General features: G+C 38.8%; 5 protein-coding genes across 5 annotated transcripts; 2 read left to right on the forward strand and 3 right to left on the reverse strand.

The window, feature by feature from the left end:
- Positions 1-5,509: 5,509 nt before the first annotated feature.
- LOC101622815 (olfactory receptor 51J1-like) lies at positions 5,510-6,463 on the reverse strand. Its single transcript, XM_004683653.1, has one exon. It carries the CDS (start codon positions 6,461-6,463, stop codon positions 5,510-5,512), a length of 954 nt encoding a protein of 317 aa, XP_004683710.1.
- A 12,744-nt stretch (positions 6,464-19,207) lies between these two features.
- On the reverse strand, positions 19,208-20,134 carry LOC101623034 (olfactory receptor 51M1). Its single transcript, XM_004683654.2, has one exon. It carries the CDS (start codon positions 20,132-20,134, stop codon positions 19,208-19,210), a length of 927 nt encoding a protein of 308 aa, XP_004683711.2.
- Positions 20,135-34,688: 14,554 nt separating this feature from the next.
- On the reverse strand, positions 34,689-35,626 carry LOC101623261 (olfactory receptor 51B6). The gene is given in 2 exon segments (XM_012725207.1): positions 34,689-35,134; positions 35,137-35,626. Coding segments are annotated over 2 exon segments (936 nt in total).
- A 9,479-nt stretch (positions 35,627-45,105) lies between these two features.
- On the forward strand, positions 45,106-46,041 carry LOC101629301 (olfactory receptor 51B5). The gene has a single exon (XM_004683130.1). It carries the CDS (start codon positions 45,106-45,108, stop codon positions 46,039-46,041), a length of 936 nt encoding a protein of 311 aa, XP_004683187.1.
- A 7,289-nt stretch (positions 46,042-53,330) lies between these two features.
- On the forward strand, positions 53,331-54,263 carry LOC101629534 (olfactory receptor 51B2-like). The gene has a single exon (XM_004683131.1). The coding sequence runs from the start codon at positions 53,331-53,333 to the stop codon at positions 54,261-54,263; it is 933 nt and encodes a 310-aa protein (XP_004683188.1).
- The last annotated feature ends 17,826 nt before the right edge of the window (positions 54,264-72,089 follow it).

Below are 72,089 nucleotides of genomic sequence, written 5' to 3' on the forward strand. Positions count from 1 at the left end.
TCAATTTAAATAAAGATTTGAAAGACTCTCCAAAATCTTTTTTGAGTTCTGTCAGCCATCATTAGAGCATAGGGAGGAAGTTGAAAAGGAAAATAGAGACTCACAGATCTGACAAAAGGTGACTAAAGTGAGATTCCTGTGACTAAAATGATGCAAAAAGTACTTGCCTTTAATGCTGGGCTTCAATTTCGTCTGCTCTAGGAACCAAGAACCTGTAATTGACCAGGGCTGTCTAGGGAAATAACAGCTCTGTCAAGAGCTGTTAAGGGTCAAAAATCTTAAGATTTTTATCCTGGTTATGGTATTCCTGGACTGTGTGAGCTTAGGAAATTTTTTCCGGCTTTTTCAGACCCCAGGATCCTCCTTATAACTATTTCCTTCAGGTCATTTTAAAAGATACTTTACAGATCTGACATTCTTTTAATTTACTTTTAAATTTCTGGTCAAGGAAAAACATGCTTATGAAGGTTTGCTAGGATGTTGAAAGAAGACAAAAATAAGGTAGGGGGTGGGGCTGGAGAGATTTATAGAGAGGCTGACTAAAGATCATAGTTTTATTTTAAATATAAGTCATAGATTATGACTGATTACAAATGTTTAAATTTATTTATTTTTTTATGATTTTATTTATTTATGCATACAGAACTGAGGTATAGGCCTGAAGTGCAGGGACCGTGAGATAATTCACCAGAGACACAGAGCTGGGAGCAGAACAGGCAGATCTATGAAGTGCATTGCTGAGGGGAACAAAAGGCAGGTTAGGAGAGGTCAGCTGTGCCATGTGGATAACCTGTGGGACAGGGGATTGAACTAGCACTGAAAAGGCCATGGCCAGCTTCGCTACAACCTGCTGTGTCACCAGGGAGGGCCCACAAATGTTTAACTTTAAATTTTCATCTAAGGTTGATGAATATCTGATTTCTTCTACTCTTAATCTTCTGTGGATTTTTAGATATTCTATCGCAGAATTTATTAGATGGGAGCAAAATGAGACCATGTACCAGCTTAGCTCTTAGTTTGAGTCATGGACTGGGTTGTGATCACTTTGCTCCTGGATAACTGAATCTTTCTTTCTGAGTATGTTAATCTCACTCTAGTCACCTTTTGTTCTTGGAGCCATTACCCCAGCACAATGTCACTGGAAAGCAAACTCTGGAGAAGTCCAGGGAATCACCCAAGTTCCGCCACCAGAGAATGGCAGCATGAGCACAAGAATCCCAAGTTCAGGCACTTTTCACCAGCTTTGTTCATCCTACTAAGATTCTGTTGCTTAATAACTCCCACCCAACTTTTTCTCTTCCTGTACCCTACCCTTTTTCTACTTTAACTTTTTCTTGAGTTTGTCATTAGAAGACTCAGTCTATCAAACCCATCAGTGTTTTACAACTCACCAGAAGGGATGAGGCACCACAGAACAGAACATCCTTCTCTCTGTTACTGTGAAGTCAGGCTGCTACTTTTGTATCTCATGCTAAGTCCCAGGAGAGAGAGAATGATGGTGACTTTGTGTATGAAAATTCACCAGGGAGAATGATTTCATAATGTAAAAATACTATTAATATACATAAATTCACAGCTACAACTTCCAATGATTCAATAAACAAGATATATAAACATTTCACAATTTTAAATTCCCATATGGTAATGTTGACAATAAAATATATCCACTGAACTGGTCCCTACCAAACACACACACAGACACACACACACGCATACTCTTTAAAATTCTCACTATGTTTGAATTGTGTAAAAAGGTCTGTGGAGAACATTAAATCCGAGAAACAAAGGTACAGCACAAATTTCCATATTCTTTTCTCTTGGAAAATCATGTAGACATGGTCTGTGAGGTGAAAAACCTGAGGTAAAAAGACAGTTTTGGAGCTAGATGCCGAGGAGAAGGGGGGTCTAGGAAGTGAAAAATCTGAGGAGAAATGACCATGTAGACCTGGTTTCTAGGTGAAAAACCTGAGGTAAAATGACCCTTCTGGAACACGATACTGAGGAGAAAAGGGGTCTAGGAAGTGAGAATTGTGGAGAAATGACCATGTAGACCTGGTATATAGGTGAAAAACATGAGGTAAAATAACTGCTTTGGGAGCTAGATACTGATGAAAACCTGGGTCTAGAAAGCGAAAAATCTGAGATGAAATGATCATGTAGAACCGGTCTCTGAAGGGAAATATTGGAGATAAAATGAGCCCTGATTAGCAAGAAACTGAGGAGAAGTAGGGTCTGAGAACTGAAAATTGTGGAGAAATGACCATGTAGACCTGGTCTCTGAGGCAAAATCTGAGGTAAAATGACGATTTTTAGTGAGATACTGAGGAAGGTACTGGAAGTGAAAAATCTGAGGAGAAATGACCATGTAAACCTGGTCCATGAGGTGAAAAACTCGAGGTCAAATGTGCTAGCTACAGAGAATGGGGGTCAGGGAAGCGAAAAATATGAGTAGAAATGAGTGTGTAGGTCTCTGAGGTGAAAAATCTGAGGTAAAATGAGCTTTTATTAGCTATATAATGAGGAGAAGAGAGGTCTAAGAGGTGATAATTGTTGAGAAATGACTGTGTAGAAATGGATTCTGAGGTGAAAAGCTAAAGTAAAATGACCATTCTGGAGCTAGATACTAAGAAAAGTGGGGCTACTGGAAGAGAAAAATCTGAGGAGAAATTACCAAGTAGATGTGTTCTATAAGGAGAAAAACCTGAGGTAAAATGACTATTTTGGAGCTAGCTACTGAGGAAAAGGAGACTCAAGGAAGTGAAATTTCTGAGTAAAAATGACTGTGTAGAAGTGATCTCTGAGGTGAAAACCTGAGGTAAAAAGACCATTTTGGAGCTAGCTAGTGATGAGAAGGAGTGTCTAGAAAGTGAAAATCTGAGGAGAATTGACCAGGTAGACATGGTCTCTGAGGTGAAAAATCTGAAGAAAAATGAACCTTTATTATCTAGATACTGAAGAGAAGCAGGGTATTAGATGTGAAAATTGTAAAGAAATGACCGTGCACACCTGGCCTCTGAAGTGAAAGATCTTAGGTAAAAGAAGCCTTTATTATCTAGATCCGGAGGAGAAACGGTGTCAAGGAAGTGAAACTTTTGGAAAAAATGACTGTGTAGATCTGGCCATTGTGGTGAAAATCTGAGATAAAGGAGCCTTTATTTTCTAGATCCAGAGGAGAAACGCGGTATAGGAAGTGTAAACCTGGGGAGAAATGACTGTGTAGACGTGGCCTTTGCGGTGAAAAATCTGAGTGAAAGAGCCTTTATCACCTAGATCCTGAGGAGAAGCAGGGTCTAGGAAGTGTAAGTCGGGGGGAAAATGACCGTGTAGACCTGGCTTCTGAGGTGAAAAATCTGAGGTAAAAGGAGCCTTTATCGGCCCTCCCTGGTGGCGCAGCGGGTTAAAGCACAGCACTGAGAATCTGAAGCCACTTCCGCATGAGTTCGATTCCCGCCTGCCGCCTGCCCCAGAGGAGACCACATGGCGAGCCAGACCTCTCCTGGCCTGCCCGCTGCTTCCCTCAGCAGTGTACTTCGTAGATCTGCCTGTTCTGCTCCCCACTCTGTCTCTGGTGAAGCCTCTCACCGCCCCTGAGTCTCTGGCCTGTACCCCAGTTCTGTATGCACAAATAAATAAATAAATCTTAAAAAAAAAAAAAAAAAAAAAAGGAGCCTTTATCACCTAGATCCTGAGGAGAAGCAAGGTCCTGCATGCGAAGCTTGGGGAGAAATGACTGTGTAGACGTGGCTTCTGTGGTTAAAAATCTGAGGTAAAAGGAACCTTTCTCATGTCGATCCTGAGGAGAAGCGTGGTCTTGGAAGTGAAAATCTGCGGAAAATGACCTTGTAGACGTGGCCTTTGCGGTGAAAATTCTGAGGTAAAAGCAGCCTTTATTGTCTAGATCCTGAGGCAAAGCGGGGTCTAGGAAGTAAAACTGAGGGAGAAATGACCGTGTACACCTAGCCTCTGTGGTGAAAAATCTGAGGTGAAAGGAGCCTTTATTTTCTGGATCCTGAGGAGAAGCGGGGTCCTGCATGTGAAACTTGGGGCGAAATGACTGTGTAGACCTGGCCTCTGCGGTGACATATCTGAGGTAAAAGGAGCCTTTATTTTCTAGATCCTGAGGAGAAGCAGGGTCTTGGAAGTGTAAATTTGGGGAGAAATGACTGTGTAGACCTGGCCTCTGAGGTGAAAAATCTGAGGTAAAAGGAGCCTTTATCATCTAGATCCTGAGGAGAAGCTGGTCTTGGAAGTGAAAATCTGGTGAAAATGACCGTGTAGACGTGGCCTTTGCGGTGAAATATCTGAGGTAAAAGGAGCCTTTATTTTCTAGATACTGAGGAGAAGCGGGGTCCTGCATGTGAAACTTGGGGAGAAATGACCGTGTAGATCTGGCCTCTGTGGTGAAAAATCTGAGGTGAAAGGAGCCTTTATCATCTAGATCCTGAGGAGAAGCAGGGTCTAGGAAGTGTAAATCTGGGGAGAAATGACCATGTAGACCTGGCCTCTGAGGTGAAAAATATGAGGTAAAAGGATCTTTATCATCTAGATCCTGAAGAGAAGCGTGGTCTTGGTAGTGAAAATCTGGGGAAAATGACCATGTAGACGTGGCCTCTGCGGTGAAAAATCTGAGGTAAAAAGAGCCTTTATTTTCTAGATCCTGAGGAGAAGTGGAGTCCTGCATGTGAAACTTTGGGAGAAATTACTGTGTAGACCTGGCCTCTGGGGTGAAAAATCTTAGGTAAAAGGAGCCTTTATTAGCTAGATACTGATGAGGAGGCTGTTTATCAACGTTCACAAAAGATATACTTGCTAATTTGACAAATTCTGCATCCTGGTAGGAGATATTTATAATTTTGCCTAATGAGTGGAATTTTAATCTTTGGGATTCTTGACTTGGTGCTTGGTGACAATGCATAAACCTTATATCAGAGTCAGTGTTCCCTGTTGAGTTAATGTGTCTTCCTGTTATTGAAATCAGTTACCACCAAATGAAAGCTAGGAGATATTTATAATTTTGCATAATGAGTGGAATTTGTAATCTTTGGGAGTCTCAACTTGGTTTTTGATGACAATGCGTGAACCTTATATCAGAGACAGTGTTCCCTGTTGATTTAGTTATTGAAATCAGTTACCACCAAATCAAAAGCAAGTAATCGATTGCAAATCTCTCACTCCAAAACAGAGGCTTAACAGATTTCCGAAAACATCTCTTAACTCCTGATTTTTTTACTTAGGGATAGCACTCTTTTCATATATAGCACCAGCCTGCCTTTTTGCTCAAACCGTACAAGGGACACAAAACCTTCCTGTCAACCAATATGACTTAAAATTAACTCAATTCTTTACACTGTCCTGTCATACCTAATCCACCTTCTTGCACTCTTACTCCAGTTTATTGACAGATGGTGAGGATCTCCTGTTAGAGACCATATTTTAAGTAACAACATATGCACATCATACAATCTAGAACCATCTTGATGATTAAAAAAAGACTCTATTTTCTTTTTGCCTAAACTCCGGCTCTCTTCTGTGATAGCATTCGAACAATGCCACGGCGAATCTCTTTGGTTTTAATGCTATAGACAATGGGGTTGACAACAGGTGGAAAGAAGAGGTAAGCATTGGCCATCATAACATGCAGTAAAGGGGACACATGATGTCCAAAGCGGTGCACCATGGACAGGCCGATCATAGGCACATAGTAAGCAAGCACAGCACAGACATGACAACCACATGTGTTAAGCGCCTTCTTTCGTCCCTGTCCGATGGTCATACTCAATACTGTGTGGAGTATGAGCCCATAGGAAACCACAATGAGCAGAGAATCTAACCCAAAAGTGGAAGTGACAATGAAAAGTCCATAGATATTATTGATAGTAACGTCCCCACAGGGTAGATGGATAATGTTAGGGTGGAGGCAGTAGGAATGGGAGAGTACCTTATGGCCACAGAAGGGCAAGCGCCTTAAGAGTATGGGCAGTGGGGCCATGAGTATAATGCTTTTCAGCCCAATGATTATCCCTGTGCTAAAGATGCGGGGCAGAGTGAGGATGGCTGTATAACGCAGGGGGCTGAAGATGGCCACAAATCGGTCCACAGACATTGCCAGCAACACACCAGATTCCATAATGGAGAAAGAATGAATGGAGACCATCTGGAGAAGGCAAGCATCAAAACTAATCTCAGTGATGCCAAAGAGAAAGATGCCTAGTACTGTGGGCAGAGTGGATACAGAAACCCCAATCTCAGCCAGTGCTAGCAAGGCAAGAAAGAGGTACATCGGCTGATGGAGGGCAGCGTCTGTTCTGATGATGTGAAGAATGGTGCCATTCCCAAGGAAGATGATACTATAGATCAGGCAGAAAGGGATGGATATCCAGATGTGCTCTGCTTCCAGTCCAGGGATGCCAGCCAGAACAAACACTGTAGGTAGGAACTCCAAAGAATTATTGGAGCTCTTCATATTTAAATCTCATTCCATAGGCACTATGATACCTGGAAATTATAAACAAATTAGTGAGATGACATGATGATGGAGAAAAACTTCTGGACCCTGAAAAAATAGAAGACTAAAAACAAAGCTCATAGATTCAGATGATCAAAGGTCTCATGCCTAAAATTTGACAGACAGTATCATCAGGAAATTCCCTGTATTAAAGAAGTTACAGTCCCCATCAGGGAAAAGTTCAAGGATCATAGAAAATCATTCTTCTAAATTGTGCACCTTGGATCCTGTGCAGCAGAAATGAATGCCTTGTCTGCCCTAGAAAGGGAAGACAGACATATATTCCGACCATCTCAGAATAATACATGAAATAACAGCAGAAATTGGTGATGATGATACTCATATCCTCCCAGCACACACTTCTTGCAGACAAGTCTCTGATCCACCAAGGTTTCTTTGTAGTTCAGATACATCTCTGAATGCACTGCAGCATCACTGGAAGCCTAAACAGATTTTCAAAGAAGGTTCCCTCTGGCAGAGGAAAGGGGGTGGGGGGGGGAGGGTAAAGACATGAACCTTTTTGTGTATGTTTTAAGCTGCTCTGTCTGGTCCAGTACAGCAATAACAATAGAATCTTGAGCTGACGAAAGCTTCTCTGAAGGTACTTTTCAGCCCATTTGTACAAACATACATCTGCTTACATACTTGCACCTGTACATATGATCACACCTGTCAGAGTCTTGCCTGTCTTCTCCCTGATGTGTACTCTTCATTAAACCACTGCTGAATTAACAGGAGTCTCACTATTGCACCCTGGTTATTAAGTTCTTCTTTGCTTTGCACATGTATGGCCATTTGCCAGACAGGACTCTACCAACACAGAATCCTGACCCTATTCAGAAGACACAACACATCAGAAAAAAGAAGAAATTGCAGTTCAGTCATTATTGTATTGCAAATCCAACAAACAAACAAAAGAGAACTTCATTTAAACATAAATAATCTTTTTTAAAAAGAAAAAAAAAACAAAGGATATTGAAGACTATTTGAATATCAACAGAATGTTTTTGTGGCCCTCCCAAATTCACATGTTGAAACGTGATCCCCATGTGAAAATTTTAAGAGTCAGGGTCTTCAGAAAGTGATTAAATTTTTTTTTTTTTTTTTTAAAGATTTATTTATTTATTCATACAGAACTGGGGTACAGGCCAGAGGCTCAGGGGCGGTGAAAGGCTTCACCAGAGACAGAGTGGGGAGCAGAACAGGCAGATGGACGAAGTACACTGCTGAGGGAAGCAGCGGGCGGGCCAGGAGAGGTCTGGCTCGCCATGTGGTCTCCTCCGGGGCAGGCGGCAGGCGGGAATCGAACTCATGCGGAAGTGGCTTCAGATTCTCAGTGCTGCGCTTTAACCCGCTGCGCCACCAGGGAGGGCCAGAAAGTGATTAAATTTTGAGGCTGTTATCATGAATGGGGTTAGTGACTGTTTTTATAAAAAGGGCCCGGAAAAGTCCCTCACCCCTTCCTCCCTGTGAGGGAATGTGAACGGACTGCCACCCATGAGCCAGGGAAAGATCTTTCCAGACACAGAATATGCCTGAGCACCTTAACCTTAGACTTCTTTACTCCCCAAACAGTAAGAAATAATTTGCTGTTATTTAAAAAAATTATTGCATTCCTAGAAGTATTTGGAGGTGACTGCCATGTGAAGTATGACTTTACCATCTTACGTTAGTGACTCTTCAGTTCTTTGTTTTGAAAGCTAGAGATCATGCCTATCTCCCAGTGTGGCTTGTGTGTGTCTTGGGTGAACCTTCAGCAACCAGACAATATATTTATCCTCCACTTTTTCTGCCCTCTGTTTCAGGTATTCTCATAAGGAGCTATTAAAAGTCAGATTGTCCTCAGATTTCTTTTAAGAATGATAATTCCTTGTCTTTGGTTCACTAATCCTTAAACCACCTCTGTTACAGAAACAAGGGCCTAGCACTTGCCACTAAGCAGATGAACATTAAGAATAGATATACATTATGGGACTAACCTAAGATATCATGATGGCAAAACTAGTTCTAGAATTCATGGCCTTGCCTGATATTTTTGCTTTATGCACCTGTCATAACGTTTAAGAAAAACACTTCTATCACATAGTTTCACAAAATTAAGGAGGACTACTGACTAGGGACTAACCCAGAGGGCTAATTGTGGGGTGCAGCTGGGACTCATGGAAACTGCTCTGAAGCTGCTTTCAAAGACAGGGCTAAGAGACCAGGAATTTGAACACTCACCACAAATGGAATTGACCTCTGAGCATCCAGTGGGGTTGGGAAAGCTCACTTCAAGAAGTTCCTGCCATCTTGACACAGCATTTCACTAGTCCTGGGACTGAAATGCTGCCTCCCTCTTTGTAAGTGATGAGTTCTGGGAAATGGAGGAATGGAGAGGGACTGTGGTTCTCTGGGGAGCAATTACCCAGTAATTACATCCCCTCTTTTCAATGTTCAGGGACCCATAAGAAAAACATGCAAGGGTACAAAGTTATTAGCTCTGTGAAATTATATGATAAAAGTTTACATCTACTATGAGAATGAAATAAATGATGTATATAAATTGCTTAGAAATACATCTGCCTAATAAAAAGTGTCCTATAAGAGTTAGCTTAGAGTTAACTTATCACAGTTGTAACTATGATAAAACAACTATATCCTGGAAAAATAGTATGTTATGATCCCTCCATAAGGTGACTAGAGAAAGCTAGTAGAAAGTGAACCTTCCTAGTATTCAATATTAAAGAAAATTAAAAACTTCTAAATCAATGGATTTTGATTATTGATATTCCTATGATCCTGTTGGCTAATTTTCTGATGGACAAGAGAAAAAAATTGGCTTGAAAAATTTCAGCAAATATGCATTTTGTGCTGCTAGTTTAAAAAATAAAAGAGAAGGAAACTTTGTGTAACTAGCATGGATAGATTAGATCTAGATACATATGGGAAATGTGGAGAAAATTCAGGGACTAAATGAGACAGGTCTTTTTAATTTTGTTTTTATAAGTTTTACCGAAGTTATATTACATTATGACATTAAGTTTATGAATCAACATCTATATATGTTATATTAAATTCACCACTAAAATTCCAGTGAATAAATAAAGTAAGATAAATCTAATATGAATAAGAAAATGAGGGAATTTAGAAGATAAATGTTTCCAACAAGAAAATGGCTACTACAGGTTAATGACAGAAGTACTTCCACCTGGTGATGAGGTCAGGCTATGGTAATGGAGTGAGTAATCAGAGTAGAACTTAATTGCAAATGAAAAGCAGAAGATGTGATTTACCATCATCATATAACTAACACATTAACAGAGTAGAATTTGTGATGCTGGTACATTTTTCTCTATATGTCGGTATCTATTTCAAACATTTAGCAAAAGTATACCCATAAAGATGATTGACATTTTCCATTATAAACTGGGATTGTGTTCTGAGATTTTTCCTTTATAAACTATTTAATTATATAAATAATATATATATCCTAGTTAAATTTCCTGTATACATTTTAAGCATCCTTAACAATCACTCTATATTTAACACTCTCCTCTCTCAGCAAATACATAAAAATTAGAGTTTGTTTTTACTAACTATAAAATAAATCATACCAGACACACCTCACATCTTTCTCAGAAAAATGCATTTCATATCACTGCAACTGAAGGAACAGAAAAATGTTATCAATATTTCCACGAGAAATACTTGCACACACTTTTGTTTCATCTGTGCAACAATTTTTGTTCAAAACTCTTGTTGAGAGGAGTATATCTTCTATAGAAACTGAACTGCATTATCTTAATGGAGGATGTAATTTTTACTACAAAGTAATTGACTAGGAATGTGTGATTATCAAATACAGTATACTTTCAGAAATCCCACACTCACTGGCGTTTTTCTCTAATAAATGAAAACTAGCAATGTCCCAGTATCTCACATATGTATACTTGTATTATACATATTTTACTTTATCACAAGTGCATTTACACTGTGTTATATGTAGAACTCAATTTATTTAAACTATGCACCTTAAAATAATAATTTAGTCATACAATTCTTTCCTAATTTGAGTATTTATCATCTATCAATTTTTTTTCTATCAATCTACCTATCATATTTAAGATAACATCTTCTTTGAAGAAAATAGTATTTTATTTTCCTTATTTTTTACTTTTGACAAGAATGAAAATGCCAGCAATGGGACTACAGTGAAATACCTCACTTATCTTAGAAAGTGAATTAGATCACAGCAAAATGATCAATAATAAACCCACAATTTTATTTTAAGTGTTGTGATATTTGTTTTAGGTTTGGTAGATTTTTTCCTGCATGTGAAGAATTTATAATTTCGCATGGTATTAAAAATTTTGCATTATATAAAATCAAATATGTGTTTTTTTAAAAAAGATTTATTTATTCATTTGTACAGAACTGGGGTATAGGCCAGAGATGCAGAGGGTGGGAGGAGCCACCAGAGACAGAGTAGGGAGCAGAACAGGCCGGCTGGCGAAGTACACGATTAAGGGGAGCAGCGGGCGGGTCAGGAGAGGTCTGTGGTCACCTCCGGGGCAGGCGGGGATCGAACTCATGCGGAAGTGGCTTAAGCTTCTTAGTGCTGTATTTTAACTAGCTGCGCCACCAGGGAGGCCTCAACAAATATGTTTTTATAAATTTAATTTTCCAAATGTTTCTTATAATGTAAAAGATCTTAAATGCCTACATACTTAAATTTGTTCTTGGAAGATGGGAACTTATCCTTTAATCAACTAAGCCAAAATGAAGTTATAATAAAAATATCTCCATTACCAATCATCTCTGAATTTTCATATATATATATATATATATATATATATATATATATACACACACACACACACACACATATATATGTAATTGTATAAGTGTGTGCATATATATATATATAACACAATAAAAGGTATCATTGTATTCTTTTTGAAGAAATTTAAATAATACAGATAAAGCGAGAATTTCTTTTGTTTCTCTCTTCACCATCACAGATTCCTCAAAATGAGCCAGTATTGTTATCAATTCAGTAGGAGGTTTTGCACATGCAAACTGATTACTTATGTGATTTAATTGTCTTATCAAATGTAATTATCTATCACACTTTGACTATATAATTTGTAATTTCTTGCTTGTAATTCTTGCTTAATCTTTGATTCCTTATCAGTTTGGTTCTTCTTTATTTTTTTTTTCACTGCAGAATACAATATTAATAGATTTTGCCTCATTTTACATTTAGTAGTGGATGGTTAGTTTTTTTAACCATATTTCAAATTTTGCTGAAGTGAATATTGTTATTTAAATTTTTGTCACCACGAGCAGTCATAAGAACATGACTAGGGAAGTGCTAGGTAGAAGTAACAATGCAGATGGTACTAGAACAAGAACAAACACACAGATCAGTGGATTCAAATAGAAAACCCAGATATAAACCCACAGGTTTTTAGGCAGCTGATCTTTCACAAAGGAGCAAAGAAGATACAATGGAACAAAGAAAGTTTGTTCAACAAATAAATGGTGCTGGGAAAACTAGGAAGCTACATGCAAAAAAATGTAACGCGATCACTACCTCACACCATGCACAAAAATCAACTTGAAGTGGATTAAAGACCTAGATATAAGAACGGAAATCATAAAATACCTGGAAGCAAAGATGGGCGAAACACTACATGACATACACTTCAGTGACATCTATGAAGATATAGCACCCAATGCAATGATAGTGAAGGCAAAGAAAAATAGATGGGACTACATCAAGTTAAAAAGCTTCTGTACAGCAAAAGAGACATTACAAAAAACAAACAGACATCCCACTGATTGGGAAAAATTTTTCTCATACAAAACTAGTGTTAAAGGATTAATCACAAAGATATACAAAGAATTGATGAAACTCAACAAAAATAAACAACCCCATCAAAAAATGGACAGAAGAGCTAAAAAGACACTTCTCCAAAGAGGAAATGCAGATCCCAACAAGCATATGAAAAAATGTTCAACATCACTTGTAAGGGAGATGCAAATTAAATCCACAATGAGATACCACCTCACACAAGTGAGAATGGCACATCTTAAGACAACTGGCAACAACAAATGTTGGCAAGGATGTGGAGAAAAAGGAACTCTCCTGCACTGCTGGTGGAAATGTAAACTAGTACAAGCACTATAGAAAACTGTTTGGAGGTTTCTCAAACTGCTAAAAATGGAGCTTTCATAGGACCCAGCAATCCCACTCCTAGGTATCTACCCAACAGACACTAAAACACTGATTCAAAAAGACACCATGTTTATTGCTGCTTTATTTACAATTGGAAAGACATGGAAACAACCCAAATGCCCAAAAGTAGATGACTGGATTAAAAAGATGTGGTACATATACACAATGAAATATTACTCAGCAACCAAAATAAATAAATAAATAAATAAATAAACACGTGCCTTTTGCAGCAACATGGATGGAGCTGGAAAAGATCATGCTTAGTGAAATAAGCCAGAAAGAAAAGGAAAAATACCAGATGTTTTCACTCATAGCAGGAGTATGAAGGACCAGGTGAGAGAATAATAATAACAATGAACAGCTATATACCAGAGACATTTTATGAGGGTTAGAGTGGGGAATGGTATCAAAAACGGTGGGGGACGGAAGTGCACTGGACTAGGGTGATGGCACACAGGTGATTTGGTGATGGGAAGCCCACCGGTATTACAACTGAGATAGAAAAAGATGTAAAAATAATCTGTTAAAAAAATAGCAATGCAGAACCCCAGATTACTGTTGGGATGAATGTTCCCTCAGAGCAACTGGATTAGATTTGAGTGAAGACAATAGGAATGGGAGAGGACATTATGTCCACAGAAGGGCAGCTGACTCCAGTGGCAGCGATGTGCCCCAGCATGAGGATGGCGGTGTACCGCAGTGGGTTGTAAATGGCCGTGAAACAGTCCACAGGCAGAGTCAGCAGAACTCCCAAGTCCATGATGGAAAATGGATGTATGGAGAGCATGTGTAAGAGGCAGGCTTCAAAGTGGATGTTACTGGCCCGAAAAAGAAAGATTCCTAGCAGAGTGAGCAGTGTGGAAACAGGCATCAAGTTTACCAAGGCCAGTGTGGCCGGGAACAGATACCTGGGCTGGTGAAGGGAGGGGCCTTTCTTCATTACTGCCAGGATCAGGCTGTTCCCCACAAGGATCACAAGGTATGTGGAGCAGAACGGGAAGATAAGCCAACGGTACAGCGCCTTCAGTCCATGGAAACCTGTCAGAAAATATTTTGTGGTGAATTGACTCCTGTTGAACATTTTCCTGTCTAGCGTCAGGAGATTTTGACTGAGCAGGTGCCAGGGATGCAACCTGCGGTAAGACACAGGTTATTAGAGATTACTAGAGACTGTGGGAGGCCAAGTTCCTCTGCCTTGTATTACCTGTCAGCTATGTCCTTCCTTCCATCCATGACCATTCCATCTAATCTTCAATGTTATATAAAACATGGAGTCATAATTTGCAAATAGATATATCTGTAGGTATATAATATATGTGTAAATATGGCATATACTTGCATATGCATATTTAAATATGTGCTTAGAGTTAATGTATATTTAAATACATAATACAAAATAAATAACACATAAATATAAAATTAAATATATTAAATAATATATATTTAAAAATATTTAAAATGGATCTATATAATACAATTTAAAGGGAGTAAATATAATTATGTGCATAAGACATATAAATATACAATACTCATGAGCTCTAAGAAAATAATATTGGCCATTGTGAGGAACACTAGGTCCTCCTGAAAACGCAGGACTTTTCACTGAGAGACAAACTTTAGTGATGACATGAGGCATTTCTTAAGTAGGAACCACTATACTGTTGATCTGCTGAGTTGGCAAGATTTTTTAATTCAGGCATCTCGTCCCATTCTATCAACACTTCCATGCTGGATTCAGCAAATGGATACTCTAAGTCATTTACTTCCTCTTTATAGCGATCAGGTTTTTGACAAATTTTCAACTGTTTCCTTGGAGGGCTCAGAGTACAGTATTCATAGCTCTGTGCCTTAATTATTGATCCCGGATTTTATGTTATGTACTTTGGGATTTCAGAGCAGTGTACGTAAGGAGACCCTTGCACACAAGGGGCTCAGATTGCCTTCGCTAGAATCCTGGCTCAGTCTCTTCGTGTTTGGCTCTCCAGTCTTCCACCAGTGAAGCAGAGATGATTCTGTTATGTAGCATCACACTCAGGCCTGTTTTGAGACTTCAAAAAATTAATATAGAGAGAGTAGTTAGCATACATTTTCAATAAATGCTGCCATTGGTGAAATAATTCAGTAATAATCATGTCAGTATAGCCAGGCATTTAATTTATCTCTCTCTCTCTATATATAAATTCATCTTCATTTAGTCTTTCTCCATTTTTATGAACAATATATGTTTTTAATTAAGCAGTTTCTTGATTGATTATAAACTTTTAGTTTGACTATATCAACTTTGAATCTGATTCCAGAGCCTTAGTACATGGAATCACTACAACTTTCTCAAATATGTCTAAGAATTCATCTGACCCTGCTTTCTGATTCATCATGTGCAACTTACACATGATTTTAAAAGTCTGCTGCTTTCCATAGGCTTCTCTGAGTATTAAAAACAAACATACAAAGAACTGTTGGTGAACAGAAAAGTAATGAGATAGTCTTTTACTCCACTAGGAGTAAAAGGAACTGTTTCTGTAGGAAGTCAGATCAGTGCTGTGAAAAAGTTGTAAGGCTAAGTGGAAAATACTGTAAATAAGGATTAAAACTCAGGGTTTGGTAGGCAAGAGTGTGAGAAATAATTATTAGAGAATAAAAAAAAATGTGATGATCTTGAACTCTGCATCAGGCACTCTGCACAGGTTTATGTTATTTTCATGTCTGTCATCTTCTAGATCTTCTAGCTCCAAGTGGCCTAATTGCACCCATTATACAACTTGGAGAGTGAGCAATGGGCATGTCAGGTGACTTACAGCAGTACCAGAGCAAAACTGAAGTTAAAGCTGGTAGAAACAGCCAGTGGCAACAAAATGTGATGTTAGTGGAAATGAGGCCCATCAGAGGGAAGAGTGAAATCAGGTGACAAAGCTGTCAGGGCTAAGAGTGACCAGCCTACAGGTTAAGAATTTGCCTGCACTGAACGGAGGGCACAGACCTGTTGGTCTGAAAGGTGGAGGGGAGGGTAAATAGGCCTAGTAATTGGAAATAGATTTGGAAAATAATTCCTATCCAGTTGTATGTGGGGACAAAATGGAGGTTCCCCCCTTTCCAGGTTTCTTGAATTCACAGAAAGAAGACGGCTCAGATTCCAGGTGTTCCTCTGCCATAATGAGACTTTCTCAGTACAAGTTGTCTTCAGGAACAGTCTTTTGTGACATGAAGAAAGGGAAAATGAAGTGTGTACTGAAAGTGAGCTGCATCTCAGAACAAAAACGCCAGGTTTACTCACCTGAAAAGATGCCCCATTTCCTGACCCCACAGTCAGAGGACACTCTGGTTCTCCTCTGTGAAGGCCCGCAGTGTCAGTGGCATCAGGCCTGGGCTCCAGCTTGGTACCTGGAGGCAGGGCTGACTGGCCTTCTCAATCATCACCAGCATCCACCCACTCCTTCCCCCTGCTTTACCAGTCACCTGGGAGATACAGGCCAATGAGCCTCAGAAGAATGTGCTTCGTCTGGGTCTGCAGGAATAATTGGGCCAAGAGAAGAGGCTCCTAGGAGGTGATTTATGTGAAACCATAAGTCAAATTGCAAGAAATATAGAACAAGATGAAGAATGTGTCTGTGTGTCCACGTATGTATTTGTGTGGACATGCTTTGATGTACACGTGAAACTGTAAGCTGATGCAATGGCACACCTGAACCTATGTCTAGTATGCAGATGCATGCAGGTATATGCTTAACCATGCTCCTTTGTACAGAATTTAATTGCAAGTTTTTGTGAATCTATGTGTTTTCATAGCTTCCCATATACATGTCAATCACAAGTGGGTGTACACGTGTTTATGTGTGCATATATAGGACTTCTTTCTATACCCATGCACTGGTCTAATAGCAAATGTTTTTTTGAAAACCTATGTAAACTAATCTGGTTATTACTATATATACTAAACTTTATTAGCCAAGAACACTCGGGTGTCCAATGGGCACAGAAGAAATAGCCTTGTGCTGAAATTGGTGAAATTTGATCTCAGGACCCTTTGGGTTTGTATCTCTGATTCTCCTGGAGGTTCTTTCCTTACATTAGTGACTCAAGGACATACATGATGTAGTACCATCTGCAGACTTGACACATTTTGATGCTCAATTTTTCTCACTCTATAGTTTATAAACTCTGGTTTATGTTTCATTGTTAACCTATAGGTGACCTTAGATTTATCTCTTTAAAATTCCATGACCGGAAAAATGGATTTCCTAAACAGTGTCAGTTTCAAATGCTTAAAGGGGCATAAGACTATAAAGTAACATAACATTATAGTAAGGAGTTCTGTGTGGGGGAGGATAGAGATGGTGCTAGTGACCAGGCCAGACAATTCTCGCCAAATATTGTCAATAGCATGATAAATGTAGTATTGATAAGTTTCATTTGATTTTTTAAATTAAAACTGTATAGCATAACATAGATACTAAGAAGCATGGAAGTTCAAGAAAGTTACAACTGTAGAAGTTCCCTTCTATAGCTTAAAAGTTAAGGAGAAGCTGGGCCCTCCCTGGTGGTGCAACAGGTTAAAGTGTAACACTGTTAAACTACCTACAACCACTTTGGAATGAATTTAATTCCTGGCCAGGCAGCTGACCCACATGGCATGGCAGACCTCTCGTGACCGCCCACTGCTCCCCTCAGCAGTGTGTTTCAGTCATTCTGCCTGTTCTGCTCCCCACTCTGTCTCTGTTGAATCCTCTCACCCCTTTCACTTCTGATCTGTCCCTCATTTCTTGTATGTATAAATAAATACATCTTTAAAAAAAAGTTAAGGAGAAGCTAAATGATTATTGTTTTTTACTTAAGCTTCCTCTAGCAAAGCAGGTCCTCGTCCTGAATAGACTGAACCTGTCTGAAGAGGAGGTCCAGCAAAATAGTCTAAGGAAATCAGATCTGTGCTTGGGTCTTGATGCCAGCATACACTGGAAATGTAACTCAGGAAATGGACCTCAATTTCCTCATGTAAAAAGTTCAAAAAGTTTAAGAAAACATTAATCCAAAATGATATAGGCACTCCAGGGTCCACAGAGGCATCATTTACAATTGCTGAAACAAAGCAGAAATGACAAATGTCTCAGTAGGGTCTGAGAGAGCAGACAGGTGGAGCGTCCACTCCGGACCTGGAGAGAGCCTGCCAGTGGTACAGCCCATGAAGCAGCAATGTGAATGCCTGAACTCCAGCATGCATTTCAGTTAGTTAATGGTAGGGACACTCTTCCAATAATGTCCTGAACAATGGGATTAGGACTTAGACATATCTGTGGTAGTCTCCTTTATAGGGATTTTGTCTTGTTTCATGTCCTTGTGCACAATTTTATAACCATGGTGTCTAGAAGCAAGCACTGGCTTCAGCTTGCTATCAGAGCTGAGGCTTGTGATGACTGAGTTCAGAGGGAAGGAAAATCAGTGCTGAAAAGAGAAGGTGTGTGGTCAAAGCCTTCTATTATGCACAGGACCAGAGGGAGCACTCTCAGAAAAATCTGGAGGACTTCTGTCTGAGTCAGCCACTCGGGAAGAGTTCTGATTCTTCTAGTGATGCACAAGCACAGGGAATATTTCTTAGCTAAAACAAAAATAGTGAGGGCCCTTGGCCAGGTAGAGAAAAGGTGCCAGGAACCACAAGGGAAGGCAGAGATCCCAAGGTGAATTGGGACAAAGCATTCATTTCTTCCCTTTTTAACTTTTGTTTGGGTTTTTAGTTTTAGTTTTGATTTTTGATGATGACCCTCTACAGAGTGTTTTTCTGGGTGATTTTTGACATTACCAAAAATGCTAGGTCTTATTGATAAGAGGAGACATAAGCAAGAGAAGGTCAGCATTCTTAACCCATCACTCAAGATAGAAATTTCCCCATATATAATTTTTTAAGATTGAAAGACATGTACTGTTTATTCTTTATTTTAGTTATTTTACCATTAAAATTTATAACTTCTTTTTTACATTACATGTATATTCTAAAATCATTTTGTATATTTTTCATCTCAGTTATAATCTCCATGGACTTCCCACCACTACTTCATCCATGTGCTCTTCCCCACCAAGTTTTGATCCTGTTCCCCTTCTCCTCCATAGAATGCCTTGTTTCTGGCTTATAGTTGTTATCTGATGTTCATTTTTATTTTCTTACAATTACTATACATACACACATAACTCTGTATGTATGTATGTATATGTATGAAAACATATATATATATATTCCTGATCTCTTACACTCCTGCTATGAGTGAAACCATCTGGTATTTTCTTTTTTTTTCTGGCGTATTTCATTAAGCAGATCCCTTCCAGCTCCATCCATGTTGCTGCAAATGGCATGAGTTTTATCTTTTTTTGATTGCTGAGTAATATTCATTGTGTATATGTACAAATCCTGGAGATCATGGAAAATAATAATAGACACTCAAACTGAAAGTCATTGGCCTAATTTGGGTAATTCTTCAGTGTACCCTTTGGGATCTTTAACCCCAGGACTCAGCACTGGCCTTTCTGAGTCCCAGAAACTTTCCAATGGCGTGGCGGATCTCCTTGGTCTTAATACTATATATGATTGGGTTGAGCATGGGAGGCACAAAGAGGTAGACATTAGCCATCAGCAGGTGGACAGCGGGTGGAGCATGCTTCCCAAATCGGTGCACTAGGGACAGCCCTACCATGGGCACAAAGAATATCAACACAGCACAGAGGTGTGAAGTACACGTTTGAAAGACTCGGAGCTGTTCCTCCCGGGAGGCCAGTTTTGCGACTGTGTGCAGGATGGCACCATAGGACAGGGCAATGAGCACCAGATCCAACATCACAGTGAGCACCACCAATGTCAGTCCATACAGGTTGTTGAAGGTGGTATCTATGCAGGCCAAGTGTATCACTTCCTGGTGCAGACAGAAGGAATGGGAGAGGACTCGATGCCCACAATAAGGAAACACTCTCAGGAGAAGGACTATGGGAACAAGCCCCACAGGACCCCGAAGGATGACAACTAGGCCTGCCCTGATCACTCGCTGACCTGTAATGATGACAGAGTACCGCAGGGGGTGGCAAATGGCTACAAAGCGATCAAAGGACATGACAAGGAGGACTGCGGACTCCATGAAGGAAAATGAGTGGATGCAGAACATCTGGATTTGGCAGGCTCCAAAGTAGATACCATGGGAATTAAACCAAAAGATTCCCATAGTGGTGGGCAAGGTGGACACAGACAGTCCCAGATCAGTGAAAGCCAACAGGGACAGTAGATAGTACATGGGTGTGTGCAGACGAGGATTGGTCTTAATAAGCATCAGAATAAAACAATTGCCTGAAATGGCGACCAGGTACATAAAGAAAAAAGGGATGAAAATCCAGTGTTCAATGGCTTCTAGTCCAGGTAAGCCTGTGAGGTAGAGCATGGGGGTAAACTGAGTGATGTTGGATATGAGCCCAGGTTGAGGACTGAAGGGACTTAGGAATGGCATTCCTCAGGGATTGTGCTGAAAATAAATGGATATGTCTGGTTATTAATTCTTTAGTCTCACTAGCATTCCCACCATCATACGCAGAATCATCATCATTATAATTGATGTCACTATTATCAATTCCACCCTACCTGACAGAAACTGCCTTTGATAGCACCAACCTCACCAGGTTTTCCCCTATTATTTCTCTTCCCTCAGTCTTCTTTGCTTACTTTTCTTCATAGCTCATCCCTTAAATATAGCCACTCCATCCTTGGTAACCTTCTGGCCACACCTTATTGCTCCTTCCTGGCAGTAACATCACTCTTACAACTTCATTTATCACCCAAAGGCTGGTAAATATCCAAATGTGTGACTTCATAATTTATCTTTTTTTTTTCATTTCCAGACTCACATAGAGCACTTTGCTGAGCCTCTGCATCTAGATATTTTTCAAAAACATTTAAAAAATTAGGTTATAATTGGTCCTCCCTGGTGGCGCAGCGGGTTAAAGCACAGCACTAAGAAGCTGAAACCACTCCCGCATGAGTTCGATCCCCTCCCGCCCCGGAGGTGACCACATGGTGTGGCAGACCTCTCCTGACCCGTCCGCTGCTCCCCTCAGCAGTGTATTTCGTCGATCTGCCTGTTCTGCTCCCCACTCTGTCTCTGGTGAAGTCTTTCGCCACCCCTGAGTCTCTGGCCTGTACCCCAGTTCTGTATGCACAAATAAATAAATCTTAAAAAAAAAAATTAGGTTATAATCACTTAACCTAAAAGAGCTTAACTTGTTTACATTAACTCAATCATTGAAATGTGGGCTTCCAAAATCAGTTTAGGAAGAAATATAAATTTGAAAGATATTAGTACATAGGCTAGAGGAGAAAAGCTAAGAATGAGTTTAGAAGGAAGTTTTGGAATTGAATTGTGGGCAAACCTGACATTTAGAAATCAAAAAGATAAAGTTCCAATAAAAATATCAGGTAGGACGAAAACTAGGAGAGTGTGGTTTGAATGACTTTTAAGAGTGATTAATCAGTTATATATGTTGTTAGGAGACCACGGTGGTCAGGAGTAAGAAGCCACCATAGGTTTTAGCACTGAGAAAGTCATTGCTGACATCAATAAGAACGACATCAGTAGAAGGGTTAGAGAATTCTCACAATTGAAGTGTGTTCAAGAAGGAAAGAGGAAGAGGGAGAGAACAAATGGGATAGGGCATCTAGTTGAACGCCATTTATGGTTCATAAATTCAAGTGGAGACAGCAGCATTTAGGTATGTTTTTAACACTTTATTTAGCTGCTCAAATGCAGAAAAGAACTATCTAGAGAGTTGGATTGTTAAGATTGAAGTTATGGTACCTTGTTTGACTAAAAGGTGTTGGCAGAAGATGGTTATAACAATATAGTATGGAGACAAAACTGTATAAAAAGAAGTTAAAAGTATGAAAAAATAAGTGAAAATAGATCAGAATTATAGAGTATGAAGTGGTACTAAGAGAATAATCTTTGATGAGAGGAGTCAGGGCCTCAGAATGAAGCTTCTGATTGGATCAACAGAGGGAATAGTGAAATCATTAAGAAAGTTTGGATCAGTGAAACTGATAAGAGCGAAAGAGATAAGTGCATCAGTGTTAAAATCTTCAATGAGTAAAGTGTTGTGAATGGAAAGGTGGCTGGGGGATGCAGAAAGGAGGGAGAATGTTGATGTTGCTGTTGTGCAGTGAAAAGAATGGGGGGTAGAGGTAGTAGGCAAGATGGAAAATGTTCAGGAAGACCAGGACCAGCCCATCACCACATTGAAAAGGGAATAAAAAAATACTGGCGTGCATCCTCTCCATTTGTTCACCCCTCACTCAGATTACCATTCAAACAACCAGCCTCTTAGCTAAAACAAGACTCTAAGTTCACCAGTATCCTCTAGGGGCCAGATTCGGAGGAGACTGTTCATTCTACCTACTGTCTGCAATGGTTGTGTTTTATGACAATCTCTTACATTTTAAACTTTCTTGGTATTCTCAATGCTAGCACCTGCTGGTTCCCTTCTAATTTTTGATGACGGCTCCTATTCAGTCCCTTCCAATCATTACTCAAATGTTTGTGTTTTACTGAAGTGCTCTACTCACCACATCTATTGCATTTTATATCGTTCTGCTTATTATTAGAAAAACAGTAGTAGTGGTAGTAATACTAGCACTAGTAGTAGCTGATTGGTGACCCTAAATATTCACCTGTATTTTGGACCACTCTGCCCTGTATTAGACCTGAATTTTTGGTTTCCAGTCAGATGTCTCCAAATGGATGTCAATTAAACTCAATAATAGCTCTAATACTGAGCAGATGAGGACATACCTGATTCTCCATCTAACTATGCATTTTATATTAGCAGTAACCACTTTCCAATAATTCAAGACAACATTCTGAAACAGAAGCTTTATTTGACCCTATCCTTTTCCCCATATTTAATTTTAATTCTCCCCATTAATTATTTCTTCCTCCTAAATACACCTGAAATCTATTCCTTTGCCTCCACCTCTTCGTTTAACTCACCTCTTTGCCATTTAACTTTTACAACCTGATTCTCCTTCTCCAATACATTCACCATTGCCATGAGGTGGATTATCCTAAAGTGCTCACTCTGTGAGTCCTTTAGGAGCTCCTGTTACATCAGCATAAAGTTCACATTAATTAAAGAGCTCTGGGGATAGTTCTGATCCATTAAGCCCATGCTCAATCCAGATACTGCATGTGATGTTACACAGTCATGTGTCATTCTCAGAACTGGGGAACATTTAAACCCCACTTTACTGAGACAAAAACTACAGGGGAGGTAAATGACTCTCCCAAGTCCTCAGAGTGAGCTCATGTCAGAGGAGATCTGCGCTCAACTCTGCCTAATCCCTAGGTGAGGGGTCCTAGTCCTGATGATTCTGTGTTGACCAGGCTCTGCGTGCTTTGGCAGCTCCTTCACTCACTTTTTTTCTGCCTTAGACAACATATCCACAATGACCTTTCTGTAGTCCTCCCTATTGATCTTTCTTGTTTGTATTCTTTATATTGTTTGTATCTTGCTTTCCTATTTTTCTGACCAGTTGATATTTGCTGATCCTGTAAGGCAGCACAGACATTTCCTCTGACAAGTCTCTTCTGATGTTAACCATATCTTTCTCTGCACTTGCAAAGCACACTTGCTGCAACACTATAAAGTATAACTTCACACACATACATTCTTTATATTTTTATTATATATATGCAAGTGCACTTATACGTACATCTAGGATATACTTAGATTATGTATAAGTAAAATATATGGAAGTACAAATAACATATATAAATGATTTTACTTACACATATTTTACAGAATAAAATACATATTCATTATATACTTGGATACTCTATATACCACATATTCTTATGTATTAATATAAAAGGTGTAAATATAAATGTATACCAAAATATTTATACTTATGTATTCATAATATAATCACCTTACATGCAGTATATATAATATATATCACTTGCATATTATACACAGTCCTTACAAGTGAGTGTGAATCTCCATGTGTGCATTTATACTAGACTGAAATTCTCTATAATACCAGAATAGTGTATAACACATGATAGACCCCACTGTCTGCTTTTGCATGAAAACCTAAAAGAGTGACTGAATGAATCCAGTGCTCACCTCTTGTCCTGACTAGCTGTGCCTGGAGATTGATGTTGAGCTCCGTTTTCACTGAGTTGTAGAAGATAAGAGTGAAGGGCACCAAAGGAAATGAGTCTACAGAGAGACCATGAGCAGACTGGTATTATTTTCCTGAAAAGCAGTTTCTCCTGGAAATAGAGACAATAGTCCATGTTGAGGGAAAAATGAAATTTCTCCATATCCACTCAAAAAGAGGAGCCCCTCCGTGGGCAGGTGGTCACACTTAATCACAGTATAACTGCAACATTCACAGTGGTGAAGATAAAGATTAGACCTGAAGAGGAAAACCTGAAAGGATTTTCACTATGCAGTGAACAACTGGATTTCTACATTAGCTATAAGTTCTAAATATCCTATTGTTTTTTATTTAACATTTAATATATATATGTACATACATATATATATATATACATATATATATTTAAGACAAATTGGTGGTAGAGGCCCCATTTCTTTTGAGCAGGATAGTATACAAATCTGTGGAGCTATACCTAGCACTGAGACTTAGACCAGAAGCCTGTGAGAGATTCTGTGGGATCCAGCTTCCAAGGCTTTATTTTACAAGTGAGAAAAACTAAAACACTTGCCCAAGGTCATTCTTTAGGAGAGGAGCCAGAAGGGGAACTCAAACCACCTCCTTTCTGGATTAATACTTTTCTGGACACCTACCAATGTCTCCTCCCCTTCCTGAACTTTCTCTTTCCTCTATATGACCCCCTAATACCCACCTCTGGATTTCTGGTATTGGGGACCAGTGGAGGCTCACCAACAGTAGCTAATTTTCAGGAGGCAAAGCCCAGGTAACTTTCAATTGAAAAAAAAAAAAAAAAAAAAAAAAAAGGAAGGGCTAAGAAGGATGGCACCCAGGTCAGCGGGAGGTATCAGGCTGTGACTGTCCGGGAAGGTTTTATCCTGCTTCCTCTGTGCAGTTGCAACACCAAGGTTCCAACTGGGAAAATCTGAACACAAACAAATAGTCCCCAGGGCTCAGAGCGGTGAGCAAGAATGTGCCTTTATTTCTCTCTTTTTCCCTGGGTTTCCCTAAGGCTGAAGAGCCCTCAGGTTATAGGATTCAGTCTCCAGGCTTTGGCTGTACTGCCTACCTGCTTGTATCTGCTTTTGGAAAAAACTGGATGCCTATCGCCTGCCACCTCCTTCACTCCCTCCATGAGCGGATCCATGGTTTGCAAGAGAAGATGGATATGTAAGATGGAGAAGATTATCCACGCAGCTTTCACACTGGTGTCTAAATTGTTAATATTGTTTAAAGCTCGGCAGTGATCACCACCTGTGTCTTCTGCGGCTTGCGCACATTACAATGCCCGTTTCTGTATTTCCTTTTACAATATCATTTGTTTTGCCCCAACTTCTGTGACTGGCCGCAAGAAAGAAAGGCAGGAGCAGAAAGGCTGAGCAAGCAGTTTATTACTCCCGGAGAGCAGTTGAGCCCCTAAAGTGGGGTTCCCAGCTACTGCCAGCCCTATAGGGGGAAGGGTCTCTTATGTAGATTCTAAACTCAAATTCCAAAAGGGTGACTCATCGCTATGTCCCTTGATGTAAGGCCCAGTTCGTTATCACCTTCATCTAGTCCCATCCCAGACACAAGGTCCCGTTAATTGGATGCAAGGCCCAGTTTATTACCACCTTATCACCCTTGGATGCAAGGTCTAATTTATTACTGCCCTTATCCAGTCCCTCAGTAAATCTCCGCACTTGGTCACTTCATTCTCTTGCTCTTCACTTCTGGCAGCCATTATGTCATTTAGCCTAGAGGTCAGTCATATCAAAACCTTCTCTATATATTTATTTCCCAAATGTGCAAGTCAGTGTCTCAACTTTTCCAAGACTCTGAAGGCAACTTTGTGTGAGACAATCCTTTCCCAAATAAGCAATCTTTCCTCAACACACCCTACTTCACTCAACTGAGCCTATTCTGTAGAAGTAGATGAGGAAACCTGTGGGAGAGAGATACATTCGAGTTTGGCATGTTTTTCAGGGGCCCAGTGTAAGTTCTACAAAAGAGACCTGGTGCCAGAATCCATACCTCTCACTGGCCCAGACGAAGCACCCAGGTTGTAGATTTCTTGTATAACCACTAGAGGGAGTCTTCGTCCAAAGATAGGCTTTAATTTAAACCTTGCGAGTTCCCTATGCATCCAGAAAGTGGGTCTTTTCTTCTAACACCACCTTCCCACGTCCTCTATAGGACTTTCTACATAACTCTAAGGACAGCCAGCCAGTTCATTCCTACTCTGAGAATAGCCTTCTCTCTGTCTATGTCCACACAGACATACAAAAGCCACATAAAGTTCTGAAATTGGTGGAGGTAATATTTTTCCTTTTTCCTTTCTCAGATTTTAAAGATGGTAACTTTATAGGAAGAAGAGCTAAGTGGCCTTGAGTTCCCACTCATATTGAGCAAATTTGACTGCCTGATCTGGCCAAAACCAGACCCAAGTGAAGCCTTGACTCAGGGTTCTCAGTCTCTAGATCCACACTCTCAATTTGGGGGTCTCTGTCACAAAAAAATGGCTCAACTTGTTCTTTCCTGACCCAAGTCCATTTGGTGTTATGGTATTGACATGACACTTTCAGGTTAGAAAGAACCACTAAGTTTAGGGTTGCAGAAAAGGTCCTCCAGCTTGAGCGCCCTTAAGAAAATTACATGTTGGAGTTTCTTTTGTCCCCTGCCTCCCTGTATGCCTGTATCTATGTAAGCACAGAGATTCTGAAATGTTTCCATAGTGGAAAGTTTGGCATCTTCCCACAGCCCTCATTGTCATTGTTGTATCAGTTAATGTAAGTACCTCCTTAATTTCACACTATAGGTGTCAACTTGCCTTATGTCAGTCCTGCAGAGTGCCTGTAATATGTTAGGGGCTAAGGAAGTGGTCTTAGGCCACTATCCAGATGCTCCTGGATAGACATCTAAACAGGCAGGCATTTGCAACAGAAATAGTCTAAATGGGGCCCTCTCTATTGGCGCAACTGGTTAAACCACAGCACTGAAGCTATCTCACGCCACTGAAGGAAGAGTTCCATACCCGGCCAGGGAGTTGACCCACATAGCATAGCACACTGTTCCTGTCTCGCCCACTGCTCCCCTCAGTAGTGTATTTCAGTAGATCTGCCTATTCTGTTTCCACTCTGTCTCTGGTGAATCCTCTCACCACCCTGTACCTCTTGCCTGTATCCTACTTCTGTATGCATAAATAAATAATAAATCTTAAAAAAAAAAAAAAAGTAAGAAAGAAATGGTCTGACCCTCCCTAGTGGCACAACAAGTTAGGATGCAGCACTGTAAGCTGGCTGCAGCTGCTTCAGTGCAAGTTCGATCCCCAGACCCAGAGGTAACCACATGACACAGCAGACCTCTCTTGACTCACCTGCTGTTCCCCTCAGCAGCCTGCTCAGATCTGCCTGTTCTGCTCTCCACTCTGTCTCTGGGGAATCCTCTCAAGCCCCCTGCACCCTGTCCTGTATCCCAGTTCTGTATGTCTAAATAAATGAATAAATCTTAAAAAAAAATGACTAAATACACCTACAGAAATTAAAAAAAAAAAAAAAAAGCCAGGCAGAAGGATTTAGGAAAGTTTTCTAGAGGAGTAACCAGATAATGAATACATACAACAGTAGCAAATCTGTCAAGGATAGTGAAGAGAGAGAATATAGATTCCCAAGACTAGAATTAGTAACTGGAATATTTTCCAAAAATGATAAATTCATTCCCTTAGAAGAACAACATCAAGAAACAAAAATGCACAGAACTTTGACATTCAGAATTCAACTTGAATATGCCATAGATTGCTTAATTGTGTAGTTGAGTCCCAGCTTTATGATTTAGAGTGATTTATGTCTTCCAGATTTTCAATTTTCTTTCTCAGATGGCTGAATATTATAACTTCTGAAGCAAAACTTGAAGCTCCACCAGCTTCAGACTGGCTGCCTCCAGGGTGCTCAGGAAGCTATTGTCCTGCACCACTGCCTGGAGGCACGGGGGCAGCTCAGTTCCCATCTGGCTCTGCTCCAGGCCTGCCTGACCAGAAGGAGCCATTTTTATTTTTATTTATTTACCTGTTATTTATCTATTTATTTTTAAGAGACTAATCAATACTTTTTATTACCCTTGAGAAGCAGTATACAAGAGCTTTAATTTAATTTTATATATATATGTACATATATATATATAGTTCATTTTAAAAAAATGTTAACGTCTCCCCTCTAGAGCCCACAGAACTTCCTCCCCCAATTCACCCTTGCACCCTCACCCCAACACCACAGTTGCCTGTGCCCCTTCCTCCCTCCTTCCCACCTCTCTCCCTCCCCCACCCCTTGCAGGATATCTCTGGTTTCCAATTGTCTTTTTTGTTTTGTTTTGTTATTATTTACCCCCCTATATCTTATTTGTTTTCCCTAGAGTCCTCCTAGAATTGAAGCCATTTGCTATTTTTCTTTTCCCTCTGACTTATTTCAGGGAGCCGCTATTAAACTCTGTCCTCCTGACAGGAGATGGTCACCTTCAGCAATCTAAATTGAGTTCCAGCATCTAGCTCTGTAAACACTGGTTTTTGTAATCTTCATTAAAATATATTCATATTAATACATGACTTGGGCAAGGGTGGAGAGCATCAAGTGTGACAGGGAAACAATAATTACTGAAAATATTAAAGTAACTTCTTTTTTGAGGTAACATTGGTTTAAACAAAGTACTTCATATATACTTTCTTAGGAAGCCTGAGAGGAGCCAAAAAAAGTGTGCCTGTTCTTCCTCATTTACAGTAATCATGAAAAAGCGTAGAGGGTGAACTTACTTATCTATGTTAGCAGGTTTTCTGCTATGTAGTCAGTGTAAAGGCTTACCCTCCTGGCAGCATAAGAGGAAGGAGCTGGGCTTATCTCCTGGTGACAGTGGACCAGGCTCTTTCTAAGCCTCTGTCAGTACAGGCTGTTACACCTTTGTCTCACATGGATTATCGCCTCACCCACATTTGAGGCTTAACTTCTTGGCTGACTTTAAAATAGTAATATACTGCTTATTGGGGCCTCCCTTTATCCAGTTGCTCTAATTTCTTCAGTTGGCCTCTGCCAGCATCTTGAGCTACTTTATGCACCCTTGGCAACAAATGCAGAACCATGCCCGACTTCTCACTTTTGGGAGTGTGTCTGATACCTCGTGTAAGAGCAATAATACTACAATTGGGCAATGAACATACACATTACAAAAAAATTAGCATAACTACAAGGAGGAACAGAAAAATTTATACTCCAAAGGTGTATTTTAATATACCTTTCCTATTACACAATTTAGCTCAGTAAGAAGATATTTAAATGTTATTAACAAATATGACCTACACACATAAGTAAAACACTAAATCCAAAATTCAAAATGTACATAATTTTAAATACAGATTTAAATACAGCCTGTGCAATGAATGGGCCTCTTTTGCTAAATTTGGGAAGTTCAAAACATCACACAGAAGCACTTCTTGGACACCAATGGGTGTTGATTCTGATACTCTCCATCTGGAGATAGTATCAGAACAGACCTTTCAACTTCAAATGCCAGTCACAAACCCAGATCATCTCTGTTTCAGGTGACCAAGCAGTGATTAGAGATTCCAGTGTCCCCTTCCACCTCAGGTTGTGAACTGTACAGTTGACAAACTGACTTCAAATCAGGGGTTCCAGCATCCTTCTTGCGTTCAATCGATTTACCCGAGCAGCTTGGAGAACTCAGAGAAACACTTTACTTACTAGCTCATGAGCTTATTATAAAAGAGTGTAATCAGAACCATATGGAAGAGATGCACAGGGAAGCTGTGGGGCGAATAAGACTCCCCAGGACATCTTAGAGCCATGTGACACTCTCCCAGCAACTCCACAGACCCAGAAACACTCCAGCCTACTCTGGATTTTTATGAGGCTTCATTAGACAGCCATGATCGATTAAGTCATTGTAACTGGGACTGATATTTTTTTCTGCCAGTGCTCTCCCTTCCTCCCGGTCAGGGAGTAGGATTAAGAGTTACAACCTTTAATGGTAAGGTTCCTTCTTTGGGTGACCAGTCTCCATTTTTAAATGAAGTGCAAAAGGTACCTCACTTCCTAATAATTAGGAAATTCCTTATCAAAAATGACAGTGACTTAAAAGGTGGACTCACTGTGGTAATCCTGGATGGATCTGTATAGATATGAGGAAGAAAATTATAGCATAAAATAATCCCTGAGCCTGTATCTTTTGAACAATTATTAAATAGCAACTAAACATTTATTATTAACAACTGAATATACAGCTAATATAGTCATTAAATCTCAATGCCTAGTGATAGAACAGTAACATTAAAAAATGTTGAATTTAATTTTCTCTGTAAGTGATTCTGATCTGACAATCTGGACACTCTCTGAATTCTTCTTGGGTAGATTAAGTAATGAAAACAGCCTCATGAAGGGTTGGTAGAAGAAAAAGGGTCAACTTAATATTGAGCACACCTATGTGTCCTGGGAAATCTACATAGATTCTGAGGATTTTGTGTTCAACAGGGAGAATTACTTGAATCCTACATTAAGGAATGGGGTAGTCATTCTTAATAGAAATAGAAATATACAAGGAGAAGATGGATCTTTTCACTTTTAAATTTATATGTATGAGGTATATCTAATAGTTTATATTTATGTAATAGAAACTTTGGCGATTTTAAAATTTAAATTATTTAGTAATTATATGACCTTGAAAATGTTCTCCAGTTATCAGATTTTTATCTTTATCAATAAAGATAATATGTAAAAATCTGTTTCATAGTTTGAATTATAATAAGTGTAAATCTAATAGTTACATACTTGGTACATTGTAAGAAAGACTCATGCTGGCTTCTTTCCCTTTGCATGTAGTACAGAAAAAAGAAAACTAAAAATAGCATGTAAAATTGATCCTTGCTTAATGAGTTACTAAAATCATTGCTTAACTCTCTGTCCTTAGTAACTTCTTTGTTTTAGTCAACTGTCTTAGCAGTCCAGTGACTAGCAAGAGGAACATTTGCTGGCCTGTGGACATACCTGTCAGACCCAGCTGGTAATACCTGGCCTTGAGAATATTCCTAAACTTATTTTGATCTTGGCATTATTAGAGTTACTCTCTCTGTCTTTGGAAGAGATGTGACCTTCATTTTCAACCCAAAATGGCAAGTAATTCCATTCTTATAAAGTGTCCTATAATAAAAGCTAAAACTTCTATAGTATTTACTATCCATCAGAAGCAACTAAGAGCATTCCATAAATTACTATATATAATCGATGAAATAACCACAAAATGTGCTTACTATTATTTCCATTTAAAGTTGAGACACCCATGGGGATCACAACTGAGATGAAAAATGCACAAAATGAAGAATGATGTAAAAAAATAAAAATATAGGGCCCTCCCTGGTGGCGCAGCGGGTTGAAGCACAGCACTAAGAAGCTTAAGCCACTTCTGCATGAGTTCGATCCCCGCCTGCCCCGGAGGTGACCACATGGCATGGCAGACCTCTCCTGGCCTGCCCGCTGCTCCCCTCAGCGGTGTACTTCGTTGATCTGCTTGTTCTGCTCCCCGCTCTGTCTCTGGTGAATCCTCTCACCCTCCGCATCTCTGGCCTGTACCCCAGTTCTGTATGAATAAATAAATCTTTAAAAAAAAATAAAAATAAAAATATAATAAAAAAAGGAAAAAAAGAAAGTTGAGCCAGCTAATAATGCATAGAAAGATGAAATGATTTGCCAAAAAATACAGTCAGTAAATGGATATTAAGATTCTAAACCAGACTTTTTCATTCCAAAGCTACTGCACTAAATCACATACAGAAATGACTGAAAGTCAGAGTGGACATAGCTGGACTGCCAGATTGAGTCCTAACTGATTGGAGATATAACAAATCCGAGATCCTGCACAGGACCAAAGGACCAGGTGAAACTTGTGTTACTTATGAGGCATAATTGGAAAAAGGGTAGTTTTTTCTTCTTAGAAGTAAAGCTGAAGAGTTCTTACAGCTTACTAACTTATGGGTAAGGAACAGGGAATTTTTGGTTTTGATCAAGATTAAGTCATAAGGCAAGTAGATCATGAAAACACACAGGCAGAACACTCAATCAGGATGATAGATGTGAATATATATATATATATATATATATATATATATATATATATATTTTGTGCCAACAGCTCTCTTCTAATGTATTGGCAACTCAGAAACCATAGGTGCTTTTGGGATGGTTGTAACATCCATTTGAGAACCTGTGAGCCTATACCACTAAATCCTATACAGCTTATTAAAGATATTTTTCATTTTGACTTTATTAACATATGTTAAGCATGGTTTTTATGCCAGCCAAAAGTTCAATGGTTAAAACTCAGTGGTTAAGTGATACTGTAAAATCAGAAGCCCATGTATAGTAGAGCCCCTCTTCCACCTGAACCATCTTGAGACTTTAGAAACTGTCTTTGCCTGCTGTCCTCTGTTATAACAGCCTTTATCCTGGTTAAAAACTTTAGGGATAGGGTAGTAGCATTTGTAAACCATGGAAGGAGAATATTTGGAGACCACAAGGCATGTGTGCAAAAGATAAGATTCTAAGTCTGGGAGGAGCTCAGCGTTCAGACCTGTTGTCTTATAGCTTAGATAACACCCCCTCCTCAAGCCTCCCTGTCTGGCATGCACAAAACTCCTTCCTGGGAATTGATAAGGCTTAGTCACTGATTAATTATACCCCTGAATTTAAAATTTTATGTCAGGGATATTGGGTCCCAGTGATTTCCCTTTCTTGTGCCAACAGGCACAGGGCAGGTTCACTACTGATTGGGTACATGGATAAAGCAGGGTCCTGGAGCCCTCAGTGGATTTTTCAGAGAGATTGGTTTCCAGTGACATGTCTTTTCTTAGTTGTTCCTACCAGCAAAATTGTCAACAGTCTTTTGAATTAATCTGGTAAAGATCATTTGTTAGCCTAGATTCTGTCCCAAAGATTTTGTTTCATATCTGTGTTCTCCATGTGGCTAAATAATCCTAGGAGTCCTGGACAAGTCTCACCTTTCTATTATGAAATAAACTTGCCTGAGTCAGAGGCCACCTTGACTTCCAGGTAAGAATCTGGATGTATCAATCAGACAGTACCCTTCCCTGTGAAGGCAAGTGACTGGGTGCAAGAAAATAATCCCATACCACCTGAGTTCTTCTGGGGATGGACAAGTAATCAAAAAATCATCACACATGTCATTAAATAAATGTAGATTGAGTATCTACAAGGTTGTAAATCCTAAAAAATAATGGAGCAGACAATATATATTTATTCTGGGTCCAGGTTATGAAGAAAACAGAGGGGAGATTACATAAAAGACAAGAAAGGGTTACCTCGTCCTCACTATGAGAATAGAGATGAGATTTTTTTTTTAGATGGAGAGAGCATGTTTACTGATAAACTTATACCAGGATGAGAATACACACACCACATTATTAAAAAACAAAAAGAGGCAGCAATGATTGCTTATTTGATTAGGAAAAGGGCAGAAGCTTAGGAAGATGATGATCTTTAATTAGGGTAGGATGAAGGAATTAGGCAGATGAACAGACTTCTCAGCTTTAAGGGACTTTATTGCTATTAGCTCAGAATAGTCTGGATTTGAGAGTGAGGGTCATGAAGTGAACAGGGCTGGGAATTTTGAGATGGTCTGATTTGAACAGCCTCACTAGCCATTTGGTTTCTATCTTGTGTTCACAAAGAATCTCTCTGTGGATTCACTTTCAACCCTTCCATTTGACACAATATTCAACTGTGTCAATTTAAACTTATATAGACTTCAATATGTAAATGTCAAATTAGAGTAACAATTTAATGCTCTTAACTAAAATACTTCAATGAAAGTCAACCTGAGTCAGAGCACTGGGTCTTCATAGGACTGACTTCATCTTCCCTTGAACTTACTCTGAATCATATCAACTTGGATAGTCATTGTCTCTATCTTCTCACCTTTGTCTTACTTACACAGAAGAAAACTTTTTTCAACTCTGATATTTTGCACATTGCAGGAAAACCCATATAAACCTTTCTGTCACATGTCAAAAACTGGAATCTTAAACTCATTTTACAATCTGAAAATATATATCTATGTTCAGCAGAATCTAGAACTAAGTCATCAAGATGGTAAGCATCTGGATTAGAAAATATGATTATCATCATTATTAATTATGTAATAATAAAGAGCTATAATTCCTTATATACATTTTATTTACATATATTTTACATATATCACTTTACTAGAATAATCCTATTTAATCAATGCTTAGCAACATTAATTGAACAGACTTAAACTAGACTTAAAATATTAGAGATAGCACATTAAACTGTGGACAAGGTAAAGCCCATCACTTTGTCATTTCTCTTGAAATATCAAATAGATCCATATTAGCCAAAAAAAAAAAAAAAAAAGAGGGGCAGTTATGAGAGACTAGGGATTATTGCTAGGTTCATCGAAGTTGATATATGATGAATATAAGTGAATGAAAAGGATTTTCATTCAAATACTGGTGGCACATATCCAAGAATCATATGTCAGTGGCCACAGGCTCACCAAACAGGCTGAGTTTAGCTGGACATTTGAGATGTAGGAGTTTTACATACATTCTATAACACAAAACTCAGCAGTACATGGACAGGCTAAGATGATACTCAGAGACATTGGTTGCCAGTGGCATGCCTTTTCCTAGTTATTTCTACCAGCAAAAGTGTCAATCTGCCCAGATTCTTGGAGCTATTCCTCAGAGAAAAATGAGATAATCACGTCTTAGACTGAGGCAGAGAGAAAAAGCTATTTATACCACTCTGGATCTGCTTGGTTTTAATGCTATAGATGACAGGGTTCATAAAAGGAGGGAAAAGAAAATAGATGTAGCTCATTGTAATATGGACCACTCCAGGAATATGTTTTCCAAATCTATGGATAAATGTAAGACTAACTACAGTAACATAGAAGACGAGGATGCAGCAGATGTGGGAGACACACGTGTTGAGGGCCATCGTCCTCTCTTCCCCTGAGGCAATGTCCATCACAGTCTTGAGGATTAGAATGTAGGAGAAAAAGATGATGAGAAAGTCCAACAAAACCATTATGAATACAACCACAATTGGATAAAAGCGATAGAAGGTGATGTCAGAACAGGCTAACTTGATGACATCTTGGTGTAGACAAAAAGCAGGGGAGAGTACATGGGATCGACAAAAGGGAACCAGTGCAAGCGAATAATTACTGGTGTAATGGAAAGACCAGCCCTTGTCAGTACTCCCATCCCAATCTTCATTATTCTGGCATTGGTGAGAATGGAGGAATATCTCAAGGGGTTGTGGATGGCAATGAAATGATCATAAGCCATGGCAAGCAAGACACCAGACTCTATAATAGAAAGAGTGTGGATAAAGTAGGCTTGAGAGAAGAAGGCCCCATGGGCAATCTCTCTGTGGTTTAACCACAGGACATCCAGAACTGTGGGCATTGTGGTCACTGTCACTCCAAGATCTGTGGCTGCCAACATAGCCAAGAAATAGTACAGGGGCTCGTGGAGGTTATGGTCAACCCTGATGAGAAAGAGAAGCATTCAATTACCAAGAAGTATGGCAATGTAGACCACCAGCAATGGGATGGAAATCAAGTGATGGACCTTTTCCATGCCTGGGAAACAAGTAAGCAGGAATGGTGAAGAACTGGTGTTGAGCCACATTGCAAATTTACAAAGTGGCAAATAATCCTTTCAGGTTCCACCGATGAAACTCTAGTCCTTTATAAGCTGCTCCTTGAGCATGTTACTGAACCAAAAGAGGTCCATAATTCTTGACTTCCAGAGGCAGCAAGCAAGGGCAGCAATTTATTTGTTTTCTGGGGGACCCTACGTAGAGGAGAATAGAATGTATAAGAGTAGCTCTACTTATTATCCAGGGTTGCCATTATATAATACAATTTGACAATATGCAGGCAATATTACAGTGTTTTCAGAACAGATTTAACTGCTGTCCTTATAAACCATATAGTGACAAAAACAGACAATGTGAAAAACAAATACTGTAAACAGTATCACGGTAGTTTTGTGCATACAGGGTGCTTGTCGTGATATCTGACCCAAAGAACTGATGTGGATATAAAGATTTCCCAGGATATATAAGAAGTAAGTGATCCTAAGCTTGGATGGAAGAGCAAGCATTAACAATAGTACACTTGTTTGTTCTTCCTTTCCTGATAACTCTGCAAACAGCTCTTCCCTTTTTCTCTGTAACATCCTTTAATTTAGCTGAAGGTGGTTTTAAAACAGGTGACTTCAGCTGTTCCTGTGAGTTTCTCATTTTGGGGTGAGTCTCTCCTAGTGTACAACAGGTAGATATATTGGTAAACTTCTGGGGCTTTCACCCCCAATTAATCTATATATTTTTAGAAGGGACATTTCATATAAGAACCCAGTAGGTAGAGAAACATTTCTCCTCCCCTAAATTCCTTGATCCCCTGATTTTAGGATACTAGGACATTATGTGACACATTAAACAAATGACAGAGTGGGCATTTTATTTGTGATATACTGTGGCTTACAAAGCCTCAAGGAACTGGTAAAATCTTTCTTGTACAGTAAACTTGCTGCCTTTTTCTTCTCTGTTTTCATTAAACACTCTGTTTAAAAACTGAGTGTTTTCTTGTGATATACTGAGAGTTGTGCTTGTGGTATGTGAGATTATTTGTGAGTACTGGAGAGGATTAAATTTCTAGAAATTTTGACTCCTGTTTAGAGCCTCCTTTCATTTCCCAAAGTCTCAGTCTGAAGTGGACTAAGCTTTTCATTAATGGAAAGATAACTCCCAAAGTCTCAAACTCCAAGTCATAAGCTATGGATTATAAACAGACAACCCTGAGATAGGTCACATGTCCCTCTCCCTCCCTTGGGATCTTTTTCTTAACTCTTACTTACACTTCCTTCTCTGTCTCTCAAAATTTGTATCCATTCTTTTGGTTCATTTTGCCTACAGAGCTTTCCATGGCTCCATTCCTTGTCAATACCTGGGCAGTTTGCCTATCACATGATTTGTGCTGTTTTTCAGTCACTAATGATTTGCCTGCATATACATAGTTGTTTTTTTTTTTAACCATTTATATCTCAGATTTTGAGCAGGTTCATACATCACTGAAGCATGTAGATTCACTGTTATACCCTGGACAGTAGTTAATTGAATCTGAATATAGAACTGTGTAAACTAAGCACCTGGAAATGTGAGAGGTTTGCTGTAAGCGAGGTGAAATAAAAATCTAGCTTATTTTCAGTTCAGGGGTATTAAATGTGTTTGCATGAGGTGTATTTGTCTTTTCTAATTGCTGAAGATACACAGTTATATAAGTTGTCCCTGACCAAAAAGACACACATAGCTTAAATTTTATAAAGAGGAGTATAGATTTGAGGGGTCAGCCTGTCAGCTTTGGACAATGGTCAGATAGTGACTGTCCCCAGAAAATGTTTGGACCTCTGATGATTAAAGAGCTACCTCTCATTCTGTAGGAGGAGAGCCTCTGTTTATAGCTTATCCAAACATCTAAGGGAAAAACAATTGGAGTCACTAAGTTATAATGTGGGCCAAAGATATTGAATCTTATGACACAAGGAGAGTACAATACAGAAAAGCATAAACTTATTCCCAAATCTACAGTTACCAGAGGGTTTGGTATCTCTGCATTGTCCCCTCTATTTTAGAATATCTCCTTGGTCATGTTTTATGTATCTGAGGAGAGAATCTTTAAAGAGGCCAGGTTTTAGAGCTTCTAGAATCTGTAGTACCTAAGGACCTGTGCTTTTACTTCAAAATTTCTTGACAGATGACTTTCTGAGTAACAGTCCCTTACTTCCTGCAATTTCTCCCTGTGCCTGGGTGAGACTTCATTGTGAAAATTCTTAAGATACACTTACTCACCTGACTTTTGGTTCTCTCTCATGCTTCATAGCCATAATCAGGAATCAGGAATCCTTATCCTATCAAGAATTTTGTCTTTTTCATGATACCATTCTTATCAAAATCTACTCAAAAGTCAGACTGGTAGCAGTATTTATGTTAGAAGCTCCTCCCCAGGAGCTTATATTCCTGATATAAGCTATTCATTTCCCATCCTTCCCTTCCTCGCTCCCTTCCTCCCTTCTCACTTTCTCTCCCCCCTCCCCCATCAGTAAACCTTCCTTCTACTTTAATCATTCTTATTTGTGCCTTTGGCTTGGGAGACCAGGGACTGTGTGCAGCAGTCCCCAAGGTCTCTGAGTTCTTGCTCTTACTCAAGCCCTGTTGCTAGGGGAGTGATTTGCTACTTCTAACTATAAACATTTAATTATGTATATGACTGAAACAAAGTTCTTGAGGGAATACATTTCACATTTATTGTGAGAAATTCCATATTCTACCCCTAAAATGTGGAATATGTACAAGTCAGAGGAGAGTAAGGCATTGGCTTCAGTAAAGGAAAGAATTCCTCTGACCCACTCTCTTTTCCCTAGTGTTGAAGTCTGGCTGCAGCCTTTGGGTGGGGGACATTTGCTACTTCCATCTATAAACATTTGGAAGGAAAGGTAGGCTGATTATGGACATGGACATGGACAAAGCACTCCCCTGTTCCAGGTCTGACTTCTCCTAATCCCTCTGTCTACATCCTCTATCTCATAGTCTCCATAAGAACACTGGACATGATGGATGTTATTTCCAGCCAAAGTATGAGTAAGACAGGGAGAGCAGGATTCACAGTGACAAACTAAAGGTCATACTCTCTTCTCATAGAAAAATGGCAACTCAGGACACACATGATGAAGAGCATGAATTTTGGAACTTGTCTTTATATTTTGACCTTGGCTCATATTGAGTGATCTTGGTCTATTTAAGCAAGGCCCTTGTTCCAGTTCTCCAAAATATATGCACGCATTTTAGATATTATCTCCAATATACCTGTGACGAAAACAATAATTATCATTCAATAACTTGATGTGAGGATTTAATATAAAGCACTTGAACAATAGGCCACATGTAGGAAGGACTCTGTCAATGTATACTCTTGTTATTTCTATTATAATCAGTCACATTTATTTTAATGAGCTGTGAATTATTAGAGAAGTAGACTCCTATCCTTCGCAACTTTATGCAACATAGATGTCTAAGTTATTAAGCTGTATTAAGATCAATGTGGTCATCTCCAGTTTCTGCTACTGGAAACGTATGATGACACAAACAGTTTAATGATGTGTCTCATTTATGGAGAGTAACTTTCATCTCCAGATTAAAACAACTATCAACCACCCGCCCCCCAACCCCGGTGGTACAATGGGTTAAAGCACAGCACTATGAAGCTATTGCAGCCACTTCAGCATGAATTCCATCCCCACTCCAGAGGTGAACTACATAGTATGGCAGACTTCTCCTGACCCACCCACTGCTCCCCTCAGCAATGTATTTTGTCAGTCTGCCTGTCTCTGGTGAGTCCTCTCACCCCTACACCTCTGGCTTGTACCCCAGCTCTATATGCATAAATAAATACATCTTTTAAAAAAACCAACTATCTCAACTGAGGTAGACTCTTTTCTATAGTCAGATTTCTAGGGTTAGTGTTCAGTTTGGCTTTATCTGACCCTTTGTTTGATTTCTCTATACTCCACAGGTAAGGGAAACATTCAGTTTTTGTCTTTCTCCTTCTGACTTATTGTGCTTAACATAATACCATATTTATTTTATATATTTATTGGTATTTTGCCTCTTAAGTAAATTTCCTGTTCAATCTCCAATTAAAAAATCTAGGTTGTATATATGTTATGATGACTTTCAGGCATCATTTATAAAGGATGCAATTGTAAATGGATTTTAAAATTTTTTTCCTATCACTCATTTATAGTGTATAGAAATGTAACTCATCTTGAATGTTGACTGTGTAATTCACAACTTTATTAAACTTATTAGTTCGCATTTGGATAATTTTAACTGATTTTTCTTGCATAGTGTTTCACACAGTAGCAATAAAAACCTTGGGTGACCAAAAGAAACCTAAAAATGAACAAAACTGAAGGTTTCACACTTTCTGATTTCACACTTCATTACAGTTATTGTAATTAAACCATTATGATATTGCATACAAAGAAACATATAGGCCAATGGAACAGAATCACAAGTCCAGAAATACTTATATAGTCAATTAATACTTGACAAAGGAGTAAGGAATTATTAATGGGCAGAATACTGATATTAGGAAAACTGTATATTTACATTTAAAAACAATGAAGCTGTACTCTTATTTTATACCCACTTATTAAAATTAACTGAAAATATATTAAAGACATAAATGTGAGGCTTTAAAGTACAAAACTATTAGAAAATATATTAAAAAGCCTTGAATAGGTCTTGACAATATTTTTGACATGTAACCAAAAGTTCAAATAACAAAAGCTATACAAGTGAGACCACCTCAAACTGAAAATCATTTTCATAACAAAAGAAATCATCAACAATATAAAACAGCAACCTATAGAATTAAATATCTGAAAATCATATACCTGATAGGTATTAATATCCCCAAATACAATAGGAACTCATACAACTCAACAGCAAAAGGCACAAAAATTTAATTAACAAACAGGCAGATGATCTTTATGAACATTTTTTCCAGAGAAAACACACAAATAGCAAATAGGTTTATGAAAGTTATTTAAAATTCAATTTTCCCTTTGCTACTGCTGTCTATATGTGCAAAGATCTTCTCTTTGAATTAATCAGATTGGATTAGGGATCTCTCTAAGAAATACAATTTAAATGTATCACCTCCATAAATGTCACATCTCCAAATACAATCTCACTGTGTGGTACTGAGGGTTGGGATATCAACATGTGAATTTTGTGTGTTGACGTAAGTCAGTCTGTAATTGCTATTCATCAACTGATGATTGCAGCAGGAGTCATCTCAAACTCAGATCTTCACTAAACATCAGTTTAATCCTAGCAAAGTCAGGGACAAGGAATCTGTTCTGGAAATATGCTTATTTGCCCTAAAACTTGTGACAAGATGGATGATTCTTACTGGAGTTTAAGGGGAAACTATATATATTGTAATCCTTGGGACTAAAGTGATGGTGTATGCTTAACTAAAACACTGTGTTAAAAATAGTCACTGCCTTTGTGGAAGAAGAGGAAAATTCTGGCAACAGAGATTCAACAAAAGAATAATGGGGGCCAAAGATTGTGGATCCTTGTTGGGAACTTGGGGAGATTTTGTCTTATCTTTAAGATTTATTTATTTATGCATACAGACCTGGGGTACAGGCCAGAGGCGCAGGGGCGGTGAGAGGATTCACCAGAGAGTCGGGAGCAGAACAGATAGACTGATGAAGTACACTGCTGAGGAGAGCAGTGGGCAAGACAGGAGAGGTCTGCTGTGCCATGTGGATTGCCTTAGGGATGTGGATAGAACTTGCCCCTAAGCTGCCTCGGTCAGCTTCACAGTGCTGTGCTCCAACACCTTGCGCCACCAGGGAGGGCATGATTTGTCTGTCTGTTTGTTTGTTTTTTTTAACATATTTATTTAGTCCATTGAACTTTACACTCACAATCTTACTGAAATCAACCAAGTGGAATACATAATTAGAATCCTGTAGACATTAGCCCTCCCTGGAGGTGTAATGGGTTAGTACGTATTTTTAAAAAATCCTAAAGACATGCCAAGAAGATGCAAAATGAGATTTTTAAAAATCCTAAAGACATGCCAAGAAGATGTAAAATGAGATCATTTCTAAATATTTGACCTTCAAGTAAGTATGGAGGACAAACGGTATCCCATATGTGATACTGGGGTCCTTTGGGGTTCATAAAGACATTCTGATTGCTCCTACATAAAGCTGCCACCTGAGGCTCTATTAAGTCATCTTTTTAGAAGATGATGCTGTAAGACTTTAGGGAGATTAATTAAGTATTCCATCTCCATCACTGGAAGGTTTAAGAGAGATGGTTTTCTTAAGATCCCAATTAACTGGGAAAGAAACAACTCTAGGGGATATTTTCTTCATTAATATCCTCATTGACTGAGTCTCTTAACAGACTTTGAGAACCAGTCATGTTACCTTCAGGCAAGACCCAAAGAATTGTGTTTCTTATTCTAACAACCAAGCTTCGGTGCATGTGAGTATGGACAAACATCCAGCTAAGGCAGGAAGAGGAAACTAGATGTCTCTTCTATCACTTCTATCAGAGAAAAGACAGGAGCAGAAATAAGGGAAGGAGCTCTGTAACCAAGAACTCTTGAAAGCACAGATCTCAATCTGAATTTGGTAGCACGGAGGGAATTTCTTAAAAGAAGCTCTTAGCTAAAGTGACATTAATAAGGATTCACTACTTGTGTTAGATAGTTTACTATAAGAATTCTTTACCAAATTGCCTTAAGAAATAAAATTAACAGAGAACACTGATGAATGGCCAGAGAAATAAGGGGGAGGATGTTGTAGTCAGAAAAGGGAGTGGACTTACATGGGAGCTTAAAGGGAGTGATTGAAAAATATCACTATCACTTGATCTATTTTCAGTGAGCAGCACTTTTTTTTTTTTTTAAAGATTTATTTATTTGTACATACAGAACTGGGGTACAGGCCAGAGGCTCAGGGGTGGTGAAAGCCTTCACCAGAGACAGAGCGGTATGCAGAACAGGCAGATCAAGGAAGTACACTGCTGAGGGGAGCAGCGGGCGGGTCAGGAGAGGTCTGCCACACCTTGTGGTCACCTCCGGGGCAGGCGGGAATCGAACTCATGCGGAAGTGGCTTTAGCTTCTCAGTGCAGTGCTTTAACCCGCTGCGCCACCAGGGAGGGCCCGAGCAGCACTGTTTTTTACTTGTGGGGTTTGTTTGCTTTTTTACTTGTGGGGTTTGAATATGGAGAATGAGAAATGATGCCAACAATTTCCATTCCTCAGAGTCAAGCCAAGAGCAGTGCTGCTGACTCACGTGCAACTGTCTTGCTTGTGAGAAGCTGATAGGCCTCCTCAGGACAGAGTGACTTCAGCTGCACAGGTGTGGGAAAGGACAGTTTTTTAAGAAGTATCTTGAGAGTTGTGGCTTACATTGGTAAAGTAAATTCAAAAAGCATCTTTGAATAAAAAATTCTTTTTAATTTGAAGGTTTTTGTACCCCCCTTCCAAAAAAAAAAAAAACAGCTTGAAAAAAATCTTTCAATACATGGCAAAAGAAGAGTATGCTGTGCAAGCATTTCCTGATGACTTTTGATTTTCTCACAAGTAAATATATGAATTTATCATCTGTGTATGTATATGGAGGTATCTCTCACACTGACCTTCCCATTCCCCCAATTGCTCAACTCAGAAGTGTAGAGTCAACCTTATATTTTTCTTTCACTTCCATTTCCAACGAAACAGCAAGACTTAGTGTTACTTCAAAAATGTATCCTTATCTGTTTAAGTTTTATTCATTTCACTTACTCTGCTAGTGAAAATAATTCCTCATCTGAGTGATTTCAGTAGTTTTCTCACTAGTCTCCTTTCATTTTAGAGTTTATTTATTATTTACATAGGTCACTCAAGTCACAATTTTAAAATATAAATCAGAATATATCCTAACTGATATATATATATATATATATATATATTTTAATTTCCCATTTTCTCTCTCCTCACCTTTGAAGTAAAAACAAAATTCCTGTTGTTAGCTCTAAGTCCTTATGAGACCAGACCACAGCCTGGAACTCAAGGTCTCCAAAATACCCACTATGCTGCTGTATTTACTTACAAAGTGTCAGACGCACTGATTTTCTCCTCTCAAGGCATGGATCTTCTTCTAGATCTTCTCTTCCTCCTTAATTAGGTCTTAGTTTACATGTCACTTTCTTAGAGATGTAGTCCCAACTCCCTTAGCCACTGTACTAACTTGCAATTAATTCCATCACAATCAATATCTATTAAATAATGCTGTTTTACTTTAAATTGCATTTATACTTAACTTTTTCTTATTTATTTCTTAAGTTACTGTATAGTATATAGAGTTCATGACTTTGTCTCTTAATTATTTAATTCCACTGTTTAAAAGGCCTTGCCTATCTCATAGTGGATGCTCAAAAAATACTGAGTGAATTAATGTATATGTGTATAATTGCACATGTATGTATGTATGTGTATGATAAGCCTGTGTATGTGTATAGTATATACATGTATGTAATTCATACATATGTATGCCATGTTGGCTTCTTTGTTAGGTATTGAACAAGGAAAATAAAACACAGTTTTTATGTTACAAACCCATAGTACAGTATCAAAGAAAAGAGTAAGATCTTCTTAAAGTCTCTATCTCTTTCCTCCACTGATTGACAGCTCTGTTTAGGCAGCACTGAGTTCTCATTTAATATTGGCAAGGAAAATTTCCATAGCTTGTTTCTATATAGAAAAGGAAGAAAATAAAAGCATAATTGTTTCAATACAAATACAAAACCAAAAGGAGAGGAATAAGGTTCTGGGAAGCTATTATAATGAGTCTAGAGAAAAAATAGTAGGAAAAGAAAAAGAAACTATTGTAGGAATAAAAAAAGATAAAAAAATAAGAGAAGATTAAATTTACAAGCAGGAGGACAAATTCTATTTTGAGCTATGTTCTTTGAGTAGTGTGTCCTTCTCAAGTCTGCCTGGTCCCTAGCTACTGTGTGATGGTACAGCACATCCCAAACCTTTTGTCTCAGGTGCCTGGGATTATTGCCAAAATAATTCAGAGAAATCATATACATGTGAGAAACAGTGGGTTAGGAATCACTGCAGTGAAGGCAATAACAGTACTAGGAATTACACTGGAGTAAGTTTGGGCTGGATTTCTTGAATTCTTTTGAACGTGTGGATTCTTTTGTGAAGTCTTTGTAATTGATGAGAATGGTTCTAAGTTGTAACATGCACCAAAAATATCCCAGAGAGCATGCAAAAATTCAGATGGCCAGATGAAACTCTAAGAATATGACTAAGTAAGAAACTTTCCCTGGAATGGATAGCCAAGAACACAAAAGGTATATTTATCCTAAGAAAATGTTTTGGAAAACGATGACTTATACTGATATCATTATTACTTCTAAGCCAGAACGCTGAAATGATATAGTTGGAGCGGTGCATGGAAAGTGGCTCTGCATTTGGTGTTAATAACCAAGAAAAAGAGTTTTCTTCTGGATAAACTGAACATGTGGCCCAATGACAGTGCCAATTTCTTCCTGTTGACTGGCTTTCCAGGCCTAGAGGCTGCTCATCGCTGGATTTCTACACCCTTCTTTTTTGTCTACATGGCTGTCTTCTTTGGCAACGGGACCCTCCTCCTCCTCATTAAGGAAGACCGCAGTCTGCATGAGCCTATGTACTACTTCCTGGCCATGCTGGCAGCCACAGACCTAGGACTGACCCTGACCACACTGCCCACAGTGCTGGGAATCCTCTGGCTAAATCACAGGGAGATTGAGCACACAGCCTGCTTTTCTCAAGCCTACCTTATACACTCTCTTTCCTTTGTAGAGTCTGGTGTTCTGCTTGCTATGTCCTATGATCGTTTTATTGCCATCCGCAAACCCCTAAGGTACACCTCTATACTCACGAATGCTCGAGTGGTGAAAATTGGGTTGGGTGTGGTGATGAGGGGATTTGTCTCTGTGGTGCCACCGATATTGGTCCTCTATTTTTTCCCATACTGTCATTCCCAAATTCTTTCTCATGCCTTCTGCCTCCACCAGGATGTCATCAAATTGGCCTGTGCTGACATCACCTTCAATCGACTCTATCCAGTTGTACTTGTTGGTCTTATATTTGTGCTGGATTCCCTGATCATCCTCATCTCCTATGTGTTGATACTTAAGAGTGTCCTGAGCATTGCCTCCAGAGAGAGGGCCAAGGCCCTAAACACCTGTGTTTCCCATATCTGCTGCGTCCTGGTTTTCTATGTCACAGTGATTGGTTTGTCCCTGATCCATCGGTTTGGAAAGCATGTTCCCCATATTGTCCACCTCATTATGAGCTATGTTTACTTCCTCTTCCCTCCATTAATGAATCCTATAATCTATAGCATTAAGACTAAGCAGATACGGAGTGGTATTCTTCGCCTTTTTGCTGCCCGTAGAGTTGGAACCTGATCTCTGGTCATCATCATTCCTCACAGACTGTGAGAATTCTGCTCTTTTGAAGAGAAGTAAATAAGTCTCATATCAACTACATAGGATCAGATATCCAAGTAAAATAATTGTCAACATGGACCCATCAGTTTCTCTATGTTTTTTTTTTTTGTTTTTTTTTTTTGGGAAGGGTAATTGCATTTTTACATTTTAAAAATTTTATTGATTTTCCAATAGTTCACATAACTATAATTTTGGGAGTACAACTTCATACCTCAACACGTGCACATGTTCCACTCATCTGCCACCAAGACTCCAAGTGTCATCTACTTTCCCCTATTACTTCCTCTTTTTTCCCTATTTGCTTTGGTAACCAATATATTTTCCATAGTGTTAAGACTTTCATTGCTAGTTTGTTTCGGCAGTTTCTTTTTTTTTTTTATTATTATTATTTTTTTTTATTAAAAAGTTTCTCTATGTTTTTAAACTCAGTTCATGGCTTAATTTGGTTTGTGCAATTCTTTTCTTAATTATTGTATTGGAATGTATCATCAGTTGTGACTCAATTTTTGTGATAATATGTTGTGAGGGAATCCAGTATACAAAGCCTTCCAATCTCATTGTTTTTCTAATTGTGGCAAGAAATTTAGTTTCAAAAGGATTGAACTTGTCTAAAGAAAATAACTCTGTTTCATTCATTTCCTTCTTCATGTTATTCCATGGCCTCCATGTAACAGCCTGAATACTAAACTGTGAATATGAGCATGAGTATGTGTATGATGTAAGTTGTGTCTGATTTCCAATTATTTGTGAAACCAAATATGTGTCTTTCAACATCTCCTACTCTGTTCATGACTTCTGCAATTTAACATAAATATTATTATTGTTATTACTTTCATTATCATTACTATTTTATAATGGGCAGTCTGAAAACAAGAACAGCTCATTCTCTCATCTTATAAGAGAGATAATACTTATAAGTGGTGTGGTTGTGGTTTAATCCATATCTTCTAAGTCTAGTTTAAATTGCCCACTGAACTTAGTGGATCCATGGAATAGTCTATCTTTAGTGTGTCTGTTTTCTGCTTTGTGCTCTCTCATATTTATAAAAGCAGCTTCTAACCCCTTCTCTTCATATTTCTTTCCCTCTACTCCAAATTATGATGCCTTATAAGAGGTGATATTTTCTATTAAATCTCCAAATCTCTAATCCTGACAAAGATTTTACATATTTTATAATGTACCACAAGGCTATTGAGTTTGAGTTAGGAAATGGAAAGCAGAAATCACTTTTAAAAATAATCAGAAAAGATATGAAAATCATAGAAATGCACTGAAAAACCATAGTTTTTCAAATATTCAGCATGATTGACATTTTAAAATCAATCCAGAGTTCTCTTTATTCAGTTGAAAATAACAATCTACTTTTATTTTATTTCCTAAATGCTCAGATAAAGTTATTGTTATGAATAAACTCATATATAAAATTCATTTTTATGAACATTTGGCAGTTTATATATATAAATTTCTAGTGCTTATCATCATGCTTGTCAAGGTGGCAGTGACCAGTAAAGAGGCAACATAAAAATGGATAAGATGATATGGGCCCTATTGATGAAAAATATAAAAGATCTGAGACTAATGTAGATTGTTGAAGACTAGAAGATAATAAAAATCAAACTCCATAGAAGAAGAGAAACTGAGAACTATTAGAGTATTTCTTGACAAACAGCAAAAATCTCTAGGATACAGACTTCCCTGAATCTTCAGTGAAGGTATTTATGATATTAAAAATGACCTCCTTATAAATCTGATATAATATGGGAGTAGAACTGAATTTAAGCTGTGAAGCAGCAGCTAGGTTTTAGAGTCAAAGAATAATAAAAAATATTTTAACTCAAAGAAAGTAGAAACTTTTAATAATCTTACTCCCTAATAACTTCCAGACCTCTATTCTGGTTAACATTGAGCTCTCTTTGATGTAGAAAAAGACAGGTGCTGAAGAGATGACCATTGTCAGAGGCCACTGCAACACAGCAGGCTTTCATGACAGGAGATGCATGGTCCTTCCTAGTCTAAGGCATTATGTGGCTCTAATTCTCTACTTCAGAGACAATATGAAAGAAACATGAAGGAAATGAATAAGGTTTTGGAAACATGTTCATGGCAGAGACTTAAATAGACACTTAAAAAAAAGGTAGACACCACTTGGGACTGCCTATTTCCTCTCAGTGCTTCCACATTGGGCTGCTTTTTACTGTTGATGAAGTCTAACAACTACTTACATTCTTCAGAAACTTGTCCTCTGCCTCATGTGAGAAGATGTCCTAACCCTGGGACATATCTCAGAAAATGACCATGTATCTGTTCTAGAAAAAGTGGAGCCAAGAATGCGTTATATTCAAAAGGGATAAGAAGAGGTATGTGGATGACTGAGGCAATCTATGTCGTGATGATATGGGGGACACTAAAATTGGGGTATCTCAAATCCTCGCTGCATCCACATTATTTTGAGCAAAATGTATCACTTCCAAAATTAAGTTGTGCCTGAAATTTGTACTTAGGGCAGAGTTTTCAGGCACAGGGACATTCAGACTCAATTCATTCTCAGAAACTCTTGGTCAAGACTTTTCCAGTTTTGAGTTTTGGAAAGACTTATGAGTTGTGAGGAGTTCAGGGAGAACCTTTCTGCATCTGAAATGTTGTTAGTGAAATGTGTTGCATGATTGACCACGTGGCACCCATCATTATTTTAAAGTCCTTTGGTTTGTCATCTGAGATAAGCTTAGGCAACGCACCTAAAATAAGGTATGAAGGTCTGCAGAACTTTATCTCTGCCAGAATATCAGTGTAGTTCTTTCTGCTCAAATACAACTATCAGACAAGGTCAAGGAAGATAAGACCATTTACCATCTTCATAGCATAGCTTCAACATTCTATTGGACACTTTAAATAAAAAAAAATTAAATTTGATTTGAATTCTTTCAGATTCAAGTACTTTAACCTCTAGGTAACACTTAATGAAGAGACATACAAAAGGCTTGCAGTTTGAAATTTATCAGCAATTGTACTAATTTGTAAGAAAATATCACTTCAGTAGTGCATATTTAAAATCAATGAATTTATTTGAAAACATGGAAAGGTGTCAGGAATTTATAAAGCTTCAACTAAATTTAGTGAGGATTTAGCATGACACTGTGGAAAAGGGGACAGTGGTATGGTAAAGTGAACTTAATGTGGTATATTTACATGTTGGCTCTAAGCTATGATGTTATAATGCAATATTACTTTCATATATGATGTTATAATACAATATTACTTTCATCATAAAAGGCCATTTTGATGTTATCTTCTCTTTTGAGGTGAGGAGTATAAAGGACAAAGTTGAGTTGACAGTGTGATATTCACACGAAAATGTGGAGTCATAGGACACATTTCTGGGCCCTCCTTTTTCCCCAGAGTAGACCAGAAATGGCATCCCAGAAGTCTAATTATCTAGCATTGAGAGGGAAAGTGGGAAACCAATTTTCTATGCAGATAACTTCACCAATTAATTCTTTTAGCAGTCTTCAAAAACAGCATTTATATCAGATTCAGTGCCAAACCCAGAAATTAACTTGCCCCTTAATACTTGTTGCCTCAGGTAAGACTCTGGTGACCATGAGAGAATGGAAAGGAGATGATAAAAAGAAAGAAAGAAATGAGGTGATCACTCGAGCTATTTTGTCATTATTGAGTCTTTAAATATTTGTTATTTATGCATATAAGAGTTGGGATGCAGGCCAGAGGTGAAGGGGGTGAAAGGAATCACTAGAGAGAGTGGGGAGTAGAACTGGCAGATCTACTGCAATACAGTGCTGAGGGGAGCAGCAGGCAAAGCGGGGGAGGTCTGTGGCACCATGTGGGTTAGCTCCCTGGCCAGGGATTGGACTTAGCTGATGAGTTTGAGGATAGCTTCATAGTACTGAGACTCAACCCATTGTTCCAACAGGCAGGCCCCTATTTTTCCTTCATGTAGATGTTACAAGAAGGTAAACAGAGAACTGAGGAAAGCTATATTTCTCCCAGATTCTGTACAGTGTAACTGAGTACAACATAAAATGTGAACAACTTAGAATCAGTTCTCAGAGATAAGCATTGCTCTTTTGTCATGAGCATTTAAATAGTCAAGAGATACAAGTTGCTACCTAGATTTTGTTGTTAATCCAGAACTATATTTTTTAAAGATTTATTTTATTTATTCATACAGAACTGGGGTACAGGCCAGAGATGCGGAGGGTGAGAGGATTCACCAGACACAGAGTGGGGTACAGAACAGGCAGATTGACTAAGTACACTGCTAAGGGGAGCAGTGGGCGGGTCAGGAGAGGTCTGCCACGCCATGTGGATCTCCTCTAGGGCAGGTGGGGATTGAACTCATGCGGAAGTGGCTTAAGCTTCTTTGTGCTGTGCTTTAACCTGCTGAGCCACTGGGGAGGGCCAGAACTATCAATATTTTTTCCTTCAATAGACTGTTTTTCAAGAGAAATAGAGAGAGACTGATGCTGTGACTGAAGGGGAGGGAGTGTCATCACTTCCATGTAGGTCTGTATATTATATTACTCCTCATTTTGGTGTTAGGGGTAGTTTTTTCTCACATTTTGTGTTTACTTCTGGTTTTCTTTTTCTTCTGATTGTCTTGAGTGACTTGGTAATTCTCAGTTAGGAGAATACAATTGTGTCTGCCAGATTCCAGCTGCAACCTGGAGGTTAATGGTTATCAGGTGTGCAGGTATTGGTGAATGATTGGTGACTCTTAACTGAACATTTGTTAGGGAAGAGGCAGGGTGTGAAGCAGTCATTTTACACATTAGCCAGTTATGGTGTCAGTATTAATTGTAAGTCAATGTCACTACCTATATCAATTTAGCCATCAGTCTACCAGTCCATGAATCAATGTGTTAATAATATAATTACATTTTTTAAAGATTTACTTATTTATGCATACAGAACTGGGTACAGGCCAGAGGTGCAGGGGCCAGTGAGAGAGTTCACCAGAGACAGAGTAGGGAACAGGACAGGCAGATCAACGAAGTACACTGCTGAAGGGAGCAGCAGGTAGGTCAGGAGAGGTCTGCTGCACCATATGGGTCACCTCTGGGGCAGGGATCAAACTCATGCTGAAGTGGCTTTAGTTTCTTAGTGCTGTGCTTTAACTCATTGTGCCACCAGGGAGGCCCTTTAATTACAACTTAACAGATGATGTGACCATCACTATGCCATTACTTCTATGTGAAACACTTTCAAAACCAGTGGAAATCCATAGATTTCTTGAGACCTCTGAGATTAAGTGGGAGGATGAAGAAAAGGGACAAAATAGTGGTAGTGAGGAACAATAATAATGTTGAAATTTCTTGTGGTAGTGTGTAAGAATTTTGGTTCTTACACTCAGCTTCTTGGGCTTTAGTTATCTGGGAACTGAAGATATTAAGTAGTGATTTCTAAGTCCCCTTCCAGCCCTAACATCTGTGAATTAACTGAGAATATTAACTAAGAATTTTTCAAGTCATTATTGGAAACTTATTTCATGTGATCCATCCTAACAAGTTAGTTGACTTGAAAAAGACACCTCTTGAAAAAAAATATTCACAGTGTGCTAGACTATAGTGTCTGAAAGAAATAGCAGAGCTTGGGCTTCCCTGGGGGCATAGGTGTTAAGTCTCAGCACTGCCATGCTATTACCATTGCAGCCTGAGTTCTATTCCCAGCCAGGTTGCTGAAGTTGGCATAGCAACTTCAAGACTTCAAGACTCTTCTGTCTTGCCCTCTGCTCCCCTCAGCAGTGTAGTTTAGTAGATTTTCCTTTCTGCTCCTCAATCTGTCTCTGGTGAATCTTCTCAACCCCCACACTCCGGCCTGTCCCTCAGTAGTTCTATGCATTAAAAAAAATTAATTACAAAAAAAGAAATAGCATATCTTTCCAATTCTTGTCAAAAGAATTGCAGGTCAAAACTTGTTCAGAGAAAAAGCAAAAATGGTTTCCTAAAAAAAACGAAGAGCATCACTACTTCTAGGTTAGTCAATGTGTTACTTACTATCACTGTAAGGTAAGCAATGTGAGGAGTGCATTGGGAGTGTGTCTGTGCTTTAATAAGAATAAATTATTGAAAGGCAATAGAGCTACAAGACGGGGGAATACACATGTAAGGACAAACACATTGTGTTAAAGCCTGGATTATGCAGAAAGACATTTTGGGCTTAGAGGGAGAGGACAAAAATGAGGAATGGGTTTGTGACAAACCCAGGAAAAATATAATGGCTATAAGAAGGAAGGAACAGGAAAGATATAGTGGAGATGCTGTCCTGCTAAAGTCTAGGTGCATGAACTAACAAGGCTGGGATCACCAGAGCTCACAGCCAAGACACCACAAGTGAACTGAATGGTGACTATGAGAGAATCATGGACACTGTATAACCCATTTCAGTTGGCAATTTGGTGTTGATAACTAAGTGACATAATTAACTTACATAAACTCTCGAATGTTGGTTTATTAGTAGTAAAATATGAACCATAACAATGACTATTCGTTTTCTACTAATAGCCTTTATTGTGTTCTCTGGGTGTGGTATTGTCAGGCCAAAAAAAAGGTATTCTAATGAGCTGGACTTTCATGAAGGATGCAGAGAAGAATCCACTCCCAAACTCTCTTGTATTGTTAGAATTCAGTTCCTTGTGGCAGGATCCCAAAGTACCTGCTGTTTTGCAGGCTGGCAACCTGGAAGCCTCCCTTCCTTCTAGAGGCTTCCTAGTTTCCTCTTATATTATCCCCTGCATCTTCAAGCCAGTAACTATCTGCCAAGTCATGTTTTTTTAAAATGATATGAGAAAAAAAGTAGTTTTATCGTTAGAGATATGCTGTCTGGTACCATGACTTTTGTTTAGTTTGAGTCAAGACTTTCTGTGTAAACTACATAAGGGGTTTTGAAAAATGAATACAATAAAATGTGTATCTCAGCATGATTTTTGTACCGATTATATTTTATGTACTGATTATATTTTAAGTGATCATAGTTTGAAGACAGCTGATAAAATAAAGTAGTGCATTAATACTTTAATTTTCTTAATTGAGGTAAGGTTGGTTTTCAATATTGTATATGATTTAGAGGTATAGGATCACACTCATCAGTTGTGTGTGTTACAATTATTTTTCGTTCTTTACTTCTATTCTTTTCAATGTGGCTACCAAAAAAAGGTTATACAGGTGGCTCAAATTTTATTTCTAGGGTAATTTATAGAGAGGTTTTTTTTTCTTTCTTCTCAGAGGTCCACCATGTGGTCAAACATCAGTGCTGACCCCTTTCTACTTACTGGCTTCCCAGGTCTGGAAGTATTTCATCCATGGATTTCTATCGCCTTCTTTGTCATCTATATGTCCATCATCCTTGGCAATGGCACCCTTCTCTTCCTTATCAGAGAAGACCATGCTCTTCATGAGCCTATGTACTACTTTCTGGCCATCTTGGCAACCACAGACCTTGGTGTGACTTTGACAACAATGCCCACTGTGCTTGGTGTCTTGTGGCTGGATCAACGGGACATCAGCCATGGGGCCTGCTTCTTTCAGGCCTATCTAATCCATTCACTCTCTATTGTGGAATCTGGAGTCCTACTTGTCATGGCCTATGATCGCTTCATTGCCATCCGCAATCCCTTGAGGTACACCTCCATTCTCACCAATGCTAAGGTGGTAAAAATTGGTCTAGGAGTTATAATGAGAGGATTCATACTTATTGTGCCCATCATCATCACCCTTGCTGGATTTCCCTACTGCAGATCCCATGTGCTCTCTCATGCCTTCTGCCTACACCAGGATGTGATCAAACTGGCCTGTGCTGATATCACTTTTAATAGACTCTATCCTGTCGTCCTGGTTTCATTAACTGGTTTCTTTGATTCTATGCTTATCCTTATATCTTATATTCTAATCCTGAAGACTGTCATGGGAATTGCTTCTGGTAAGGAGCAGGCAAAGGCTTTAAATACTTGTGCCTCCCATATTAGCTGTGTTCTGGTTTTTTATGTCACTGTGACTGGGTTAAGTCTCATTCCTCGATTTGGGAAATATGTGCCACATATAGTGCATATTATCATGAGCTATGTCTATTTTCTTTTCCCCCCATTTATGAATCCAATAATCTATAGTATTAAAACCAAGCAGATACAGAATGGTATCAAACGTCTTCTTTCTTTTCATAGAATTTAAGCTTTCTCTATTTACCTTCAGAGTTCTCTACACTGTGGGATGGATTTCTTGGTAGAAAGGAATATACACTGCCAATGTGGTTCAGAATCAAAGGGGCAGGGCTTGTGTCATTTAAAAGACACAGAATCATTGCTCTTGGCTCTCAGAACCTTGCCCCTATCACATCCTCAGTGACATTGACCTTTGTTGATCTGTTTGGTAGACCTGTTTGCATTTATTTATCATTTTCTAACCTGCCAGAATCATCTATCTCTCTGGTTATTTAAGGTCAATGATATCTGAAGTGGTTGCAATCTATACAATGAAGAGAATGAGATAAATTGATAGATTTCCCTGCATGGTATAGGAACTGCAAAAGATGCCTCTGTGCCTGAACGTACATCAGAGGAGATAAAGATTCTTAGGCAACTCTACTGGTAATGCATGCTACTAGGACAGATGAGAAGTAGATAAAAGTGAGATAATCAGACCAAGAGATATTTTGATGCCAAAATTACTGAAGACCAAAAAGCAATTCAGATGCCAGCAGATGCCTTGATATCCACCAAGGATTAATGAGGAGACTTTATGATGTCTGATGTATTTTACCTAAAGGAATAAGGACTCTGAATCATATATAACAAGATAAAACCCCCTTTCTTGTGTACTTGAGCTATTGCTCTGCGTTATGCAACTCATCACCTCTTATAATTACAGAAATGCAATACTACTCACAGAAGCATTCAAATAAAATATTTGCAAAGGTAGCATTTTTTCTTTCCTGGATTAGAGGATTTGGTAATAAACTGATGCCAGGAAATATTATAATTTTATGTTCTTAAAGCACATAACATAGTGAATGAAAATACACACAGGGGCTTCCAGACATTGTATTGTCTTCAGTGGCTGTTACGATCAGAATTTGTGGGCACGGCAAAGATCTGCATGCACATGTGTGCATGTATATGTGTCCAGAAACATCTTTAAGATCTCAATAAGCCTTCAGTTTCTCCATTTGTAAAACAAGGATATTTTAGTTTCTCTCTCTCTTCCTCTTTTAATTAGCTTACTATGAAACTCACTTGTTCAGGATTCAAAATACTTTGACTCCCCAAAATACATTAATCACACTGCCTTTTATAATTAAATATTTCACCCTGAAACCTCTATCCCTGGCAATAATTGATCTGTTGATATTTTTCTCTAACTATAGTTTTATCTTTTCAAGAATGTCAATAAAATATCATGCAGTAGATTACTTTTTCAGATTAGTTTATTTCACTTGGCACAGTGCCTTTGAAATTCATCTCAATTGATGTGCTAAACCACAGCTCATTCTGCTTTAATTGCTGAGTAATATTTCTCATATAGTGTTCCATTGCATAGATGTAAGTGTTCCCTGTCACTTTCAAATCATTGTAATTGGTTAGCTTCCAATTGGTTTCACTCTTTTCCTTTTCATACTTAAGACATTACCTTCAACCAGAACTCTCATATCCAAATGTTCTGTTCTTATCTTTCTATTTTTCTTACTCATGCATATTATAAAAATCATGTGACTTAGTTCTCTCTATTATAGGTATCATTCTCCTCCTGCTTTTATGCTTTGTCCATCTGTGACTGCTCCCTTATGGGATATCCTCCCAACTACTTCCTTGACATGACTTCTTACAGATTCCACTTTTTGAGTCCCCTGACAGTCCACCCATGCCTCTTGGCCTCTTATCAAATGCTATCATCATTGAACACGTGGATAGTATTCTTTACAGATGAGGCTAGGGAACAAAACCAGCAAGATAAATTGTAATGGGGATAAACAGATACTACACTTTTATTAAGATTAAGCTCTTGATTCCTTACTTGGTTCCCTATATTCCTCCTATAAACAAAAACACCCAATATTTTTCTTTTTTCTTTTGGTTTATTTCACTAAGTATAATCAATATAATCCCTAATTTAAAGAGCTGTTTAGTTAAGTTAGGGAGAAATGAGCTGGAAACAAGAAGTCAGCATGAGTATCAGAAGTCTATTGGGATCATAGAAAAGATGATTATCTCACACTTCAGGTACAAACAAGAGAGCGTTAACTAATGTAAAGTGACTTTAAAGGAGAAAACATATTAGAAATTCCCTCTTTATATCTGAGGAGACTGTTGCAATGTAACATATGATCACAATGGAACAGAAGGTGCAACAAACAAATTTTAAAAGTTATATATATGTGTGTGTATATATATAATGTGTATATAAGCAAACACACACACACACACATATACACATGAGACATTCTCGACATCACTGGAATGAGATAGCATGTCATTGTGGTTTTGATTTGCAGTTTCTTGATGGTAAATGACATTGAACATTTTTTTTTCATGTGCCTGTTGATCACTTCTTTGGATAAGTGACTATATAATTCTTATGCCCATTATTTTAATTTTTATCTATCTATTTATTTTTGGTTTTCTTTTTGATTTGTATAAGTGCTTTGCAGATCTTGGACAGAATACTAGTCAACTATAAAACAAAAGGTGAAATTTTGCATAATTTTGCATAAAAACATGGATGGAACTGGTACAGATTATTCTAAGTAAAATAAGTCATAAGGAGAAAGGACAACACTGGACGATTTCACACATGTGTGGAATATAGAGAAGCAAAACATAATTCAACACCAGAACAAAACAAATCCTAGAAATAATGACTGTAGAATTGAACTACTGGGGGTGGGGAAAGGAGAATAGATAAAAGGGAGGGGAGTATCCAATGGTCTACAGTGAAGGAATAGCGTGTTTCATCATTTAACTCTAAGTAGAAAATACCTGAAGCTGCCAGGTCACTCTTCTGTAGCAGATTCACCTTAAACAAAGGACACCTTCAAATCAATGTCCTATAGTCTGTTGGTTCACAATCACTGTAATCTCAGTGACTTTATAAAATACTGGGAGATTTAGGGCTCTCCCTGGTGGTGCAATGAGTTAAAGCATTGCACTATGAAGCTCTCTGAAGCCACTGCAGCAGACCTCTCATGACCTGTCCACTGCTCCCCTTGGCAGCATATTTCTGTAGATCTGCCTATTCCCCACTCTGTCTCTGGTGAACCTTCTCACCTGCCACACCTATGGCCTGTATCCCAGTTCTGTAAGCATAAATAAATAAAGCTTTTAAAAAATACTGGGAAATTCAGTGGTAATAACAATGATAAGAAATGAATGTTTTTGATTATTTTTGTTTGAAAGAATTCTTTAGAATAGTAGGCTGCACATTATTTATAATAGGTAAGACTTGGAAACAACCTAAATGCCCAAAAATAGATGACTGGAGCAAGAAGATGTGGTACATACACACGATGGAATACTCTTCAGCTATCCAAAAGATAAACTAATGCCATTTGCAGCAACATGGATGGAGCTAAAGGGGTTATGCTCCGTGAAATAAGTCAAAAGAAAGAAAAATATCACATGGAAGAAGATAGGGGACCCAAATAAGGGATCATGGAAAAATAATAACAATAAAAAACACAACACAACCAAAAAAAATAGACAATTATAAGTCAGAGACATTCTGCAGGGGAGAGGGAGGGAAGGAGATGGATAAAATAAGGGAGGGAAGATCATAAGGGACTATGGTGACGGTACACAGGTGAGCTGGTGGTGGGAATTCTGTGGGGACCTCACCTGAAAAAAGAAGCAAACTGTAAAAAAATTAATGATGATGTAAAATATATATAAATAAATTATTTAAAAAGAAAGAGAGGCCCTCGCTGGTGGCTCAGCGGGCTAAAGCACAGCACTTTAAAGCCACTTCCAAATGAGTTCGATCCCCACCTGCCCTGGAGGTGATCCACATGGCAAGGCAGACTTCTCCTGACCTGCCGGCTGCTCTCCTCAGCAGTGTATTTTGTCAGTTCGCCTGTTCTGCTCCCCACTCTGTCTCTGATGAATCTTCTCACCATCCCTATGCCTCTGGCCTGTACCCCAGTTCTGTATGCATAAATAAATAAAACTTAAAAGAGAGAGAGAGAAGTAGGCTGCAGCTACTGCTTTGACCAGTAGAGGGAAGGGCGGACCTAGAGTTAACAGTCAACATGGTGGGAAGCCTTATATCAAGAGTGTGGAAGGGGTCTCTTGATTGAAGGTGGGTGGGTGCTCTCACTTTATATAGAGACAGAACATTTAGCTATCTCTCCCAGCTTTCTTTCCCCAGTTTATATCTCCTGAGGATATGTCTATTTTTTCTTCCCTATTTTTCAATAATAAATAAAGGATAACAAAGTATCACCTTAGATTTCCCAAATGACACATAGACATACAAAATGACATTAGATATTAATCTGTTTTTAGTTATCCCAGGGTCAGGGGTAGGTTAATATTACTTTCAATTTAATGAAATACAAAGGTTTTTTCAGGACATAGAAGAAATTTATTTCCCAAGCCTCCCATCCTTCTTTCTTTTCCTCTCTCTGTGCCCATGTCTCTCCATATATTATAAATATATTCTGGAAGGCTCCTATCAAACAGGTAATACCTGTTTCCTCTAGGAAGAGGAATATGATTGGGAAGCTACGTTTGCAAGGAACACTTTAATTTTTGGTTTATATGTTTTTACATAGTTAGACTTCTGTAATATAAATAAAATTATTTCCCAACTTTATCATGTTTGGATATTTCTTACATATTCTGAGCTACCCTCCACTCATTTACTTACTGCACAAATAATTAATGATTCAGTGAAATAATAAATATAAAACCTTAGGTCAGTAAGTGACCCACAGAAGGTACACATACATATATATTAGAAGAAAATTCTCACAAGAGTTTAACTTTATGCCAGGCACTATAATAAGTTCATTAAATAATTAAAGTCTAATTTAAACACACTACAGTTTAAAGATACTGTTACCCCAATCTCATACCTGAGACCTCTGGGCTAATAGAAGTTAATTAAAGTGTCCAATGTCAATTACATGTGTCCCAGAGACTGAACTCAAACTGCAATTTGTCTAATCTTACATATACCTCTCTTACTTGTGGCACTCTCCTGCTACTTTCAAAATTATTGTCCCTTTTTATTATAAAGATATTTAAACACAGAAAAGGTTGAGTTTACTCCCTAAAATAGTTTCAAAATTAAGCTAGGTAGTTGAGAGAACTTCAGAGTAGTCTGGGTGCCAGAGTGGTGACAGTGATTCTCCCACATAAGTTCCACATCCAACAACCTAAGTACACATACACACACACACATGCTGGTGTATTAACATACTGTATATAAGGGTTTTGTTTATACTTATGAGTGAATGAATTATGTACAGATGAGTAGATAGAGCAAATGCTTACCTTCATGATGATCTTCCTGCCCTCTTTAAAATGTACTGGGTCCAGATCTGAGATACCTATATTGATTTAATTCATTAGTACATAGGTTAGATTCTGTTGTCAAAAGCATAAGATGTGCAAAACAAATTTCTGTTCCACACCTCAATGTTTCATGGGTGACTGGATTAATAGTTTCAGGATCTTTTATTAGAAAATCCCACTTTTTCAACACTTTTAGTACAAATCCTGCTGCCGCAGAGCTCAGAAGTAAATAGGAGAGTTTAACTAGGTTAGTTATACAAAGGAGAAGAGTATGTTGTGCCTTAAAGGCAAAGCCTCAAACTTCTCTAATCCAGAAATAGATTCACCAGAGACAGAGTGGGGAGCAGAACAGGCAGATCTATTGAAATACACTGCTGAGGGTGGCAGCACGCAGGTCAGGAGAAGTCTGCCACGCCATGTGGATCACCTCCGGGGCAGGCGGGGATCGAACTCATGCTGAAGTGGCTTTAGCTTCTTAGTGCTGTGCTTTAAACTGCTGCGCCACCAGGAAGGGCCTACTCAAGCAATTTTTTATTTTCCTTGATCGAAGCTTTTTAAGTCATGAAAAATGAATTTTTAAAAAGATAACTCCATAATGTTTCCCATACAGGTTGAACAAATAAAGATGAAAATCCCAAGTGTTCCAGCAACTCTGGTTTATCCTAAGAATATGAAAACTCTAATATGAAAGGCCTCTACATGCCTGTGTGCACAGCAGTGCTGTGCTTAAGTGCCAAGTCATGGAGCCAACCTAGGTGCCCACAGACAGACGACTGGATAAAGGAACTGGGAGATATACTCTAAAAGGGCTACCACTAAGCTATTTAAAAAGATGAGTACTGTCTTTTCAAATAGAGGACCAATAGATGGACCTACAGGTGATTATGCTAGTGAAATAGGTGGGAATGTGAAAACTGATACCGGATGCTTTGACTTATTTGGGGAATTAAAAAAAAAAAACTATACCAAATGAAAACCCAAAGTGACAAACACAACAGAAACAATCCTGAGACTTTGTAAAGAGTATACTGGGGACCAGCATGAACAAGGAGGGAAAAGGGGCAGGGGACAGAGAGGATAGAGGCAGGAGGGGGATAGGGCATTCACACAGGGAGTTTAGTGGAGACTGGATGAAACATGTAATTCCAAAGATATATAGACATGTAAATGGCTGACAAATTAACAGAAAATCCTTCGAAACAAGCAAACAGAAAAGATTGATTTTTGACCCCCATCCTAACCCTGCCCTTTGAAAATTAATTTTTCAAACACTAACCATATATTCTCTGCTATCACCTATTTCCCCGAAGAGCCAGAAATCAATTGCTAAAATGCTTTCTAGTGCCTTTTTTAGACTTTCTACCATGTGCCAACCATAAGAATATGTGTTACACAGGCAACATCATAATAATTTGATTAGTTTGTTAATCATTATATTATTAATGGAAGAGTGAGACCTAGAGATGACAGCTTTCTCTGTTATTTGCCATAATATAACTTTTCTAGACACCAACATCCAAAATCTATGGTGAACATTCACAGACATAACTGTTATGATGAAATTAAATCTGCTGTTAATTTAGCAATAAACACACCCACCCACCCATACATTTTTCCCATGGAGCCCTTGAAGCAAGAGAAACAGTAAATAATGAAAAAAATAACTTTCTCAGTGACAGCTTGACTATTATGGGAGGAGAGGGGTTGCCAGTGAATGGTGTGCTGGGCCAGAGTCTGGTGGGATGGCATGTGGTATGATGATACTCCATCACTTTTTGAGCAGAGCCCTCTGGAGTTCAGACACATTAAAGGGGTTCTGGTGCATTACTCTCTTAGGAAGAGAAGAGTCATAGTGGAGATTATGAAGTATGGGCCCTCTCTCCTTTCCTTCAGGGCACCAGCTTAGCATGATAGGGTGGCCCTGCCTAGAGCTGGGCTGACACACTCCAAGTGCAGTCACGGAAAAGGGCCTGTCAGGACTCCGATAGCACTATCTGTGGGGCCAGGACCAGGGAGGGGCAGGTTCTCCTTCCCAGTCCCTGAGTAGGTTTTCTTATTTATGTATGTAATGTTATGTTTATTTTTAAAAACATTACCCAGGAGCCCATCCAGTCTTGGCTGTGGCTTGGCAAATTCTTAAGGTTATTTTAGGTTTCTTTCTTTCTTTCTTTCTCTCAGAATGAGAACAGTCAGAAGCAGAAGGGTTCTGTGAAAGTGACCAGACAGCAAGTCAGAAACTAAGAGTCCAAACCTAGGCATTTCCAGAACCAGGAAAACACACTGAAAAGTCCTGGTCTTCTCTGCACTTCAGTTTCTTCTTCAGAAAACAGCAAACTAGATAGACTACCTGGTCCTTCTAACGCAGAACTGCTGTTTGTTAAATTCACAAGCTCCCTCAAATCCTAAGTTGGAAATGTCTTGAACCTGATTCTCCTCAACCAACAAATGCTGCCAGGTGTCTTTCAGCAGTGAGCTGCTTTTCTTTAATCAGGCCCATAGGGTCCTAGTTGTATACTGGTGGCTCAAGTGTAGAGATGTCCTTCTTCCTTCTGTTCTCAGATACCCCTAGAAAAAACTTGATCCCCACATAACCTTCCCCACTAACCCATTTCAGGGATTAAAACCCTTTGCTGCTGGGAAGTAAGTTTTGGCAGTAGAGGACCAGTGATTAAGAGCAGGAACACTGAAGTCAGCCTGGAATGGCTGGCAACTCGCCCTTCTACTAACTATAAAACTTGGTTTTCTCATCTGTAAAATGGGGTTTTGCAACACTGAGTGAAGCAAAAACCACATTATCCACCAGACTGGGGACTCCAGCAGGCGGGGATTTAAGACTTGAAGAGAGGCCTAAATTCAGGAGCCCTGCAAGAGCAGCAGGAAGAGACCCACTGTTCACCGAGGAAATTTCCTTCTTGTGATAGAGAAACTGTCCCAAACTACCAGAACCTTTCTCTTCTGTTTGTCCTTGCAGAATCTGCTTGTCTCCTCAACAAACTACTCCCATAGTCTGTGTCCATCCTAGCTGCAAGAATTCACCAAGAGGAGACTCCCCCGCATCCAGACTACTTCTTAGATTCCTACTCTCAGCTTTCAGGAGGCCCTGAATCTAGTTGCCTATCATTTTTATCTCAGCTTTTGCATTGATCTTGATCTTCCCTTCTCTCTAGAAGCTTACTAAGATGATCCATTTAGGAAATACCTTGTTCTTCCTTGACTGCTTACCATTTCTGACATGGCACTATGGCTGCCCTCATACTCCTCATGAAGTCCAAGGTCATCAAAAAGAGGACCAAGGAGTCCATCTAGCACCAGTCAGACCGATATCTCAAAATTATACCTAAGTGATAGAAACCCAGAGGTATTTACAACAGGACTCACATTGGTTAGGGAAACAACAAAACAAAGTACCAGCTACCCAAATGGCTTCTAGAAATTGTTGATGCACAATGTAAATAGCTCAAATTGCTGCTAATGTGCAGCAAATCTCTCTGGGCTGAGACTGATCACAAGAACTCCAAGAAACACAAAGTTATTGTGGAAAGAGCAGCCATCAGTCTGGGCAGCAAGGTCAAGAAAAACATGTGTCATGTTGAACTATATTAATAAAATCATGAAATTTCCAAGTAAAAAAAGAGATTGTCATGCCTAGTAATAGTAAAATAGTCCCACCATGATATCCAGAATCATGGCAAGTAACAAGGAGAACCACTACAAGCAAGAGTGAATAAAAGGGATTTAAGGGAATAAGGAGATGGAGAGTAAGCAGGAGAATTAGGGGAAATGTGGACAGCATTAATAATGATAAAATATAAAATGTTTATTGCAACATTTTATATTCTAGAGTTTAATCAATTAAGCTACTGCTTTACAAATAGTGTTATATTTCCTTCCATCCTCATCCTAAGTCTGTATGATAGGTACAAATATCATCCCTGCTTCTAGGTGACAAGACTAAGATGAGAGAAATCAAAGCATTTACCTAAAGGTGACCTGTTAGAGGCAATGCTAGTTCTTGCACATAATTCAGATTTTCAATCTACTTCTCTTAAGCCCTTTGCTGAGCCACTGAGGAGGATTAAATGGATGAGGCTAGGAAAGCAGGAGCCCTGGGCTGTGGATGAAAGAGGCAGAATGGAGAATGGATGACTATAGCTTTAAGAGAAGGACTCCAGCCAACTTTGACTCAGCAAACCTGAGCATCCCATAAAGACTTTGGGAGCTGGTCTATCAGACCTCACAGAGAGGGCGAGGCCAGGGTTAGCTTTCAGTATCAGGGCCCAGAAGGATTACAGGTCTGTGGGTGGAGATAGAAGGCCAGTTCAGGTTGGCCACTCTGGGTGGAGTCCATGGCCCCCAAGGGAGATAGACTATGAGTACCAGGGTGAGCAGGGAGAAAGGCAGGGAGAAATAGCACAGCAATATTTTATATTCTATTACCAACTGACACTTTCCATCCTCCAAACAAGGGCAAATATAGCTTGACTCCTCTTACCTGAGTCTAGACAGCTAAGAAACAGGGTAAAATTTGTATCACTCTCCTGGGATTACAGATATATCCTGTCTGCTCAGTGCCTGCCATTCAGGTTAGCATGTGGCTCCTTAGCTCCCAGCACTAGCCACTCTTAGAGATGCAGCCAGAGCACCAGCGCTTGCTTTAGCAATGGCCTGAGGTGCTGGATAGTAGAAACCTCTCCCTTCTTCAGAACCACCATCCTCCCATGTGCTGTAGTTAAAGCCCAGAGCTTAATTTAGGGACTGAAACACCTGTTGAAGGTAACAGACAGAAACTTCACCATATCTGGAAAATCTTACTTCATTAGGAGTATATGAAGCCTAGCAAATCCACTGAGAAACTGGTCAACAGTTAAACAAAAAACACGAATGAGGGACAAGAGACCACAAGAGAGGGGATCAAGTGTAGAGAAAGAGGGAAAGGGGGTCCTCCCTGGTAGTGCAACAGGTTAGGGCCCAGTTCGAGCTAGATCCCCAGTCCCAGAGGTGTTCCACATAGTGCAGCAGACCTCTCCTGTTTTGCCCACTGCTCCCCTCAGCAGTGTATTTCAATCAACCTTCCTGTTCTGTTCCCCACTCTCTGGTGAATCCTTTCACCACCTCTGGCCTGTACCCCAATCTGTATGCATAAGTAAATAAAAATCTTCAAAAATAAAGGGGGGAGAAGGGAGAAGATGGAAAGGAACAGGGATTAATATTTAGTGCAATTTTTCTACATATCAGGCTTCCTTCTAGTACATTTCAACATTCTTTTAACATGGCAATCCAGAGAAGTGTATGCAAGTGAACAAACTGCTCATGATAAGTAACACCTCTTGAATACTTAATATATTTTAAGATATACTTTAGGCTTATTATATAACTAAATTTATCTTTAGACCCATACTCAGGAGTAGATTTATATCTCCTACAGGGAAGAAAGCAAGGAAGGAGGGGGAAAAAAATGAAGTTGTACAGTTAATAAGACATTAAATTGTGATTTGAACCTAGGGCTCAGGGTTCTCTTTCTGTTCATATGATACCACCTCATGAACCCTGACAGTCAAGGAGATGAATCTAGCAACAATTAGAGCTAGTGAGGTTGGGATATAGGCCCTGAACTGCCACTGCAGAAGACTGTATCCTGACCTCAAAAAATCACCCACACAGTCATCCTCTGTGCATCCCAGAATCCAGAGGCAGCCCCCTCACCCTCTCCTTTCTTACAAGATTACCAGTTTAGAGCTTAGGGTTCAAGTCACAACAGCAAAATGTGCTTCCTCAACATGGGAGCATCTCCTTAGGAAGGTTTGAGAGAGAAAGAAATAGAGGAAAACTGAAAGTTCATAACATAAAAATGCTTGAGCTTGGATGATAGAGATTGTTGTTACAAAAATGTCCTTGAGATTGCTAGAGGCCCATACATGTCCAAATGGCACCTTGACCCCTAGGCTAAGCTGTGAGTTTGGTTAAGGAAGCGAGTGTATATTTTTATTTTCCAGTTAATCCTCAGGCCTTTCCCGCTCTTTCTATCTTTACCCTGCAGTCACTTGTAACCTCACTGACCCCAAAGCATATACATATCTGTTAAATCTGTGTGGTATGCTTACTAGAGCCAAGCACCAAGGACTTTAGTCATGTTGAGGGCAGTGGTGATGAGTACAAAACATGAGAATGAAGTCTGCAAGTTTGCTGCTCCTTTTTTGAGGATCTGACAGCAAAAACACCTCAAATAAGACCAATGCAAGATTATGCTCTGTATGTTAACTTCTCCATAGTCATTTTGGATTTCACGCTCTCTCATCTGGAAACAGAGTGGAAGAATGCAACATCAATCCTATAGACATTTCTATATTATCTGTGTTGTGCTGAGATTTCCTACTTCCTTTCTCAAAACCACTCATCATGGTTTCTCTTCTGTCAAAACATAAGACCTTGCATCACCTGGGGGAAGGAAGCATTCACTGGACAATGGAAGACTAGGATAAAGGGCACCATGACAGGAACTGAGAGCGAATGGAGTGAGTAAGTGAGCGGGACAGTCAGAGAAGAGAAGGTAGACCGGAACTGCAGCATGATATAACCTGTTGTGAAAATATCTGTGTAATATATCTTTAGGAGGTTGAATAGTGAATCTACTGTCAACAATTAAAAATCACTTATATGAAGGAGCTAAAAAGTTTGAAGCAGAAAGTAGGGTAGTGATTGCTGAGGTGAGGAGGTGACGGAAATGGTGAGGAACTGGTCAGATAGCATGAAGGTGCAGTCATGTGGAATGAATCTGTCCAGAGACCTGAAGGTGCAGTCATGTGGAATGAATCTGTCCAGAGACCTAAAGTGTGCACAAGTATAGCTAGTGATGCAGCACCAAATACTGGCAGCCTATGAAGGGGAGAGTTTAGATCTCTTACCATATGCAGATTAAAACGTAACTGACCCATGGGGATTGCAATTTAGGTGGAAAAAGGCACAAAATGATGTAAAAATAAACAATTATATCATAAAAAACCCCACGTAATGTTAGTTTAATTGTCATACTCATATAAGTGTGTGTATGTAAATATATTTGTGCTTTACAGCATGATAATTTGTTTAATTATTTGCCTAAATCATTTGTTTAATTAAATCATTTTTAATCAAAATTTAAATATAGGTTTATTTTTATATCTTAAATATAAGTAACTTTTAGTAAAAGAAAAGAAAAATGAAAGATTTCAAAATAATTATTTTTAACCTAATAGATGTATGCACTTGCTATATTATAACAATAGGTAATACTTAAAAAATGTATATTGTGTTCCTACCTCCTAGTCAATAAAGTAATGAGTCATAACAAACTTACAAGTTATGTCATGTATCCTATATTTTAGAGACATGGAGACATTATACAAAGAGACATGAAGACATTATACAAAGCAGGCAGGTTGGTATTATTACTGAGTCCCTCTCAGTTCCTTATGGCAACATTTGACTACATCATTGACTGTCCTGTTTCATTAAGATGGACTTTCATTCACTGCCGACCCATCAGTGGAGACAGACTGTGACTATTCCTTTCCATAGTTTGCCTAAGTCCAGTTGGTATATAAATCCTCTGATGTAGAAAAGAGGAAAAAGGGGGAGCCTGATAAAGATTCAGTCTGTTTTTCTGACCAGGCATCAGTGGGGATCTACTTTAATACTAAATCACATGGTCTCATAGTATTTGAGGTAATTCTATATACTTTCCCTGAAGGAAGGTGGAAAACAGGTATTTGCCACCATCAAAAATCTATTTTGGGCCCTCCCTGGTGGCGCAGCGGGTTAAAACACAGCACTGAGAATCTAAACCCACTTTCTCATGAGTTCGATTCCCGCCTGCCCCGGAGGTGACCACGTGGTGTGGCAGACCTCTCCTGACCCGCCTGCTGCTCCTCTCAGCAATGTACTTTGTCGATCTGCCTGTTCTGTTCTCCACTCTGTCTCTGGTGAAGCCTCTCACCACCCCTGAGCCTCTGGCCTGTACCCCAGTTCTGTATGCACAAATAAATAATTTTTTTTTTTAAATCTATTTTGATTTCTCAAGGCCCAGAGTTAATTTCCTTAATTCTGTAAAATCTTCTGGTCCATTCCTTAGCCCCTCAAAAGAACCCACCTTTTGAAAGTCATAATCTTTCTCTCTATATATCCAGATATATGTATATTTATACACAGCCATTCATACACACATACACATGTATGCATACACACACATAAACATGTATTTATGTTTGGTAAGGAAAATGTAATGCTATATTTTAATTAACTGCTGTTTTGACAAGACCTCTTAAAGGTAAGGTATATATATTATTAATATCTATGGTATGAGTCTTGAAAATTAGTGCCTAGCACATAGCAGGTACTCCAAAAACATTTGTAGAATGGCTGCATTTTCTGTAAGGCCAAATCCCTCTAGTCTCCTCAACTCTGATTAAATAAGCTTACATTTCTATTAACTCATATTCCATTTTTGTACTAGCCTCCACCGCTGCCTTCCTATAGCCCAAGCATGGTCACTTCTACCAGGTCCCTAGTCTGATGCAGTACCCTGCCCCTGTCTTCTTGGTCAGCACAGTCTCCTAGGCCAGGACCTGCTGCAGAAAGCTCTGCTGAGTCATGCTGAGTCATGTTGGTTTAGGGTGTGAGACCAGATGTTTTCAGCTTTGAGTGATGACTGCTATCTGGGTCCTTCGCAGGAGACTTACACACAGATGGTATGAAAAGGAGAAGTCTTCCTGACTGTAACTCCACCCCGGCCAGCATCATGAAGGGGATCCCCAAGGCAGAAAGTGGCATGTCCTAGAATAAATTCCTTTCTATTTCAAAAAACTTTTTCTGATTGTGTTAATAGATATAAATATCACTATTTGGTCACTTTTTGGTCACTATTCACCAAATATTCACCTTGCAGGTTGTGTCTCACTCCCAAAAGCAGAAAAAAGACATCTATTGTCAGTACATGTATATAAATTTCTAGTTCATACAATATATAGTCACTAATCAAATGCTATTAGTGTAACTTGTAGCATAGGGCCTGTGCCAGTAAGTCTTCTGGCTTTCTCATGTAAGTATAAATCAGGGCAGGAGCTTAGTTTCCTTGTGTATAAAGATGTAGCCAGGCTGGATGACTAAAGGCTCTTTTCAGCCTTCACTTTTCTAAGATTCTATATCTTGAACAAAACCTTTACACTGAGTCCTGTAGAATTAGGCTGAGATGTGAGAATGAATAAGGAAGGCATGAAATAGAGGAGAAGGGAATCATAATTCACCATTTTAAGGTGTCCCAACATCTAGGGGAGAAAGGCCCTGTGGTTTCAGAGGGCACAGACTCACATTCTGGGTCAGGGTTGACAAGGGCTCATACTTGAGAGCTCTCATTTTAAGGAAATACCTCAGGCCAGTCTTGGTTCTTATCTCTACTGCTGGGGAAACCCAGAATTTCAAGCATGATACAGAAGAAGCATTCTTTGAAAGTTGTTGTGACAGGGAATTGAAAACAGAACAAGTTATTCTGCTGATATTTGTTGACCTCCTACATATTGGTAACTGTCAAGGACCAGAAATGAAGGAAAGTCATGAGACAGAGCCTGAGAGAGAAAGAGCAGGAGGCTAAGGGATCAGAGAAGGCCTCAGAAAAATGATGTTTAAGTAGGAGGTTAAGCGTTTTATTGGAGTTAATGTGTGAAATGATGTAAAGAGCTATACAATTGGGAAAAATGTTAAAGAGGCAGATAGAATAGTTGAAATAGTCCATGAGAAAATTTCAGATTTATGTCTGACCCATTTATTGCATCACACTTCTTGAGCTGGGCTGATTGTTGACATTTAGTGTCCACTTTGGTCTCTGGCATAATTTTCAGTATTTGTTGGTGATTAATGACTCCTTGTAAGCCTATTGGTTCTGGCAGGAGTACAGAGAGCAGTAGGAGAAGCATGCTGGCTGTCAGGCTTTTGTGTCTTTAACTGGTCCCCTCCCTTGCCACAGCTCTGTGTTGTCCTGAACCCCTGTCTGTGTCCCCAGTGTCCCCCCAATTATCAACAGCCCAGTCTTCAGAAGGAGAGAAGCACTGAATTTGATGGGCTCTGTTTATTAAAAGCAAAACAAAATAAAATAAATGCCCCAGTTCCGGAAAATAAATAAACAAAGAAGAAAGATGAAGAGGAGAAAAAGAAGTAAAAATGATGCAGGAAAGTCTAGTGACATTAGGATCTAAGTGAGACTAGCATGAAGGAAAGACCTCTATTACCCTGTTGGCCTAAGAAACTAAGAGCTGTTCTGTTCCTCACAAATGCTGAAAATTCAATAAGATAAGGGTTGTAAGAATTTGGCTTCAGAGGCCCTCCCTGGTGGCACAGCGGGTTAAAGTGCAGCACGGCAAGCTGGCTGCAGCCACTTCAGTGTGAGTTTGATCCCTGCCCCTGAGATGATCCACATGGTGCGGCAGACCTCCCCTGAACACTGGCTACTCCCCTCAGACCTCTCCTGACTCCCTGGCTACTCCCCTCAGTGTACTTCAATACTCTGCCTGTTCTGCTTCCCACTCTGTCTCTGGTGAATCCTCTCACCCACCTGCATCTCTGGCCTGTACCCCAGTTCTGTATGCATAAATAAATCTTAAAAAAATTAATTTGGTTTCAGAAATTACCCTTTGTGGGAGTGGTCATTGTTAATTATCTTCCACTAGTTGATACCAAACAAAGGAGCTTGGTTTCTCATTATTCTTCATGGTAGATGATCTTCTTAAAAGATGGGGGTCTACTGATAATTATTACAGCTCCGTTTAAGTCCTTATTACTTACAAAGTCTCAAATTTATCCTTTTCCCAAAAGATATATATTTTCTACTTAGGGAACATACTGTGTGAGAGCTTACCCAATATTGAATGTGCACACAAAAAATCCCTGGTGATAGTGTGCTTACAACTAAAAAAAAAAAAAATACTTAACTGCTTTTTATAATTCAAACCTCCTCCCCACCAAATCAAGACTTTATAATCTTTGACAATAGGAGTGGAAATTTAGCAAAGAATTAGATTTTTTTTAACATTTCTGGATATAAAATTTTAAACCACCTTGAAAAGTCCCATTTGAATTAGATAGAACTTTAATATCTGAGTTTATGCTTCTGAAGTACCACCATTGACATTACTGCTTGACTTAAATATTGATTAAAAGACCTAGATCATTGATCAATGATCTATGTAGTTTAATAAACTGAAAGAAAGAAAGATTAGAAAACACTGGCTTAATAGTAGTGTCTATTTGAGAGGAGTGACTATTTGAGAGTATTTTTTTCTATGTTGTCCTTGTTCATAGAATGCATTAGGCAAAAATACTAAACAGAAAGTATAAGAATTTCCTAGAATTTATAGTCATAAAAATAAATGAAGACAATTTATTTAAGGTTAAAAAGATAATTAAGGAAACCAAGACACTATATTGTCTGATTAAAGCTTAGAAAAGTGTGCAATAATGATTGGTCCTAGCTTTTCATTTCCTCTTCCAATTAAACCCTCTTTCTCAACATTCACACAGTCTTCGGTTGTCCCTTCAGACAGTGGCCCCAGAGATCAATCAAACCATTGAAGTTCATGTTCTCATAGGCCAAAGCTAAGAAGTTACTATAAGAATGAGAACCAGTCTGGTTTAGACTCAGCTGCAAACGGTGAAGGTTGATTTAGAAGTGTGGTACGTGGCAAGTGGTATCACCTGACCACTAGTTTTGGTTTATTCTCTCATTCTTTTTAGTCACACCAGAAATTATTCATGGATTCCTGCACAGCAGTCATAAGAACTTCCTATAATTTGTGGTTCACATTTTATTCAGGGAGAAAGCATATTTAATAGAATTTTTGACCTCATACATTTTTGTTATGGTAATATAAAGTCAGATACATAATGGAAGAACAAATTTATAGCCTAAGTAAGAATACTAAGATACATTTTGTACCTTTAGAGATTTTTAAAGCCTATTTATCATTTTTTTTCAATTTTGAAATGAAAAGAACTCATTTGTGATAGAGAATAATTTTTGATGTAATTTATCTCAGATAATAGTATGAAAAACATGTGGTTGATCAACTTGGTATACATTTATAATTTATACAATTTTCCATACTAATAGAAACTAAACATACTACATCACTTAACTTATAAAATTAGTATACACCTCATAAATTAACTAGCAAGGTTTAAATAAATACTTGCTCTTTCTTGCTTAGAAGTCCTTTTAAACACACCTATGAACATAACTTTCATTTTATTAATTTTTAATTTTATAGCTAATAAATGAATATTCCGTTTAATTTTCTGACCATTTAATTGTTCTGATCTCTCCTGCATAACCGTGTCACTTATCTTCCTAAGTTGGCATTTTCATCCAGGAAAAGGACACATAATCATGCTCTTTCATAGGAGAAATAAATGAAATGCTTCCAAATGAGCAACTAAGATAATTTAGCTGGAATCAAATAGCACCTAA

This window comes from Condylura cristata, unplaced genomic scaffold (genome assembly GCF_000260355.1).
Source record: "Condylura cristata isolate star-nosed mole 26May11 unplaced genomic scaffold, ConCri1.0 scaffold00015, whole genome shotgun sequence".
Classification (NCBI taxonomy): domain Eukaryota; kingdom Metazoa; phylum Chordata; class Mammalia; order Eulipotyphla; family Talpidae; genus Condylura; species Condylura cristata.

Excerpts from the sequence above, each read along its gene's own strand:
- LOC101623034 (XM_004683654.2), bottom strand. The coding sequence starts at position 20,134 with ATGCTCTACCTCACAGGCTTACCTGGACTAGAAGCCATTGAACACTGG.
- LOC101622815 (XM_004683653.1), bottom strand. The coding sequence starts at position 6,463 with ATGAAGAGCTCCAATAATTCTTTGGAGTTCCTACCTACAGTGTTTGTT.
- LOC101629301 (XM_004683130.1), top strand. The coding sequence starts at position 45,106 with ATGTGGCCCAATGACAGTGCCAATTTCTTCCTGTTGACTGGCTTTCCA.
- LOC101629534 (XM_004683131.1), top strand. The coding sequence starts at position 53,331 with ATGTGGTCAAACATCAGTGCTGACCCCTTTCTACTTACTGGCTTCCCA.